General features: G+C 37.8%; 1 pseudogene; it reads left to right on the forward strand.

The window, feature by feature from the left end:
- The first annotated feature begins 23151 nt into the window (after positions 1 to 23151).
- Positions 23152 to 49851, forward strand: LOC128113818 (60S ribosomal protein L21-like; annotated as a pseudogene).
- Positions 49852 to 72089: the final 22238 nt, after the last annotated feature.

Consider the following 72089-nt stretch of genomic DNA (forward strand, 5'->3'; position numbering starts at 1 on the left):
TCCACTTTGGAGACCAGGCTGGCCTTGAACTCACAGAGATAGGCTTGCCTTTGCCTCCTGAGTGCTGGGATTAAAGACGTGTGCCACCACACCCACTCAGCTGCTTTATGGAAGTTTAGTCTTTTTTTCTATGTGTCCCTTTCTAAGCACGTGTTCCTAAGGTGTGGAGTGATATCTTACTATATTTTTAAGCATTAGCCTAAGAATTGATGGGGTTGGTTAACTTCTAATGTTTTTACTGCCATCTTTTCTGTAGTCAGGATTTGTAAAATACTTTGCCCAACTCCCATCTGGCTGCCTTACTATGATTAGTTTCTAAGAATTCTTTACATCATTTGGGGACACAATCAAATGCATGGTCTGAAAACATTAACTTTTAGTTATATTTTGCCTCATCTTATTTAACGTGTATTTCAAAAGCCATAGCTTTCAATTCTGATGCATCCTAATTACAGTGTATATAAATTGGTTCCCCTCCTGTCTAAAAAATATTTTCTCCCTATAAAGTACGACATTTCACTTCTTTTCTAGGCAATTGTGTAGTCTGAAATGTTAGAATTGGGCTTGTAGCCCATTTCAATCACCACATAAAAAAAGTTTTTCTGATAATTCAATAATATATCATAGGGTGGAACAATATCACATATAGCTGTATTTACTGCTCAAAACTTCTAGAGGAGCCTACAGAAAAACACTTTAGGATATCAGGATAGGCAAGAATTTTCTGCTTAGAACTTCAGTAGCATAACAAATTGCTCCAAAAATTGACAAATGAGATTATACAAAATTAAAGCTTCTGCACATCCAAAAAAAACAAAAAAAAAACAAAAAAAACTATGAGCCAAATGAACAGATGGTCCATAGGATGGGAGGAAAATTGGTGCAGCCATTATGGAAATCAGTGTGGAGCTTCTCAGAAACTTAAAGTAAAACCACTCTCTGTCCCAACTATATCCCTCCTTACTCCAGGACAAAAAAATCAAAAAACTACAACCACAGAGATACTTGTACATCCATGTTTACTGTTGCTTTTTTTTATAATAGAAGAGGATGATGTAACCTCAATGTCTACCAAGATTTAAACAACAGAGTCTTATTCAAGCCTCAAAGAAAAATAAAATTTATAAGAAAATTGATGGAAGTAGAAAATACTATATTTAGTATGATACATAGTTATGTATGAATGTGAATCTTAGTTTATTACTTTTATACATGTTTATTTATATTGAATAATATGTAGAAGGATGCCAGGATACAGGAAAAAGCTTGTAAAATCCATGTGGGAAAAGAGGCTTTAATGGAGAGGATAGAGAGGCTAACGATCACATGTGATATGGATATGGGATAGAAGGGTACAAGCAGACTGGAGGTAGGAAGAGGGAAGAGGAGCAGATAGAGAAAAGAGACTCAACCAAAATCAAGTGTGTATGGAAATCCCAAAAGAAAACTCATTTTTCACACAATACTTAATAAAAATATGCAAATAAAATACCTGACCTAGGGCACTGTTAAAAGCAATAAGCTTTTACTGAAGATGAAATAATTGTATTTTCAACAAGTAAAAATATATTTGATCTTTTCCTCTTGTAGTTTAAGTTTACATGGGCCAATGTAATACACTTTTGCTCTTTATTTTCTCATTGAGATTCATCCATTGTCTATTAGTCTATCTCTATAATCAACCAAATTTAGCATGTGGTGTGTGAGTATGTGAGTGTGTGTGTGTGTGTGTGTGTGTGTGTGTGTGTGTGTGTGTGTGTGTGTGTGTGTTTTCACATGTTCCTGCAGACCCTGGAAGAGGATATCAAATCCCATGGAGCAAAAGTTACAGGCAGTTGTGAGTCTTCCAGTCTAGGTGCTGGGAACTGAAATCTGGAAGAACAGCAAACAGTTTCCACTGCTGAGCCATGTCTTTAGCTCCAGTAGATGCACTTTCCATCCATATTGTCTTCACTATTAAAAATATTTAACCAATCCACTTCATTCATTCATATTTAATTTCTTTTTTTTTTTTTTGGTTTTTCGAGACAGGGTTTCCCTGTGTAGCTTTGCGCCTTTCCTGGAACTCACTTGGTAGCCCAGGCTGGCCTCGAACTCACAGAGATCCACCTGGCTCTGCCTCCCAAGTGCTGGGATTAAAGGCGTGCGCCACCACCGCCCGGCCATATTTAATTTCTTTAACCTCCAAACCTAATCAGTTATCACTCTCTTATAGGATTCAGCTGCAATTAGAGAGACATTTTGAGTCTAAATCCAGGCTATTAGAATAAAGTCTCCAACCTTAGATGCTTTGTAAACAATGGAATATTTCTCATAGTTGTGAAGGCTGTAATTTTGAAAGAAGGTGCCCACAGAATCAAAATTTTATCAGGAATTGTTTGCTGATGGATTCCTTCTTGTGTATTAATTTGATAGAAGATGAAAGATGTCTGTAGTCTGTGTTATGTGGGCCCTGATTTCGTGACCTAATTACCCCTCAAAGACCCCAACTCTCAACATCATCTTCAGGGATTAGGATTCAAATCTGCATTTCAGGAGGGATAAATAATACACAGTAGTTGAGTTAATAGGACCCTCAACCTCAGAAGTATTTGCCAAGTGCCCATATTTAGGTCAACTCCACTCTTGTTGCTGTAGGAAAGCTCATTCATAGAGAAACAGACTGCGTGAAAATTAGAGGAATCCTCCGGTAGTGTGCAATTTTCCCAATCATATTTGAATTTCACCTATTATAATTTTTCCTTTGTCTTCACCATTTTGCATGTTGCTCCCTAGGTAGAGCAATCATCTGCGACTTAGGAATCTGTGGCTCTTTCTCTGTGCCCTTCACTTTTCTTGGGCTTTTCCTGGTTTTCTGTCCGGTAGAGAAGGCAGGCCCTTAAGCTGTACATTCCTGCCAGACTTTAGTACTGTTTGGTCACATTTAGTTTATTATCACAAGATATAATTGTGACGTCCTCATCATGTGTCACATCCTTCTTTGTTCTAGCTAAAAAAATAAATATTCTATTATATAGCTTTGGCTTAAAAGATAGGGGTCATATTAGATGGTGTTTGGTGCTTTGAGTTACAAAATGTAACAGGAAAGTTTTGATTATTTTTCTTCTGTTTTACAAGATGTTGCAAACAGATGGACTCTATCCAGGCTGTTAGTAAATGTTAGTGTAAATATTAAAGAGTCTACAAATTAGTTGATTTTAATAATAATAATACCTATACATTTCTCTTGTGATGGTAGAAACAAGGAGGACTTGGCATGATTTAATGATTCTGTGATGATAATCACACCAGTAAGTAGCCTGGCAATCAAGAGTAGATGTTAGCAATTAACTCAGTGACCAGAAGGATCCCTGTGGGCATGAGGATCCTGTATTTACAGTAACAGTTGTAGCTTCCAAGCTCCACTGAGGATTTGAATTTCTGAGTGCTAGAATATCTAGCTATGTGGCCCATTTCCACCACCACCCCCATACTTTTGTCTGTCCTATTCCTCTTCCATGCCTAAATACACCACATTCTTTACCTTCTAAGACTCAATATCCTTTATTCAATCTTGGATTTGGGATCATAAAATTCTTCATGAAAATATGATGTTTCCTCTTGCAACAATTGAATTTATTTTGATCTGTAAATCCAAACTTTTCAGGCTTTAAAGGATAACTGAATTACCTTATCAGATAAAAATCATAGTTCCCATAAATAAAATCACTATTCTCAGATGGAACCTGTAAATATAACACAGAAGTGGGACTCAGAACAATCAAATTGTGTCTGTTTCAGAACCACCCAAGATTTGGTGAGGATGAAAAGACTTTTGAAGACCTAAACATACGGACCACCTAAGAAACACTGAGGTTTAGAGAAACAGCAACTTCTGGAGTGTCCTCATTGTGTACCGAGAGCTGTTATTTGAGCAAGATTTTCTTTACCACCAACATGTTTGATACCCATCACTTTGACATATTCAAGGTTGGAGGTTGCCTCTTGGGTGAAGACACAGTGTAGATTGAAGCACTTACCTGGACAAAGGATCCTCTTCTAAATCCTGCCTTTTATCTAAACTGGTAGACAATCACCATTGTTATTGTAATGAAAATATCTCTGGTTATGTGCATATATGTTGCTCTTCTTGACTAGCTAAGATGAAATTCTCACTGATAGCCATTAGGAAAGGGGAGCAAGGAAGGTCATAAGTTTATAAGAGGGAGATCAGGTATAGGTCTCTAAGTGAGAGATTATTTTCAGTGTGAATAGATTTTGAGCAAAAGGATACATAAGTGAGTATTGTATTTTAAGTTTTCCTAGTCTCGTCTGTAACATCCTGCTGTGACATATTGACTATTCAATAAAAGTCCATTATTAAAAAATGCTTGCTGAGAGTGGTGTTTGCTCAAAGTTAAGATTAAAAAATGATGTGTATCACTTGGGTCAACATAGGTTATGAAGCAAGGTACAGTTGCTAGAGGAGAAATAATGGGCTGGAAAAATCAGGAAACACACAGATCTCTGATAGTACCTGTAGATAATTAGGAGAAACTTAATTCTTAACTAACTCTTGTTCTTGGCCCTGAGTCATTCACTTTTACATTTAAATTCAAATGGCTTTGAGACATGAAAACAATCATCCAGCCTGAGACAGCAAAAACAAGTCTAAGAGAAATTATGATGGTGAGTCTCTTTCCTAAATTACCACAGAAACATTATTTATTACCATTAGCCGGACAACAGAGTAGGAGACCCCAGGCTTCATCACCCTCTATGAAAACAATAGCTATGAATGAACTCAGGAGTCCAATTAATAATCTTCATCAACAACAAAATTAAAAAGAGAAAAACTGAAGAATGAAGTGTGTGTTTTGTCCTGGCTCTATCATCCCACCAGCGGTGGGTAATATCCAGAGAGACATCTTACCTTATAGTTATCCTTTCACTGGAGAAGGAGCTGGTAACCCAGCAGTGTGTACAGCCTTTCAGAGCATGAGTGCAATAGCATCTTTACTTTTATCACGATAATATTTAAGGCGATGTCAGAATAATTGAGAAGTATGGAGTTGGAGAGATAGCAGTAGAAGAGGTATGGGGACCATCAGCATCTGTCATGTGTGGGTATCACCATGATCTTCAGTGAATGGATTTTCAGGGGGCCCCAGATACTTCCACTGTGGAGGATCATAACAGTCATGTAACATTCCTCATAGCATTTGCCTCCATTGAGCCTTAATATCAATATTATGGTTTGGGTCAGGGACTTTCCCTAAGGACCACTTGCTAAGGGCTATTTTGCCAACCTGTTATGCAGTGGTGTGGCCTTTAGAATGTGTCCACACACTACATACCAGACACCATTACCAGATCTAGTACTACCCTAATGGTGTCTGTGACCCAGGCCTGGCACCAAGCGTGAACTCATTGGCCACAGTTTCCCACCATGGGGAAATAGAAAGAAAAGGGAAAAACTTCGTCCACTCTGGTCCTGAGGAATTTCAGCAGTATCACAGACAAGCCCACATCTTTTGTTTGTGAGGTCTCCCACAGTCTGAGCTGATTCTAACCATATATATATACATATACATATATATACATATATATATACATATAACCATATATACATATATATGTATATATATGCTGTTGTATCCTTTCAGGAGTCAGGCTGAACAAAGACCACCTAGATGATAACTGTTATCTCCCCATTGAAACAAGTCCATAAGGCCTTGAAGAAGTGAGTTCAGGCCTAGTATGCAAACATTAATATAAGGCTATAAGGAACATGAAGAATTAAGGAGATTTGGTACTACCCAATAGAAACAATAATTCTACAGAATTTTATCCCTATATCCTCATCACAACTTCATATTCCCTTGTTGTGGTGGTATTTTATTTGTGCTGAAATGTGGTGATATTTTATTTGTACTTTAATAAATAAAGCTTGCCTGGGGATTAGAGGAAAAGGCCAGCCATTATAAGTAAACACAGAAGTCAGGCAAGGTAACACACGTCTTTAATCCTATCACTTGGCCGGTAGGGCTCTGTCTGGATCTCTGTGAGTTCAAGGCCACACTGGAAACAGAGCCAGGTGTGGTGGAATATGCCTTAAATTCCAACACTAGCTAACCCTGGAGGTCTGGAGATCTGTACAGACAGACAGGAAGTGACAGAGCTGGGCAGGAAGAGGAAGTGATGTAGCTGGACAGAGAGAGCAGATTGGATGGCAGAACAGCAAGGCATATAGGTGTGGCTAGACAGGAATTCGCTCACATTTGGAAGCTACAGTGTTGGTGAGGTAAGGTTAGCTGTGGCTTTCACTATTTCCCTGATCTCTCACGTTTTCACCCCTATATCTGGCTCTGTGGTTTGTTTGTTTTTTTTATAAGCCCATTCAGAAATTCATCTATACCTTCTTTTTTCTGTATAACCCAATGAGTGGAGTTAGTGTTGCCCATATGTGTGTGTGTCAGGGCCATTCCCTGGAGCATGGGCAACCTGGGAAAGGCCACTACCTATTTTCATTCTTAGCTTAACACTTTGCTATTTATCATTTTCCAAAATAAAGGGGCTTTAGAAAGAGTTCTGTTCCTCAAATAACTGTTGAAAGAAAAAAAATTCCCTAGTTTAGGACTAGTTTTTTCCCTCTCCACATCTATAAAATCTTGATGTTTCAAATTTCATAGCCAGTTTCAAATTTGGCTGGGCAAATCAAGATTATTTTATTGATATTTATATGCTGTCAGCTTTGATTTAATTTCTCATAGACTTGCTAAGTCATGTACCACTAATCCTTGTACCTTTTAATTTTTTCCTTTGTTTGCATTTTTGTGAAAACATAATTATGACATTTCTCTCCTCTCTTCTTTCCAAACCCTCCTATGTAACTCTCCATGTTCTCTTCAAAATTCATAGCCTTTTTTTGTAATTGTAACTACATGCACATATATATATATATATATATATATATATATAAAATGTATATTTAATTGCATACGTATATATTCTTAAGGATAACTTGCTCAGTCTGTATAATGGTACTCATATGTATGTTTTCAGGGCTAGCCATTTGCTATTAGATAACCAGCTTTCACATATTCTTCCTTGGGGAAGATGATTTCTTCTAATCTCAGCGTTCCTTAGTCCCCTGTAGTTCTTTGCGTAGTGTTGAGGCTTCATGGACTCTTCCCTGTCCACTTTGCCATGTTTTTTGGTGTCAGACTCGCGGACTTCTCTCTAGTTATCTTTGTAGTTTTAGGGTTTTCAAATGATATTTTCAGTGTTACTCAAAATAAATATGTATACTGTTATGAAATATTTACCTGGACATGATTAGGGACATAAAAATATTTTTAATATTTATGAAACACAATGACATACTTTCTATTTAAAAAAGCATATATTTTGTCAATAGGCTGTTTGGGACAAGTTTTGGATATCAATATTCATAATAGCTAGAAAGTTTGTTTTACTTTAATAAATTCCATTGATTTAAAATTGTCTCAGAGATTTATTAGAGCTCCAGCCTTCCTGGATGAAGTGTATTCATGAGAGGCATTAACTTCTATACTTGGGAGCAAGCATAAATCTTTTCCTAAAGAGGTGATTAAAATTCAGTACATGAACTGCAAATATTGTGGGATATTTGTACGCTTCCATTATTGGGGATTTGAGCAATTAAAGATGTCAAACATATAAGTGCTTCTATACAGCTAAAACATACAGTCTAATGCTAAATAAGCTTTAGACATAAGAAAAGACCAGGCAAATATGACTCTGCCCATGCCCAGGTGCAGAATCTTAGGGTGCAATAATGATCTCACGGATTTGCAATTAACTTTTCCTTTACAAATTGTCTCATGAAACACACCTCTTAAAGCGAAGTCTCATGGTGCAGCCATGTTTGTCCAGATTCTTGGGAGGATGAGCAGGATGGCCCTGAGTTCAAGTCTTGTCTGAGTTTAGAGTGGGTTAAAGGTCAACCAGGTTAACTTACTGAGAAGATGTCTCTGAAAAAAAGAAAAGAAAGTGTGGGAGTGAGCTGGGGGAAGGGGAGGGCGATGTTTGTGGTTGTACTTCAGTAGAAAAACACTTGCTAGTACACATGAAGTCCTTGGGTTTGATTTCCAGTATCATTGACAACAAATAACAAATAGCAAAACCAAAATCTGTAATCCCTTAAAAAATAAATAAAACCACACATACATATTTAGGCCTAGATATGAGATTTAGATCAAGTTTTTGGAGAACTCTTTCGCTGAACATAAATTGTAGTCCCACAGACAAATATTAGGTGGAGCTTGGGGAGTCCTATGGAGGAGAGGAAGGAAGGAAGGACCAGAGGACACAGAGACACCATTAGAACAGAATCAATTGACCAGGACTCATGGGAGCTCACAGAGATCAGGATTCTGTAAGGGGCTGACCTAGGTCCTCTGCACATATGTTATGGCTGAGTAGCCTAGTGTTCTCAGGGAATTCCTATCAGTGGGAACAGGGGCTGTCTCTGACTCTTTTGCCAGTTTGAGGCACCCTTTTCCTCTTACTGGATTGCCTCGTTCAGCCTTGATGTGATGGCATATGCCTAGTCTTATTTTAGGATGTTATGCCATGTATGGTGGACATCCCTGGAAGGCCTCCTCTTTTCTGAAGGAGATGGAAGGTGGGTCTGGCAGGGGGGGAAGGGACCTGGGGAGGGGAGACTGGGGGAGAGGAGGGAGGAGAAATTATGGTCAGGATGGAATATATCAGAGAATAAAAATAAATAAATAAACCCCATAAATTGTACAGTTGAAACCTATTTGCTTCAACCTTACATACAGCTTTAAAGTTTAACTTCTCATATATTATTGATAACAGATTTCAGTTCTTAGTACAGAAGAAAGATTATTTTTCTTCTCTTAGTAAAGAAGTAAGGTGTTTGACTTGGGACCAAACCTTTATGTTAAGGTAAAATGAGGACTTTTCCTCACTTAAAATATTCCTTTGAATCTGGTAATAAAGAGAAGCATGATTAAATGAGTCTTGATCTCTACCATTTCCCATGCTTCTTCACTCAGCATTCCATTAAGATGTAATGACATCTGAAACAGCCTTTTTAAAAACCACCCATCATTATTTAATTACATATCAACTGCAAGCAAGCCTTATGCTAGCAAAGGCATAAAATGAATGAGCTAGTCCACCAGAGACATTTTACAGCTTTCCTTCTGAAGGGTACTGGCAGTGTGTTAAAATGCAAAACATCTCTCCCAACTGCAATTTAATTAAGACTGCTGCTGCCTTCGCTGTTCCTTCTCCTCTGTCGTACTTACCACAGACAGGGCAGTTCTGCAGCTTTGATGCATCTTTAAAGGAAAATGAGACAGAAAGTCCACTGCTTTGTGCTCAGAAGGACAGATCAGTTCTCTGTAATGGTTTTATATATATATTTTATATAAATATATATATAATTAAAGTTATCTTCTATTTCAGAAAGCCATTTCTTTCAACACACGATACTTGATATTTGTAAGATGCAAAGAAAAAATATTTTTAAATATACAGAACAAAAAAATGAGTCCTTTGGAAATGTGTCCAATCATTGGGTGAGTACAATTTGAAGAGCAAAATTTAGCATTCACTGAACTAATTGAAACAGAGAAGCTTCCTTCAAAACTAGACGAAACAACTCAACAAGTACAACATAGACATGCTAAATTTTCTTTTGGGTGGAAATCACAGGAACCCCGTCTAATGGGAACTAAGATTTTGGGGCACCAATGTGAGGCAGCATCACAGTCAGCGATACTGTTCATGTGGGAAGGAATAACGCTTCTTGTGTCTCGAACGGTTACATTCTGTAGATCTGCTGTTGCAGATTGTCCTGCTAAGATCTGATCATTCAGTGTGGAACTGTGGGGTAAATGGCAAACAGCACAGCTAAATGGCCTAAAGGAGTCCAGCAGGGTTTGTTTTTCCGTCAGCATGTAAGAACGACACTGCTGTAGCCCGTGACCTTAAACAGTGGCTGCTTGATCTGAGAATGCTATTTCAAGATCTTTCCCAAAGAAATTTAATGTCATGGTCTTTACACAAATATAAGATTGATCCGTGATAATTCTATTATTTAACTATTAAGAACAAAACTGAGAAGATACTAAATTAGCTCAACAGGAAATTAAAAAAAGCCTGTTTTTGGCTAGCTGTCTAATCACTGAAAGAGTGCAAATTGACATAACTCTGCTCGTCACCTTCATTTACAGTGTGTGGCATAAAATTGATTGACATTCAAGTTCCTATTTCAATGGAAAGGAGTTACTGCCTATTGCTCCCAGTTCTGCATAATATATAGAGTTATAAAATAGTTCCCAAAGAATCAAAGTAAGATAATCCAGAAGTGTGATTCAGGTCATGGTTAGCAAATATTTCATGTATAGAGCACAGCTAGATAGTGCATATTTTAAGGTTTTTTTTTTAGCTAATACTTTTGGTTTCATAAATAGCTATTGTAGAGCTAAACTAGTCAGAAATAGCAAAATTAGAGACTGAGGCTGTATTTGGATAGAATTATTAACAGAATTTAGGGTGAGCTAGATTTGGATAGAGGACATGGTTTGCTATACCCTTCACTGGACTGTGTGTTCACTGAAGCACACTATTTCCCCTCCTGTTTCAAAGGATTTAGAGTTCCTGATCGTCTATATTATTCAAAGCTGGAGCCCAGTTTGGAGGGAGAACTGCCTTAATTGCTACTAATATTTGCCCTTAATTTGTTATGAATTTGTCAATTTAGGAAAGGGAATTAATTACCACCCCAGCTAAGCACTTCAAATTCCAGGTGAATACTGGCTTATATTTCTTCCCTGTTCCTGTATCATCACCAAAGCTCTGCTGTATCAGAACTAGGAGCAAAGATGGACAAACAAAGCACAGAGTTGGCTGCCAGCCTTATCTGTCTTTATTCTTTAAGACCTGCAAGACAAATTTAGTATCTCCTGGTTCCCATGATTTGGGACTGGGTGTAGGTTTGCTGTCTCTTAGTCATGGTCTCACAAAGCCAAGATTGAGGAACTGACTGAGATGAATCCTTCTCTGGAACATGGAGTAGTCATCTAAGCTCAGCTATTTCTTGGCAGAGTTGGGTCTTCGTGCACTTATGACTGAGGCGCCATACCTTTCTTTCTTTCTTAGCGATGGCTTACTATCAGACAGAGATCACGGCAGGTCCTATGACTGGAGTCTCCTTCATAGAGCCTTCCCACATGTCTACATATAAACAGGATTCAGTCACTTTCAGCAGTTCATCTCAGTGGTTGGATGAGGCTCCTTCCACCCAGATAATATCTTTTATGTTGCTTTCTTCTGCCAGGTTTTATACTAGTGAATGTCTACTTGATAATTATTACTCTTAGGAATATTTTAAAATTAATTATTATTTCTTTAGTATTTTGAAGTATTGGTCTGAATCACTCAATCAGCATTAATGTTCATGTAAGGCATCTTCTGTAATTAAGGATAATATTTGGTATACCAAATTATGCTTTGTTGCCTTTAATGAAATACTGTAATAATGAAAGCAAAGTCATAAGATGATATTTATAGGAAAGGGAAAAACCCTAAATTAATTGAACAAAAGTGATTTCCTGTGACATGCTGTCTTCTTGATATGACACAGGTCATGCACTCATGAATTCACAGCAGCTGTGGTTACCCTCCAGGGAGGAAGAGTCATTCTTCCTTGATGGTGTGCCTACTGGGTGGCCCTATCCCCATGCACACACATGAGCAGCATCATAATTAGACTTAGTGCAATATCCCCCCTCCCAAAGACATGAACTCAGGAGGGGGGATGTGTTAGAAGAAATACAAGAGAAGTTGGAGGATGTGCAGTGGATATAATCATATTTCATTGTACATGTGTCTTAGGGTTTTATTGCTGTGAAGAGATACCTTGACCAAGGCAATTTTTATCAAGGAAAACATTTAATTAGGGCTGGCTTATAGTTCAGAGCTTTTGTCCATTGTCATCATGGTGGGAGGCATGTGTCATGCAGGCAGACATGGTGCTGGAGACATAGCTGAGAGTCCTACATCTGGATCCACAGGCAGCAGGAAAATGCAGTGAGCTCAAGTCAGTTAGCCAGTATCACTTAAAATGAAGTGAGGAAAAAAATACTTATGGAAGTAGCTAGATAGATACCTTTCATACAATTCACATATCCATGCAATAAGATATCTTGTGCCTTGCTGGAGGAGGATGTACGTCACCGGGGGTTGGTGTTGTTTCGAGAACCTCCCAGCATTCCCAGAGGGAACTCTGCTTCCTGTGTGTGGTTTAGGATGTGAGCACTCAGCTTGCTGCTTCAGCCACTGTGCCCTGCTATGCTTCCCGGCTGTGATGGTGAAGGACTCCTCTCATCCCTCGGGAGTTACAAACCCAAACAAACCACTTCTTCTCTAAGTTGTTTTGGTCATTATGTTTCATCAGTGCAGTAAAAAAGGAAACCAGTACAGAGGACTTGGGGTATAGCTCAATAGTGGCATACTCGCTTATCACGTGCAATGCCTTATGTTCAGTCCAGAAAAGCAAAGAGAACTCAAAGCTGATGATAAGCCATGCATTAGAGGAAGGGCATGGAAAGAGCATTCAGGTGGAGACTAAAGTGTCTTACTCAGAATTCTCATCTCAGTTATGTACAGACACATCTGAAACCCAATTTCAGCACACAGCTATCTTTCACGAAACTAAGCATAAAGCTGTTAAAACCTTTAAGATAAACTTATACTCAGGAAGGTGGGATATATTCCATTTTCTTTTAGATTCTTAGGTCAGTTCAGATTGCATTCATTCCTCAATTCCCATGGTTCTGTCATTGAAATTTAAAGAGACTTATGCTAAAACATTGCCAAACAACGGTGACTAAGCCCACGTGAAACTTGTGGCTGTTTTCCGGAACTATATCCATCTATTAAGTCTACTGGTATACCACTACTCCTGATAAGACACTAGTACAGTTAGTGTGAGATTAGCCTCCCAATTAATAAGCAAATGTTTCAGGGTATTGTGATTTTACCTTAAAGAATACAATTACAGCAATAGCTTAATGGGAAAACTGAGGTCACAGAATTGTGGCATAAGGTGTACTATGTACAGAAATCAAGGAAAGCCATGCTACAGTCCTTTCCAGTCAGGGCATGTGTTTCAGCGAAGCTCAGATTATGGATGGAGAATGAGTGATAATCACACAGAATACTATGTTTCCCAATAACTGGTTGAATTCAACAGCTATAGCATAGTCTCAGTTTAGTTGCCATTTTATTGGATGTACCCACGGACATTGCCTAATAAATTATATGTCTTTTATGTTATCAAAATAGTTTAACACCATCATAAGAACTTTCATTTTTATTTTTCTCAAGCTTGAGTGGAGTTGTAGTTTCTTACTGGATCTGGCCTTTGTGGAGCTGAGATAATGTGGAACTCCTAATGTGTGGCTATTCACAAATTACCTCATTGACACTTTCATGTCAATCAAATTAAAATAGCAATTATTTTGCATATACTCATATGTACATATATTTGTATTTGTTCCAGTAAGGGCCTTGTAAAATAATACCAATTTTAAATGATAAGAGCAAGTAAATGTTTTATTAGTCATTTAAATGTAAATTTATAAGACAAAGACATTGGAAAGTAGATTTAATGAGTAAATGTTAACTTTATCTTCTATTTGCCATAAAATTGTGTTTCTAATTGCTTTCTTAGCACAGAGGTTATGATTCATTAGCATTCATCAAAGGCATTTTATCTGAGGCTCCTAGACTGACAAGATAATGAATTTCAGCTAATAAGGTGATTGATGGTTGATGGTGGGCTTTGAATATCTTACCCAAAGTTATACTACAGAGACTCAACTACAGATAATAATCAGCCACAGCTGTAATACTGAATAATTTGGTTTGCTCTATTGAGCACACTAAGGCATTGAACTGATTACAGGTAAATCACCTTTGTGTCTTTGCTTCCTTGGCTACCATGATGGTTAGTACAAATACTGAATTCTACCCTGAATTCAGATAATTCCCTTTTAGTCTACCACAGCATGGAAGCTTTTATTTTCATATTCTTTACTAAGCATGTTCCCTAAAGCGACATCAGATATTAAAAATAAAAATGAGAGACTGCTAAGGTTGCAACTAAACAAGCTTTTCCTTTTATAACTTATTTTAAATAGGATTTTGATGATCGTCTGTGATCTCATTGCTATTTATCAAAATTAACATTGTGTGTCTTTGACTTAGAATTTTTATTATGTAGTTTTCCTTAATAAGTGTTATGAAATATGCTACTTAAAATAGAGCTCACTGAACTAAATCACCTAGTAGCAAAATACTTAGAGTCTTAGGATCATGAATTAGATTTTTTTAAACTTTACTTTAAAATTTTCTTTACATATATTCCAACTGGTCCATGAAAGGAATTTGGAAGTCTCTCTTTAAATGATTGTGAACTAATAAGGGTTAGAAATTGCAATGATTTGTAAAATCAGACGAGGCGTTTCCTGACATAAAGGAAATGAGTATATGTGTGTTTTGCTAATTCATCCTTTTATTCTTCAGATGTTCATATATATTGTAACAAAATGTATTCTAAAGTATTAAAAGAAATTATAAAACTTAAACCAAAGTGTGGTATTTTCACTTGGGTTAATCAAACTGTCTTAATACATATAATAGATTATATTTTTAGAAAATACTTTTAGTTGTGACAGATATTCAAAAGATCATTGTCTCTCTTGCCATCTGCTGTAGAAGGTCTAAAATTAAAAGACTGTAAGGCCCAATTACTAGTTAGAATGTAGAAAGGTGGAGTTTACAGTTCAAACTCTACATAAGATGATAGGTGTACAGACAAACTGAGTAGTGTTTTTTAACAAGTTTATTCAAATGTTAATATTATGATAAAGCAACCTAATTCATTAGGTAACAAAAATACATGTATTAAAATACTCATATCACCTTTATTCTACTATAGCCCAAACTGGATGCATCTCATACAAGTATCCTCAGGGAAATGGATTAATGAATTACCTTCTGAGTATAAATGATACACTCAGCAATGAAAAGCCATGAGTTACTTATGTACATGGCAACATGTGTGAATATAAAAATATTACTTTGAGAAAAAGACACTCCCTAGAATTTACCGTACATTTCAATTTCTATGAAACCATACCCCCCCCCAACACACACACACAATTAAAAGAAATAAGAACCATTCCTGCCTTCAAGGAAGTAGGGAATAGACTGGAAAACCATTTGAAAAACTTGAGAGGGCAATGAGATTCTTCTCTTTCTAACTAGAGTAATATATATACATGTTAATGTCATTCATCAAAATTCAATTCACTTGATTCTTCAAATCTGTATGTATGGTTGTATTTAAATTGAGTTCTATAAAAATAAAGAAAAGGTGGTAATAAAAAAGGTTATTTTTGTCTATTATTACTTGAAGGTCTGGCTGCTACTAAATTTAAAACTACAGCCAGCGTTATGAAGAAATCCACTTCCATCAAAGTATAACCATACTGACAGTACAGTTTCATGTCTAAACTGGGGCACTTTGGAGAGAGAAAGGGGATTCTATTAATAGGTTTTCTGGGTCAGAATGGCTAAATCAGGGCTTTCTAGAAAAATCAAAAGGAGTTTTTCCCCAACTGTCATGACTGTTTTCAAGACTTCTGACTTAAAGGGCTATAGAGCAGCTGTGAGTCCCTTGTAGGCGTTGACATCTACTCATGGATGCCTGCTTATTTCTTGGAGTCATTTCCTCAATCATTTGTTCACTAGCTTAGTGATGCTGTCAACTATTTGTTGGTGCAGAAAGAATGTTTGTATCTGGGGGAATTGCAAAATCAGCTGGCAATTGCAAGAACTATCTTCTCCCAGGGTGACTGGTAGGACCTTAGTGTCCACAAATGGTAAGGTAGGTAAGTCGGATGCTGATGAGCACAGTTCCACCACACCTTTGCATCCAATCTTGCAGGTTTATACTGCTATGTTCATGTAAGACTTTTCTAAACAACATACAGGATTACTCCACAAATTCAAGGACTTACCCATAGGATGTATTTTACCTTAATTAATGACTGATAAATGCTACTTCCTCATAAACTTGGAATACTATACAATTGGTGACAGGGTGAAAGGTGTATCTGACAAAAAAAATTAAGATATGTATTCATGTTTGTGTCAGAAGAGGGCTTTCTGGAGAAGGAAATCCTTGACCTACTTATTTAAGGTAGGCAGGCATTAGATAGGGGAATAAAAACAGATGTTATTTTAAACAAACCACATGACATGTGCTGAGGCTTCAAAGGCTACAAGCACTGAACAATCCATAATTAGAATAAGGAATGAATGAAAAGACACAGAACCGCGAAAGCCTGACTGAAGATGTTTTCTGCACCCCAGATTCCTCTTGTACATGTCATAAATTCATGGTAGGTTCTAAAATGACTCACTATGTAAACAATGAAATCAATATTCAAAGAAAAGTGCAAACAACATTACTCAGTGCTTTTAAAGAATGGTGAAGGATGGAGGGTGTTCCTTATTATACAGTTATAGTGCAATGTATGTAAATACTACACACTTAAATATTTTGTCATTATTGATAAATTCAAACATACTGCATAGAAATGAATAGGCATGAGTGTTTCCATATATTTGAATAGGTTATATTAGCACTCATGTATCCATTAGTCATTACTGAGGAGAAAGTTTTATAAAACCCAGCAGTTGCTCGTTACCGCTTGGAGACCTGTAGTGGGCTGAGTTCACATGGTGCATCTGTGGTGAGGGGGTCAATGTCACGGCCTATTTCACTTGTGCTCTTTTGAATATTTGAAATCATCAAGCTGTTAGTTGGTCTAGAAAGTTTTTTTCGGGGTTCCCCCCCTGTTTGGACTTCCATCACTTAATAATTTATCCTGAGTTACTAGGGAAAACTATGTGTCCCTTCAAGATGAAAAGCAGACTAGTGTGGGAAACAGCTCTCTAAGGTTCAGCAGCACTGTGTGCAATGGTGTGATTGTAGACGGGAAACCAGAAGACTTAGTGAAGAGGATAGCCTAACCAAAGCAGCTTGTTAGCTACTACTAAAATAACGTCACACAGCGTGTTTTCCCAAACTCAGCTCTTTCCAAGAGTAAGCACTGACACACTGTGGTTTGACTGATTGATCCTGGCTTGGCTTGATTGGGCAAATGTGGTTCAGTATGTTATCCCTTGAAACTGACTTCAATTCAGTGTTAAGTGTAGGTTAGTCGCATGTTTTGTTCTTAGGTTAAGGTTGAAGTACCTTGAATTGCTGGGACAAGCTAAAGGCAAAGAAGGTTAAGATTCTGGGAGGCCATACAATCATAAGTAGTCTATTCTTCCTCATTTCTTGGTGTGAGAGGAAATTTGTGCATACATAGGTGTGTGCTGATGCTCCTGCATCTGAAGGTCAGAGGTCAACATTGAGTTGCTCTTCATGTTATCTCTTGAGACAGTTCTTTCAAGAAAGTTTTGTGGCCAAATACAATATCAGTGGACAGGGAAATATATACTCTCTGTGGCATAGTTATTTTATGAATAATAATCTAAAATATCAAAGGGTATATTTGGAAAGTCAAAGAGAAATAAAGAGAGACATATGCTAGAAAGGGAAGGAAGCTATTCTTCAAGCTGAGAAATTAAGGCAGAATCAGAGTTTACAGCTTATTGCATTTTTTTAAAAGCTGGTGCCATCAGTGACTCCCAGATGTAGTATATATAGCATTGACATTCTCCTGCCAAAAGGTGAGTTCTAAAGCCTTTCCCTTTATTTTGGGTCAGTGGTGTAGACTGATTGACTGAACACAATGTTTCATTTCAGGATATGCTCTAAAGGCCATGCAGATTCTACTTGGTTCTCTGGGCAAATCACACAGGAATCCATAACAGTCATGGCGGAAAATCTATTTGAGGTTCCCGTTGCTATGCAGAATGCATGCATTATTAGCACATACAGAAGGGCAGCCTGTGGTGATATTTTGTGTACCCTAATAAAATTTGCCTGAAGATCAAAGAACAGAACAAGCTACTAGATTAAACATAGAGGCCAGGCAGTGGTGACACACACCTTTAATCTTAGCACTAGGGAGGCAGAGATGTGTGTGGATCTCTATGAGTTCAAAGCCTCCCTGGACTACATGAGATTGACTTAGTCTAGGAGAGAAACACAGCCAGGCAGTGGTGGCACACACCTTCATTTCCAGCATTTGAGATCTCATGCCTTTGCTTGGGAAGCACACATGCTTCCCAGGAAGTGATGGCTGGGCAGAGAAAGGTATATAAGGTGTGAGGAGATGGGAACTAGAAGCTTTTGGGGCTGGAGCCTTTTGGGTGAGGAATCAGAGGATTTCAGTCAGAGGATTCACGGAGTTGTTAAGGTGAGATGTGGCAGTGGCTTGTTCCTTTGTCTCTCTGATCTTTCAGCACTTACCACAATATCTGGCTCCGGGTATTTTATTATAAGACTGATTTAAGTTTTGAGCAACAGCAACCTGTAGAAGCTCTGATCCCACTTCATTCCCACCGCTGCAACTTCTTTTTCCTTATGACTGCAATACCATAAAGACTCCAATCCAAGACTGCCCAGGTAAACAGCTTCCTCAGAAACTGCAGAGAATTGTTTGAAATCACATGAGTGTGGGAACATTGACAAGGCAGCCACAGATCACCAGAAACAAGGTGTAAGGGATGGATACCAAGGAGAAGAAGTGGGGTCAAGTTTAAAAGCGGTTATTTTATTGAGGAAGAGCCAGTGAGATCTTCTGAGAAGTCAGTCAAATAGTAGCATGTAAGATCACACGCAGGGCAGGAACACATGAGGGTGTTGTTCTCTGAGTATTCTGGGCAACTTCCAGCACGTACCGTTATTGTGCTATAACAAAGGAATCTTGCTATTTACAGTAACATTTCTCTTTTAAAATATTAATGCTGTAGAAAATCTGATATGAAAATTCTGGGAAGTTTATTAATATTTCCCAGATCTTGGAGTCTTAATAAACACCCCCCCCCCACTGAGTCATTTGTGGGAAATATATTAAATTTTTTCTAGGTAAATCTGTTTTGTAAATGTGGGCTTGTGTAAATTGGTTCAGTAACCTTATCTATTAGTCACTTTGTTTATATTTTTAAATTTCCATTTGCAAGATGCAGAAACATTAGAATTACATTCAATAAATTTATGAGCAGGCAATAGCATCTTTTCTAAGAAAAATGGTTTCAAAGCAGTGAAGTTCAGTAATTAGAATATTTCATTACATAATTTCCTTAAGACCAACACTATTAGCATATTTACTGTGCAAAATGGAGGAACTTATACATATTTAAATTATTCTCATGCTGAGCAGAAATATCAGACTGTCATGTGCTTAGGAGCATGTGCATTTACGCTCCATTTCTTCCGTTAAGTGTAACTTACCTCCAGTTCACTGGAAAAAGGAGATTTGGTTCTAGTTGTATCTGCTCTTGTAATTTCTGGCAGTGGCTCTTTCCTTACGTCCCTCTTCCCTTTTCCCTTCTTCATGGTAAACTGTCACTTCTAGGCTTTGGCACAAATGGAGCTACATAAGAAAAACCTTCAATTGCTACTTCCTGCATTCATGGTCATGCCAGGGGTTTATATGGACTGCATCATGCATTTGGTCGCTGACCGGTACTTTCATTCTCTATAGTTCTAGTGCATAATGCTCTAGGAAGTATCAGACTTTAATCAAACAGGCTTAAAGAAAATTGTAAACTAGGACGGAAAAATGTAAACTATATATTTTTAATTTTGTGTGTCTCCAAAGCACTCTAAACTTAAACAGTTGCATTTTAAATGTGTTCTGGAATGTCCATCCTGGTCCTCTCAATGTGCCTGTGCTTGAGAAAGGCTTCATTGTATCATGTCTTTCACTGAATATCTACTGTTATCTGGGGAAATCTCATCACTACTGATGAAGCATCGATCCTACCTCAGGATCCAGCCCATTGCTTATGTTTCTATAGTCAAGAACATTTATTTGTACAAGAGTGAACATGGACTCTAGGAAGAAGGTCGCTTACAGAATTCAGCCATGTCAAACACATGTAGCTGGTTCACAGAAAGAACTCTCTTAGTCTTATTCCTTCCTTTCATCCAATAGTATGCATTTAATGCTATTCATTCTTCAGATTTAAAAGTATCTTCCTGTTTGACAAGCATTTCTCAAGGTCAAATGTTAATTGTTAGCAATTATATGTACAAGAAAGAAGAATTTTAAACAATATTTAAATGGGATATGACACAACACACTTTTGCAATTTCTATTAGTACACTATCTTAACTTTCCATATCTGGTAAGGCTACAATTAGAAATAGATATACAAGATGACCCATCTAACTTAATACACAGCCTCTAGAATAAATTAAATATCTAAGAAATACAAGTCTTCTTTGTTTGAGCAAAAGGAGAATGGAAGGCCATGATTAATTCCTAAAACTTCTGTTCAGTGCAAATTCAGAAATTATTTTGTGATTATTCATCCACTTAGAATATTTTAGATGATGGATTTTGCCATGTGTAGATTTGGATTTGAACAGTCTGCAGTATTAGGGGTTGATTGCAGAAAGAAAAAAGAAAAGCAGGAGGCCATGGTTCGCCGAGCTCTTCAAAGTCTTCCCAAGTGGCATTGGAAAGCCGAGCATGGATCAAGTACATAATTTTGGAAGAATAGTAAGTAAAAGATGACTTTCCCTTTTTTTTTTTGGACCAACAATCGTGTTCCAGAGGCATCTAGTATCAAGAGGAATTGGAACAAAGGGGAAGTAACTTTGTGCAAGATAGATTTAGAATATTTTGCACCTCTTCAGAGAAAAGGGTTTTACATTTTTCCACCTGGAGAATTTGGCCTGGCTTTCTAACCCATTTGTGTGTGGTTCAGTTTTGGAGGTGCTGCTGTTATGGTCTGCATTGAGTGAATACGTCATTTTCTGTTTTCTGGGAATGCAAATCTATCATGTGTTAATGGCTCAGGTAGAGCAGTCTTTTACTAATAAAAGACTTTGGAAAAAGAAGTAGGAGAGAGATACTGGCATGACTTTTAGAGTCGGCACATGAACAGTTCTCCTGGAGGGCACCACTGTCTCCTGCCAATCACTGTGATTCTCCCAGCTGTCCATCCTGGGAGAGCAACATATAGGTAAATTGTTGAGGAAAATTTTGAATATTTAGTACTGGAGGCATTTTTTCTTAGCATCGTAAAACCCCACAGAAGTGTTTTTGAAGTGATTGAGATGTAAGAACATGTTTGCATGACGGCAAAAGCCAAATCAAGCATTTCCTAACACGCTTCAAGTAAATTTGATGTATTAAATGGCTTTATATATTCAATTATATTCATTGGTTTTCATCTAGTTTTACTTCAGAATACTTGATATATGTGTCTGTATATGTATTCTGAAATAAGAGGATCCTTTCTTTTGAACAATTACCGTGGAAAATAAACCAATTGTTAGCTTTTACTTTAAAATTTTACTATTGATAACTAGATCATTACCCTCACTCACAAATACACACAGGTTTTGGTCACTAGTAAATTTTATTTTTAGTGTATTTTTTGAAATATAAGCTTTAATAATCATAAGATATACTGAATTTTATATATTTTATTTTTTATTAACTATTAAAGAGATATAAAATTGAAAGGTCTTTGTTTCTTTTCAGATTAGTAGAGACATGGTATACTAGGCTTCTCAGTTCTCCTATAGATTTTGATTAATTTGTAGAATAAACAAGTACAGACAACTGCATGTAATGGATGAACTTGGAGTAACTGTTCAGAGACAGAATTTTGATGAGAACTGGAGAAAATGAAAACCTAGCAGAGCTGTCATCTAAGAATACTTTTAAGAACAGTGTTAAAATATAAAAAAGATGCTCAATGGGGGATTTATTAAGGCAACTCCATGTATTTAAAAGGTAGGTTTATTTGGGGGTAACTTACAACAAGTAAAGGGATAGGTTACAGGATCCGGGAGAGGTGAAGTACAGTCCAGCGATGTTCTCTAAAGAACTCTGCTCAGTCTACCATCCAGCATCCAGGATCACCAGGAACCAAGAGAGCTGGCACATCTGGATCTCGGGTCTTGAGGACTCCCATCTCGGCCCCACTTCAGGCAGGTCATAGGTAGGCATGACAGTTACCAGAAGCCTCATTGGGGTAGTACTTTGTGGTCAAAGCTGGAACAGCTAACCACTACAGATGCTGATCATTTGTAAGTGGAACGTTCACTAGGATTACAGATGACGGTCCTTGAGTAGAGAAAAATATCACACTCTGTCTTATTCAGCCATTGATACATAGTAAAGTTTGATTTTTGTTCTTGATTTCTTCATTATTAAGTTATAAGCCAATGTGCCACTTTAAAAGTACAAGAGGGCTGCCCAGATGGCTCACTATAAGGGGACTGGCTGCCAAGTGTGACTGCCTGATTCCCATGGTAGATACAGAGTATTAACTCCCCAAAAGTGTCTTCTGAACTCCACACATGCTCCATGACATGTGTGCACCCATTCCTACTGCTCCCTATATACGTACAATAAATCAGTAAATGAATGCAAAAAGAAATTCAAAAGTGAGAGATTAAGCACTATAGTTTTGGATTTGGACTGCCTCAGAGATCTTGACAGTTAACCTTGACTCTCTACTAATAATGTCTTCACATTTTGATCATGTTTGAAATTTCAGATGCTTCATATTGTAATTACTAAACTATTGGCCACATTACACATAGAAATACTAGATAATATATCTCTTTAAAAACCCACAAATCTATTTGTAATAGCACAAATAGGAAAATGATCAGCAAGATGGAACTATGCTGCTCAAATATTTTAATTGCAAGATCATTTATTTATACATAAAAACAATACTCCCCAGTCTTTTATTTAATTTCATTTTGTCCTTCTCTTAAGATGAGTGCTGTCACTCTCAGTTTGTATGTGAATGTGACCCAAGGAATAAAGAAACATAACTTTGGCTGGTGACATAGAGGAACGGAGCCTGTGCTAACAACGGTGTTACTTCCTCATTCAGTATCTCAGCTTCTCACCCACAGAAACACAGGTAATGCCGGATGTAAGTCCATCCCTAGTGATGCTCTGTCTTGGTGTTCAGGTTGAAAACCCTTGGATAGCTGTTCATTTCACATCTTTCCCTCCCCTTGCAGCCCTCCACCTTTTTCCTTCTCCCCTCCCCCGACCCCGTCTCTTCTTTCCTCTCTCCTCACTTTCAATTTAATGTAGTGGGTTTTGAGGTGGGTTCATATTCTCATAGTGCGTTATGTTGAACACATTCTGCTATGGTCTGAATATTGAAATTCTAAAACTCATAGTGTTGATATGGGGAGGTGATGAGATGGAATATTCAAAAATGGGATAAATTTTCTTATAATTAAAGGAAACGCATTCTTCCTTGTACCACATAACAACACAGGACAGACATGTCAGGCTCTTACTGGACCCTAGTCACTGGAAACAATAGTCTTTCCCTATGTTTTATTTTTGAAGTTAGCTTGCTTTTTTGAGGCACTGCAATATTATGGAGCCCAGACTAGCACTGAACTCACAGTCCTACCTCAATGTCCCTGAGTACTGAAGTTAAAGGTCAGCACGATGAAGACTGGCTGCCTGTCTTCCTTTCAAATGTGTTTAGATTTGTCCTAATCCATGGGTAGGGAGGGGGGTTAGACTTCTAATTCTTTTAGATTCTTTGAAACTAATACTGCATCAATGGCTCACCCACCATGACTAAGGTTTGTCTCCAGATAGGATTATCCAGTGTGTGTGTGTGTGTGTGTGTGTGTGTGTGTGTGTGTGTGTGTGTGTGTGTATGTGTGTATGTGTGTGTGTGTGTGTGTGTGTGTGTGTGTGTGTGTGTGTGTATGTGTGTGTGTGTGTGTGTGTGTGTGTGTGTGTGTAGTACTAGAAACACTAGGTAATCTTTGTCCCCATTAGTCAATGTTCTACCTATTTCTCCAAAAGACAAACACCAGAACACTCTTCAGAATTGTTAATCAATTCATGGATTTTTCTTTAAGGTTTGGTGTATCTTGTGACTCAACATAAAATTGAACAAAATGATTAACTATTTCTGGGACTCAAGGCCTCAGAGTAAGTAAGTAAGTAAGTAAGCATAGTGTCATGAGGTCACAAGGAATGGATACGGATTTCCTCAGCTGTTTGTTGCTAAACTGTGTGCTCCAAGTTTGCTGTCCCAGGAGCTCCTGAGGATTCTCCTCTTTCTACCTCTCATCATGCCATCAGAATTCTGGATTGCAGAAGTTTACCAGCATGTTTGGATTTTGCTTCAGTTTCAGGGATCCAAACTTGGTTGGCAGTCTTACACGGCAAGCAGTTTTATCTACTTAGCCATCTCCCAGTCTGGCTATTACTTGCTTTATGCCATTATTTCTCCTTCAATTATTATTTAGTAGTTACAATGGTAGCAGAAAAAAAAATCCCCGTCTGCCATATAATTCTTCCTCAAATCATCTGTACAAATTGAGTAACTGACTTATTTGGGGGTCAGTGCACACTGTGAAGAAATTCCAGTCTTTGTGTGACAAGGGAACTGTCTTAGACAAGGTTTGCACAGTGAGAGATACTAAGTGATTTACTGATAAGGGGAGGAAACCACACTGAGGAAATCTGTATTCATTCCTTGTGACCTCATGCCATCATACTTATTTACTTACTCTGAGGCCTTGAGTCCCAGAAACATTTAATCATTTTATTCAATTTTATGTTGATTCACAAGACACACCAAACCTTAAAGAAAAATCCATGAATTGATTAACAATTACCTGCCTCCTGTTGTTGGGGAAGATATGGCTGTTTCTAAAATTTTGCCCAATAAATAAATAAATAAATAAACAAACAAACAGATAGGTAGATATCCACTTATCTGTAAATGCAAGGAAGGATCAGCCTTTCTTAAATTTTAAATTTTTTAAATATTTTGTTGTTATTTATAATGTTTGCTTTCATCACGGTCTCTGGACTTTTATCTCTTATTTTCTTTGCAACACTAATCTGATTATTTCAAGCAATATTTCTAATAGATGAGGGACATTTTCTGATAAAACAAAAATGATTGAAATGAACATTGTAAAACTTTTTAAAGTTAAAAAATAACAGGGTTGAAGATGTGAGATTCTGTAGCTTGAGTTTTTCTGCCTGGCCCACAGTCAGGGCAAATCTCTCTCACCTGCTAGTCCCACAACCGCTCAGATCCGACCAAGTAAACACAGAGACTTATATTGATTACAAACTGTATGGCCGTGGCAGGCTTCTTGCTAACTGTTCTTACAGCTTAAATTAATCCATTTCCATTAATCTATACCTTGGCACATGGCTCGTGGCTTACCAGCATCTTCACATGCTGCTTGTCATCGTGGCGGCTGGCAGTGTCTCTCTGACTCAGCCTTCCCCTTCCCAGGTTGATTCTCCTCCTTGTCCTGCCTACACTTCCTGCCTAGCCAATGGCCAATCAGTGTTTTATTTATTGACCAATCAGCAACACATTTGCCATACAGATCATCCCACAGCAAGATTCCCTCCTTCATGTTGGTAGATCAAGAGTTTCTCTTTCTCAATTTGTATCTAGGAAGCCATGTTGTTGAAACTTCAGGGATGAAACCATCCTGACATTTCTTGGAGACACAGTCTCATAGCAGACCTCCTGCTCCTCTGGCTCTTGCAATGTTCCAGGCTCCTCTTGCACAGTGTTCCCTGAGCCTTAGGTACAGTGGTTGTGTTGCCTTGTCTTAGGACTGAGCACCACGTGGTCACTTGTTCTCTGGGTTTCGATTGGTTGTGGTTTTCTGTAATGGTCTCTGTGGCAAAACTCTAGACAGAGGACTATAGGCAACTAAAGAATTCTGAGAGTGGGAGAAATATAATGTTCCCTGGGGAAGAGCCCCTCAACTGGTTATCCAATACCAAATGATGAGGCCTGATAACATACACATATATGTAACATTATGCAGACTAAGTAGTTTATAGTTTTGTATTTAGGGCAGAGAGAAAGTGTATAACAATTAAAGAAAAAGAGACCATGAATAAGAGAAAGAGCAAGGAGGTCTTTATATGGGAAGTGTTGGTGGGAGGGAAAAGGAAGGGGGGAAATGATGTAATTATATTTTAATTTAAAAATATTATTTAAAATAGTCATATATCTTTCAGGATTTGGAATTCCTCTGATGGCCAGATATGCAATATTTTGGGCGATTTTGCGCACGCCTTTAATCCCAGCACTCGGGAGGCAGAGCCAGGCGGATCTCTGTGAGTTCGAGGCCAGCCTGGGCTACCAAGTGAGTTCCAGGACAGGCACAAAGCTACACAGAGAAACCCTGTCTCGAAAAACCAAAAAAAAAAAAAATCTTTAGTCACTAAAATGGCTCCTCAGTAGTTCTTTTTAAAAGAACACACAGAGCTCTTTGAGAAGATCTTGCAGTGGTTAGTATCAGTGTTCCTCACTCGCTGAGCAGTGAGGCATCATTCGCTGTACTGTCCATAAGTTACATCTCTAGCCATCTGGACTTAGATCTTGTTGATGCCATATTCAGCAGCAGGCTGTAGTAGTTAGGAGAGCCAGGCACCATTGATGTTAGTTCTTGAGAAGCAGAGGCAGAAGAGCCATTACCTCAAGGCTCTACCTGGGCTATGTAGCAAGTTCCAGACCAACCTGGAGTATGTAATGAGAGTCCCTCTCCAACCACCATTTCCAGAATGAGAGAGTTATGAAACATGTAATGACCCAATTAATTTTGAATGGAAAATTTCCTAGCTCATTCTGTGCTTCTGTTGGTAAGACTTGTAGCTTTCTTGTCAACAGCCACTGGTTTCACTGCCAAGTATAAAGATAGAGATATAAATATTTTATATATTTTCATCCCTTGGCTCTATTGTGACGTTTAATATTTATTATTTAGTTTACTGTGGTTTTTATTAATATACTTGGATATTGGCTCCAGGGGTATCATGAGATGAGGAAATGAAATAAGCTAATAATTTTTTGAGAACTCTCTTACTTCTGCATGGCCTAATTAAAAAACAGTTTTGGAGACAGATAAGAAAATTAATGAGTGTAACAGGATGTAATATGTGTGATTTTGGAGCAATGCTCAGGACACCCTGGGAACTCATGAGGGCTGTTTAACTCCAGACAGGAAGAGTTCCAGGAAATAACACACGCTTCTGATTAACGCTGCTAAGGTGGAATATGCTTGTGAAGAAGAAGCAGGGAAAGCTGTGCGCAAGGTCAGGAGTAAGGCTCATGTGTGCGGCCGGACACCCGGTGCAGACCTTAGAGCCGCTGAGGGTTTCCACAGACAAACACATGACCCAATAACCTATAGGACAGATTCTGCAACTACAGAATTAGAATGGGCCAAACTGAGTGAAGAACATGCATAAAGTCTCTATTCTTTCAGTAATTTTCATACAAATTTAAAGTTATCTGAAGATAAAGATAATCGTTTTTAAAAAGCAAAAGACGTTTTTTGATGATGTTTTTTCCCCCTAAGTTCAACCACTTCAAAGAGAAATTCAGTGATATCAACCATACCTGTGGAACCAATTTTTCTCAGATCTTTGATAATGAGTTGCTGTGGGATGTTCTGTATGGCAAATGTGTTGCTCTGATTGGTTAATAAATTAAACACTGATTGGCCAGTAGCCAGGCAGGAAGTATAGGCGGGACTAACAGAGAGGAGAATTCTGGGAAGTGGAAGGTTGAGTCAGAGAGACACTGCCAGCCGCCATGACAAGCGAGATGTAAGGTACTGGTAAGCCATGGGCCATGTGGCAACTTATAGACTAATAGAAATGGGTTAATTTAAGATAGAAGAACTAGATAACAAGAAGCCTGAGCCATTAAGCCAAACAGTTTAAATAATATAAGCCTCTGTGTGTTTATTTTATAAATGGGCTGTCGGACTGCCGGGCTTGGTGGGACCTGGAGGAAAATCTCTAGCTACAGTGAGTAAATAATGAAAATGGATTTTATTCATTTTAATTTCAAAATTATTCCGTGGAGGAAAGCCTGAGAAGAAAAATAACTATACATTTCAGGATAAAATTTTAAACTCTTCTGCCATAAGCCTAACTCAGTAGAACCAACTGGCCATGGCTAAAGTATTTCAAAAGCTAGTAAAGAAAATACACCTTTTTACATTTAAACATGAGTCTCTAATGATGTTTTTGTGACAGAAAGATGAGTAATATTGTAAGGCTCCACTAAGGTATCCACGGTAAAGTAGAGAGGGCACAGTCTCCATTGTAAAACTGGCCACATTATCACACAAGTCCTTATAATTATCTTCTACTCTGCATTCTGTGTTTCTTCTGCCCTGAGCTCTTTTCTGAATCAAAATGGAGGGGGAGTGGATCTGAGGAAGAAGGGAGGTAGAGGAGAGCTGGGAGGAACAAGAGGGGAACCGCTGGTGGGGATGTATTGTATGAGAGAAGAATCTATTTTCAATTAAAAAAATTTCCCTTGGCTGTGGCTTTCTTTTAGAAAAACATTTTAAGTTTACTTTATTAATTAAAGACTTCATACAGCATATTTTGACCATGTTCCTTCCGCTCCATCAATGCCTTCTAGATCCCTAGTCACCCAGCTTTATGTTCTTTTTTCCTGTCTTTCTCTTAAAAATAACAAAAAGCAATTAAAATCATAAATAACAAAAATGAGTATTTAAAAAAATAAGCAAAAGGTAAAAAATTAAAAAAGGCAAAATGAAACAAAGCATCCACAAAAACATTTTAAAGTGCATCAGTGAAGGGATGTGGAGGAACACCAGGGAGGTAGCAATGGCAGGTGAAGGGAAAAACTGGAAAGCAGAGCAGGGACAGCACCAAATGTGGATGAAACTTTACGCCAGTGAAAGGCTAAAGTTGTCAAGTGTACTTGCCAATTTCAAGGTCATTGCAAACATTAATCAGAGCAAGATTTTTTTGGATGTCAGCTTCAGGTTTCACCTGGAATCAGTTGTTTCAAAAAATCCAATAACCTATTAGTTTTTGAGTGATGGCTGTGTCGCTGATTGCTTAGTAAAGCCGAACGGACAGTTCACGAATTGATTTCATCCTTACTCAGTAGGACTTTCCTTAGAGAAACGTTGAAATCTTACTGCAATTTTCACCCCTATTTTTATTTTTGGATTTCACCTTTAATAATCCAATACTTTTCTCATTTTAAAGTGGCAGTTCTTCCACTTTCCTGTCTTCCATTGTCCCTCCCTTCTGAATTGCTCAGTGGTACCCCATGTTGCTAACAGCAGCAGCAGATACTGCTTTTTGTCTTCTCTCTTCTTCTAAGAATGAAATGAAATGACTAAGGACCGCTATCAGAGTGAGCTCTGTTCACTGTTGTGCTGGCTTTAACTCTCACAGTCTCAGTAGCTTCTGGTTAAGTTTTGAAGCAATTGTTAAACATGTTCATTATTAAAAATTAACTCACCGGCACATAGCAATGCTTGGTTTCTTGCTTTCCAATTGTACCTCCTTGATCTCCTTTATTGCTCTAGCTAAAACTTCAAGTACTATTTTGCATAGATACAGAGAGAGTGGATGGCCTTGAGGGGGAGGAAGGATTATGGGAGCCAGAGGGGCCCAGGATACTGCAAGAAAACTCACAGAATCAACTAACCTGGGCTCATAGGGTTTCACAGAAACTGAATCGCCAACCAGAAAATTTGCATGGGACTGACCTAGGCCATCTGCACTTATGTTATGATTGTATAGCTTGGTCTTTTTGTAGGATTCCTAACAGAGGGAGCAGAGGCTGTCTCTGACTCTGCTACCTGTATTGGGGACGCTTTCTTCCTGCTGGGTTGCCTCATCCAACCTTAATAGGAGAGGAGGTGCCTAGTCTTACTGCAACTTGATATGCCATGGCTGGCTGATATACATGGGAGGCCTGTCCTTTTCTGAATAGAAAGGAGGAGGAGGAGTAGATAGGGTGGGGGAGGGGAGGTTGTGGGGGAAAAAGGGGGAAACTGTTATCAGGCTGGAAACAATTAGTTAATTAATAAAAATATTCACAACTTCATACACTCACATCACTTATAAAATAAGATGCCCAATATGGAGTACTTATGGGATGGAAGTGTTGCCTACTGTGAAAAAGAGGCACTCAGTGCTTACAGTCGATCTTTCTGGTATTATTTATGTTCTTACATCCATTATATTCAGATAGTGGGATAGTGACAGGACCACATGGTCCGACTCTTCTGTAGGTCATTTTTTGTCTTTTCCTTTAGTGATGTTGGCACGTAATCTTGAAATCAGTGGTGACAGAAGGCTTTGCATTCACATAATAATATTGTCAAGTACTGCAACTCAGAGGTAATGTTTTTGATTGCATTGTAAAAAGTGATGGAGAACATGAAAAAATTGTGTGTCTGTAGCTGCTGCTTGTAGAAGGCATGGTGTGGAGAAAGTATTCTGGTGACCGAAGACTATTACCCAGTCAACAGAGAAACTGTATAAGTTCTTGAGGAGTGAGTGGAATCATAGCTATCCACACCATTGCAATGCCAGCTTACTATGAGGAAGCTAACTTTAACATCAACCAGCATTCATTTTGGTATTACAAAACACTTGCTAATTGCAAAGCCAGGTATATTCATAACTATTTCCCCAAATGAATTTCCTATGAAAAATAATAGTAATGTATAGCTTAGTTAAGAGTCAAATGCTCCATTTTTTGTACCAGCCAAATTTATAATACTTTTAAGTTTGTATAACAATATCTCTGTATATACATGTGTGTATATATATATATGTTGTTTTTAAAAATCTAGTTATGAGAGATATCCCAATATTTTGTTCATATACTAGCTTTCTAATTAAATTTCATGGAAATTCTCTTCCTAAATTGTAGATTCTATTAGAAATTGCTACTATAACACACACACACACACACACACACACACACACACACACACACACACACACACAGAGTCTCATCTCATGTATGCCAACTAGCTATGCAGCAGACAATGACTTTGAAATCCTAATTCTCATACCTCCACTTTCCTGGTGTGGGATTGCAGGCACATATTCTTTCATCTGGCTGTTATATTGACCTTTCTAAAAACCTGCTGGTGGCCAAGTCAGAGGAGCAGCAGGTGGCAGTTGACTTCAGGGTGTCAGCTGTTTTTTTTTTTTTTTTTTTTACTTGCATTCATTGTAATCATTCACTTGACAAACAGAATGTAACCACATTGTAATTTTTATACTGCCTGAAAGATTTTGCTGGGATATATAAGCTGCAAGGGAAAGAATAAATATAGAGTTAAGATGAGTTAGAAGGAAAACATCAAGATTGAAAGAGTTAGAAAGAAAACATCAAGCATGAAAGAAGGAAATTACCAGGAAAATAAAGAATAGAGAATGCAAAAGAAGAAAAAAGAAACAGTCTGAAGGAAACCATCAAGAGAGTGTGTGAGTGTCTTTTTCTCTTACCCCCTCAGACAGAAAAGTCTTAGTATGCTCTGATTCCCTGGATTCTCTTTGAGCCCTGTGCTGGTGGAGGCTGGTACCTTAGGCAGCGATGAAAACCAATGTTTTTTGTTTCTACTCTGTTTCATTGTTGAGACTTCCATTTTATCATTATTTATGATATAATAGTTTCTCTTTCTTTACATACTATAAGCAGAAGTTTCTGTCCTACCAGCAACTCTCAAATACCCAGCAGCTGCTCCCCAAATATTTCACTTGGAGGCTTAATATTACTTATAAATGCTCAGCCACTAGCTTAGGCTGATTAACTAGCTCTTACACTTAAATTAACCCATAATTCTTACCTATGTTTAGCCATGTGGCTTGATATCTTTTCTCAGTGTGACGTTCTCATCTTGCTTCCTCTGCATCTGGCTGGTGACTCCTTATTCCACCCTTCCTCTTCCCAGAATTCTCCTAGTCTGGTTACTCTGCCTATGCTTCCTGCCTGACAATTGACCAATCAGCATTTTATTAAACCAATTAGAGTGACAAATCTTTACAGTGTACCAGAGCATTACCCCACAGCAATATACTTCTTTAAGGTATTCAATTCACAGTGATTTAGCTGAATTTATCTATTAAATTTACCTTGTTCTTGGTGTTTTCCTAGACACCTTCTGTAATAGTTGACCAATGTGTACACATTCAATATGCCATTTGTAGCACTGTACATTATGCCTCATATTTGAATTTCTTCTTATGTGCTTCTCTTATTGTCTTCTAGAGACCCTGGTCTCCCCAGTTCCTGAAAAATATTCAACATAGGCAGTTCCCTCCTTGTAGTTATAACCTACAGTATTACTGGTAGATATTTATCCCACCTGAGGAGAAGAGCCATCACTGAGCTTTTGTTGCTGAATAGGATAGGTCTATTTAGCGTTCTAATAGTTGGAATACAGTCACCAATGGAGGGGTGTCTACGGTGGTCTTGTCAGCCTTTCCTGCATCCCTCTTTGATTTGTTTTTGTTTCTTTCATGGAGTCATTTTTTTTTAGTGCTTTGACTAAGATGTCTAGCTTACAAAACAATGAGACAGCAACTTTCTGTAGTTTAGTGATAGCCGACTTGACTATTTTAAGTCAGCCATCAAACAAATCATCACATATAAAATTGTCATTATGATTATCTAATTGATGTTCCTATTTTAAGAATGATTTATTTTCTCACTTTGTCTATGTGTCTATGCTCATGTGGAGCTGTGTATACATGAGTAAAAGCACCAACAGGAGCAAACAGAACTCCTAGAGATGTGACAGGAGGATGTTATTGGTTAAAATATTAAGGCAACTCCACGTAGTTAAAAGGGAGGTTTATTTAGTGGGGTAACTTAGAAGTGAAGGGATTAGTTACAGGGTCTGGGAAAGGTGTAGCGCAGTCCGGCGGTGTTCTCTGGGAACTCTGCTTGGTCTACTTCCAGGGTCCAGGAACCAAGAGAGCCAGCCCATCCAGATCTCAGGTCTTCAGGGGTCCTCTCTCGGCTCCGCCTTGTAGGCGTGACAGTTACTGAAGCCTCAACGGGAGTGGTACTTCCAGATCAAAGCTGGAATGGCTACCCACTACAGGGTGCAAGCCACTGACTGTGAGTGTTAATAATGGAACTTAGGTCCTCTGCATAAGCAATCAGCAGTCTGAAGAGCCACCTCTTCAGCCCCTATGTAATTTTTAAAAAATTTACATGACATACAATAGTTTTTCTGACAGCAAAGGATATGTTTATTTTGTTCATAATTTTATTTCTTGTGCCAACTATAAAGTAGGACATATAATGGATACTCAGTAAAAATACTTAATTGAACAGTAATCTTATTCTTCTAGAGAGAGTTGCCACTAAAATGGTCAGGATGATTTTTCATAGAATTTTCCACTTGAGAATTCCAGGAAATGCAGGATTTCTGCCAGTCTGTCCTTGTCATGATGAAAAAGGGAATTCCCTTGCTTCAGTGGGATACACGTTTGATGAGAAGGGTCCCTCATTCTCGCATAGGCTAAATTTACTGATTTGGGGTTAAACAGATATGTGCAGAAGCTTGAGAGCGGTGTGGAGAAGATGATGACAGCACCATATGGAAATTGTGTGGTGTCTGGATAGCATGCTGCATTTTAATGTTTAATTTAAGAGTATCTGATTTTGACAGCAAGAATTGAGGATTAAAAAATAGATCTCAAGGATAAATATGGAATAGAAGACTGTGATATTAAAAAAGTCTGTGGCACAAGAACCCATTATAGATGATAGATGTGTGGGTTGTTTTGGTGTGTGTGTGTGTGTGTGTGTGTGTGTGTGTGTGTGTGTGTGTGTGTGTGCATATAGATATAATGGCTCTTTGGAAAAAATAATATTTCACTCCTCTTATTCACTTAGTCTCCCTTCTAAATGCAAATTGTTATTTTACATGTGAGAACTCATTTTTCTGTATTGTATAATGTTTATTTTGAGTTTTCTTTTATTATTGTATTTCTTCTAGACATTCTTGTTAACTGCTTTTTCTTTTCTTTTTTTTTTTTTTTTTTTTTTTTTTTTATTTTTTGAGACAGGGTTTCTCAGTGTAGTTTTAGTGCCTGTCCTGGATCTCACTCTGTAGACCAGGCTGCCCTTGAACTCACAGAGATCCACCTGCCTCTGCCTCTCGAGTGCTGAGATTAAAGGTGTGTGCCACCACCACCCGGCTTTGTTGACTGTTTTTAATTTCAAATAAACATGGTATTTACATCATTGCAATGGTATTTTAGACATAATTGTTTTATATGATTAGATTGACATAAGGAGTTAGACAAAACAATGAGATAATGCCAGAGGAACATGTCTTATATTAGTATCTCATGTCATTAACATTAAGTAGATAAAAAATTCCATTATAAAATACTTTTAATAAGTTTATATATATATAAAGTATATACTTTGTTATAAAGGAATATTTTATTAGTGAGTATACTAAATGTGTATGTTTTTCTATTTCTTGCCAACTAGTTATAGTTATTTACTGTGATGTTAGCATATCTATGTAAGTATGACATCATTTGATAAAACAAATTTAAGTAATATCTACAATACTTTATATATAAAACTTAGAAAATTTTATAATATAAAGTACATATACATACACACATATATCTCCAGTATTGCATGATTCCAAAAACTAAGAAACTCAAATAAATTTATTTTTATGCATTTAGAAATAAAATTAGAAAACGGTTCTATTAAGTACACCTACATAAACACACATACACACACATACACACACACACACAGACACACACATATACCACCAATATCTCACATATGTACTTTGGCAAATGCTAGTGACATCACTGAAATAAAGTACAATGCTTTGGAAGCTATTATTGCCCAATATAATTGAAATTTGAGCTTAAATCCAACCCTTGAGAGATTTTGGTTCAAGGAAGATAATGTCCAATTCTCTAAGGATAATTTCAATCAAAGTTAAGTAGTCATCGGTTTCTGTGAATTTCATAACATTTTCCTTAATGGTACTTTTGAAATGCAAATGAAAATAACAATGATGTCTCATCATCTCTATTTTATTTTACATGTATGAGTATTTTGCCTGCATGTATGATGATGCACCATGTGTGTGCAGTGCCCATTGAGACCAGAAGAAAACTTTGGATCCCCTAGAACTGGAGTTCCAGATAGTCTCAACTGTTTTATGGGGACTGGGATTGAATCTGGATCCTCTATAAAGAGCAGCAAGTGCTCTGACCACTTAGCAACCTCTACAACCCCTCATTTCCTCTAGTTTTATAGGACAGATTTAGTGTTTGGAGTTGTTTCCAAAAGGAAATTATTATTACTGTTTTTACTTTCTTTTTATTCATTCTCTGTGCCTTTTGCATCATGTATCTTGATCCCATTCATTTCCCCATCCCTTTGCATCCACCCTCTGTCCCTGAATCTCCCTGTGCCCCAAGAAAAACCCCAAAATTTAAAAGAAAAAAGTGGGGCAAAGGGAAAATAATAAAAATCTCATCATGGAAGCTGCAGTGTGATACAGTGAGTCACGCAGTAAACCTCTTTATCCACCTATCTTTACTTGTAAGTGTTCATTTCAAAGAGTGATTGGTCTGGTTTGAGGCCTCCGGCTTCTGGGGCACTGTTGATGCTAGACCCTCACTAGAACTCTTCTTGGATGTCCTGTTGTTGTCCTGTGTTGTGGAGATCCTGCAGCATTGGGTCTATGGGTGAGGTCCCTTCACATGCTCCGGCAGATCACAGATGGGGTGGATGCTGGGGCAGGCCAAGTCAGAACTCTGGGTCTGGGCCTGGGCAGCCGCAGGGTTGGTCTGCCCACTAGTTCTCCCCTGTCCTCACCACCAGGGTGAGCTCTCCAGCGTTGCCCTCCCTAATTCACTTCTCCCAGCAATGAGCAAGGGATGGGACCAATTCTCCTGCTTTCATGCCCTCAGGGCTGGCTCTCCCACACCTGCACCATCAGGAACAAACTCTATTGTGTTGCCCAGGTAAGGTACAGGGCCTAGTCTCCTGGGTGTTACAGCTTGTGGGGATCAGGGCCAGCTCTCCCACCTGCCTCAGGCATTGATTGGGGTGGGTGAACGGGGAGGGCATATCTTCCCAGTCCTTGTGGCCATATGGCAGATGAGGGGTGGGGCTAGGACTCCTGTGCTCCCTCCTTTGGGGCTGGCTCACCCACACCTCCACCAACAGGGTTGGCTCTATTGTGGTGCCCAGGTGAGGTGCAGGACCTGTTCTCCCAAGTGTTGCGGCTGGTGGGGGGCAAGGACAGCTCTCCCACTCTTGTGACCTCAGGGCCAGTTCTCACACCTGCCTCAGGCCAGAAAGGAAATTATTAGCAAACAAAATCCCCACAGTCTAAGATATTACCAGGTATTTTCACCTCTTCTATTTTATATGACCCAGAGAAATAAAGTAAGCCATTATCTTTGGAAATGTCACACTGAATTTTCAAAAACAGTAGGAGTTAGAAAGATGAATCTTTACCTTGTGAATTATTAAACACATTAAGCCTTGGTTTAAGACACAAAGTACTCAGGAAAAACAAAAAGATTAAAAAAATCTTCCTGTACATTTCCAAAGAGTTCATTGCGTACGTCATCCCAGGCTAGAGACTAAACAGCAGAGGCGAGGGTTGCTGTCATCAGTCATCCAGGGAGAAGAGAATCCAACAGGACAGAATGGGCTGCACTATCAGCTCTCTCCCCAAAGACCCTTAAGCAGAAAACTCAGAGCTGGCCATGAGCTTCATGGAAAAGCCTGAACTAGGGATGAATAAAATCCCTGTTGCATTTATACAAATCTATTAATTGTATAATATTTTAGAAGACACCATCTTAATCGCTGTGACCAATCTTAAGAATGTAGCTGTACATGAAGGGTCGTAAACAATGTACACGACAAATTCCCTCAGATACTACAGTATTTGAGACTAATGCAACATACATCATTAGGGACGTTGTGCTTTCACTGAGAGGGAAATAGAGAAAAATGCGACATTATCCGAAAACAGAGAACTCGATACACACAGCAGATTCAGCGCAGCATTGCCTTTCCTGTTCCGATGTCTGTGTGATACCCGGAACCTTAGCTCATCTCTGTACATGGACGTGAGCACTGGGGGACTGAGCTGGAACTGAGTTGCTGTCATTCATCCGTTCTTGTCAAACTGCAATCACTGGAGTTACTCAGGTGCTTCTGAAGGTTTATGCTCACTACATTCACACCAGTGTTCTTCTGTGAGGCACCAGGAGAACAAATTTAACCCAGACCACACGTGGATTGTTAATTTCAGTGACACTCAGGAAAAAGTACAGCTGTTACTGCTTTAAAAACGCAGCGGATATTCACAAGGGATCCGTAGGACCAACCTATTAACTGTAGGTTGTAATAACAACTACGCAAGCTTAATTCAAACAAGAATTCAAAACAGGTAAGAAAATCTAAAGACGATCTTCAAACCTAACATCCTGCACTTAGATACCAGTGAAAACTCGTTAACAGTTTCCAAAATGGACCACAAAATAAATACAGCACAATTCCCAAATTATAAATAAATGAATAGTATTTATGGATTCAGAATACAGTACAGGTAGAAAAGAAGAAAAAAAAATCTTCATAATTTCCCAGAAAGATTGTAGACAGGTTTTTGGGAATCTCCCAGGAGAAAACTAAATCTGCAAGGAACAGTCTTAAGACACAGATAACAGAATGGCAAACACTGTATTCACAAACTGTAGAATGATGGAAAGTATGTGCACAGGAGAAGAACAGAGCAAAGGGGCAAATTATACATATTCAAATACGAATTTATCCAGCGGTTTCAGAAATCACACAGTTGGGACACAGTTGGGGAACACACACCATCACGCAATAGAAAATGTCCTTTTACTTCAAATACACATGAAATATTTAAAAACATATAGCACAAACAATGTTATCAAAAAGGCACAGAACGAGAGAGGGAGCCAATATTTAAAGAACCACAACAGAAAATTTTTAAAAGCAAGTATGAAAATCTAAGTCAAATGGATGGGTTAGCAGAAATACAAAAATTAATAGTACTAGTCTAAGAAAAAGCACACATTACTAGTAGATGAGTAACATGAAAATGTTTAGCACATACCCAAATATCAATCTAATTAAGGTTTTTATTTAGCCATCACTGCAAACAGTCTTTTCAGGATATATGTTTTTCTGATTTTTGCATAAAATATATCCTTTTCTCATGTCACTTGTGATCGGTATATATCATATTTACCTTTTGCAATATCTTAAAATGTGACTTCCTTGTTACCTTATGTTCTTGAAGCCTATACCAAGGACATTTAAGCTGTGTACTAAATGCCTGGGCTTTCAGTTCTGAATATATTGCCCAAGAAGATTAAAATACCTTTAAGGTATACACCTTCTATTTTTTTATACTTAGTATTAATCCATTTTGTCTTCCTGCTGATCTCCTGTTTGTACAGGCTGTAGACTAGCACCCACAGACATCTGTTTTTTGACCATTACTGAGCCTCCTATATTCTGTTGTATCTCATCACCTCACTGATGAAAACTCATTTATTTGAATTTTTTTGCATGGATGGGAGGAGTTATTGGCAGTTGATGGCTGCTGAGGAGGGAGAGAGTCACCTTTCTTTGAGAACATGACCTCTGGTAGGCTGTTAGTGTTTATAAGCAGCACTAATTAAACTCAGAGGTTATAAATATATAAAAAGTAAGTAAAAAGAAGTGATGAAATTGGGTGGTGATGGCATCAGAGGCATTAGAGAGTATTTGAAGGAAATAGTTATGGAAAGATATGATGAACAACCATAATAAAAATATATATAACTTACAAAGAGTTAAAGGGGATTATTAAAAAAAAAAAAACATTTGCTAGGGCTGAGTATCAACTAAGTGATGAAATGCTTGAGTAGGGTGCACAAGACACTCAGTTCAATCTACAGCACAAAACACTAGCCTGATACCATGTCCTAAATGGCCTCAGGTACAATAAACTGATTGTAAGTGAAGTTTTACATATTACAGGTGGTATCAGAAAGCAAGATTTCCAGTGCTTATTTTTCTTTTACAATGTTTATTATTTGTTGTAAAGGACCAGCATGCTCAGTAATTCAAGAGAAACACAGATAAACACACAACGATGGGATTCAGAGACTAAGAATGAATGGACACATTTCAAAAGAAATTAAATCTCATTAAGAAATTTATGACAAGGTAATTGAAATATTATGATGAAAATTTCCATCTCAGGTAGTCTAACAAAATAACCACATTCACACACATTTAGAAGTACTGAAATTGGATATGCTATTTGAAAACTTAGTTTTCCAATTAGTTTTTCAAAATTAAAACACCTTTGACCTGGGAGTCGTACTTGTAGGAATTTACCTAACAAACTCACTCAAACACCTACCCAGAGGAATTTTAGTGCATCTTTATAATTAACATTTAAGTGATCTTAATTTTCATAAAGAGGTTCTAATTAGGTAAATTTGGGGCAATTTAAACTATGAGGTACTACCTCAGCAATCAGAAAAGAATTTGTAACCCATGGACACAAAAGGTGAAATATGATGAGAGAGGTTGGAAGTGATGGAAGCCCTCTTTTCATTAGGCTGAATTTTTATGATTAAATTAAACTATAAGATTTTAAAGTCCAATAAAAATAATATTAAATCAGTTTACAAATTTTAGATAAGTTATAATTGTGGGGTAAATACTAGAATAGGATGGAATGGAATGCAGAGACAAGTTTAGTTTGATTTGCTAGTATTATGATATTTTACTTCATGCTTGGAGTTGAAGTGAGCTTTTATTTTTTACCTACTTAAAGCAGTGTTTTCCTTCTACTTTTAAGAAACAACAATAAAAATATCAGTATTAATTAATCTTAAAAGCCAAATGTCCTTTCAAGTTTTAGTTCTTTATATAAAAATAAGTAAGCAATTCATCTCATTAGTGTGTGAATGTGTTTCGTCTTGAACAAATTTAAACATATATGTATTCTAAATACTTTAAAAAATGTTTTAAATAATTTATTATCAGTAAATGTTTGAGTTGTATACCTATGTATATATCTATATCATCTAGAGTCATATAAAAAGTCCTCAGGCAAAAGGGGTTCTTGGTAAAATTTTTAAGACACCCTATTCTCAGCAACACCTCCAGTCTTTATTTTCATAATGTATGTGTGGACCCAGAAATTTTGAATTAACTTTCTTTATCCTGTCTATATTGTTGGGCTATCCTTGAACTTTATAAATAAGAAGATTTCAGGTCACCCTCGCTAAGAAGGCATCTTTGTGTTCCTGTTAGCACAGCTAAGGACTTTGCTTATCAACAGTCATTTCCTTAGGCACTCAGTTATGACTTTAAAACAATTTCTTAAAAGGCTATAACATGTGAATATCCCAACAGCAAATTGACATAAAATTGGAGAAAATATACTAAACTTGGGAAGGGCAAGAATAGAACAATGATGACATTAGTGTTAGAGAAACTAACTCAATAACTTCAGAGGCAGGCGGATCTCTGTGAGTTCGAGGCCAGCCTGGTCTACAAAGTGAGTTCCAGAAAAGGCGCAAAGCTACACAGAGAAACCCTGTCTTGAAAAACAAAAACAACAACAACAACAACAAAAAATCCAAAAAAAAACCCAAAACAAAACAAAAAAGCATACATGAAACATAACTTTCTTTTAAAAATTGTATTGCAGTAATTTCAGTCACTTAATGTGTGTATGTGGGGTGTGTGTGTGCCATGGTGCACACGTGATGGTCACAGGGTAACTTGCAGAAGTCTCTTGGTTCTCTCCATTTTGTTTGGGTCACCAGGGTCAAGTTTAGACCTTCAGGGTTGCCAGCAATTACTTTCACCTTTTTTCCAGCTCTGAAACATGATTATCTAGTAACAGATGAACAGGAGAAACTGGAAATCTGCCTATTGTAATTTCACATGCATCAAGTTAACTTTTTTTTCATTTATACCTTCAAATGTTTAATAAGTCAGTTTTATTCCAACAATTTGTTGATATGCTAGAATTTACTAGTTGCCTAAAATGGATCTTCAGGTTTTATTTTTCTTTTAAGAATATAAATCTTATTTTTTAAATATATGTGAAACAAGAAACAAAACAACACTTTTCTCATGTGTCTTAAAAAACATTCAGTTTACCTGATAAGACAAAACACATTGGAGGGATTTTCAATAAACCGTCTTTTTATCTGAAGTTCTAAAGGATTATACATAAAAAGTTTACAGACCAAAATTTTTCAGGGTCACTCATAACATGATCAAAATTAACCCTGTTAAGAACTGGTCACATGTTCACGATGGCCACATGACTGCACCAGCATTTGGATTTACCATGAAGCTTTTTCCACATCACAAAAAATACTTGTCACAACTTACTAGTATCATATTAAGTATTAACAGTGACAAATAGATATTTTGATAACAGATCACCAAATAAATTTATCTGTTAGAATAAACTAAAATTTAACATATTTAACATTTTTTTTTTTGCATTGCTTGGAACTCCTCATGAAATCTAGGCTGTCCTCAAACTCATATCATCTTGATGTCTCAGCCTCCCAGGCACATGCTATTCCCAGCTAATATATTTTAATTTAATTCATACCATACTTTGTCTTTATAGAATATTTGTGTGATTTGGTCTATTTTATTTTTTTGGGGGGGGGTTGTTTAGTATGATTTCAGAATGAATAACTGATCTAGCAAATCTAGTTTGTCATTTTCAAGGGACAATATATGATTGAAAAGACATGGAAAAATATGAAAGAAATGGAAGGTAAATATTGAAATAGTTAATCAAGTTTATAAATGGGAGCAAATGTTCTGAAAGCAAACACCAGTATTTCATTAGTTTGAAAGCCTTAATTCTTATACAGTATTTAATGAAATGAGTTTTGTAAAAAACAACCTTTTTTGGCATGGATACTATCAGATAAACTTCTAAATTGGTGTTTCTAAATAATGAACTTTCATTTCGCTTGGTCTGCTTGGGATTTTACTCATCTAGTCTTACTATAATCGCTTCTCTTGATCTTCTATTTAAACTAAAGTTTTTGTTTCCAAGGAATATGAAATTTAATTGTTGTTATCAGTTTTAATAACTACCATTAGCTTTGTTCCTGTTAGTGAGATTTGCATTTTTACAGAAATTAACTTTCATGTTAGTAGTGAATTATTAGTACTCATCTAGTTGATTTCTTTGGAATGATTTCTTTTTTTTTCTTTAGGAATTATTTACAAAGAACAGGTGATAGATAACCTTGATATACTTCATGTTTTATTCTGGTTCCTCTGTATGTGAAAAGAGTGATAGGCAGTCTGTGGACCTACTATTATATAAAAATAGCTAGTCTTTCCCATAATTACAGACCTGAGTTGTACAAAGTTCTTATTCAACAACTACAAAATTTTAATAGCTTTAGACACAAATTGAGGCATAAATATGAATTAAAACACATGGATAGCCGGGCGGTGGTGGCACACGCCTTTAATCCCAGCACGCGGGAGGCAAAAGGCAGGCGGATCTCTGTGAGTTTGAGGCCAGCCTGGTCTACAGAGCGAGATCCAGGAAAGGAGCAAAGCTACACAGAGAAACCCTGTCTCGAAAAAACAAACAACAAATGAACAAACCACCCCCCAAAACAAAAAAAAAAAAAAACCCACGTGGATAAAGATTAAATATTGGGTCCTCCGCACACCATGCATTAATTACATTTCTACTGTATAGTTGCACAAATGAATGAGGACTGTAACACAGGACTGATATCACAAGGCCTCCACACTTAGTTTTTCAGAAAATAACTAGAACTTTAGCACAGACTTTATATCAAGTCAGACTTTGAAATTCTGAAATGGAGAGGCCAGAAGGATATGCTGGGTACTATGTTGTAGGCAAGGCTGAAACCTGGCACAAAGAGACTATTCTTTCTTTCTGGCTTATAGTAAAACATCCAAGACCAGCTTGGGTCTTCACCTACACTCCCTGGCTTGTTTTGCTGCCCATTCTCTTACTAAAATTCTTTGGCATACATCCCACTAGAATCCTCACGAATTACCCCTTGAAAGATTTCTATTTGGTATAGTGGTAGACAGCTTTAACTAGAAATACACTTAAGTCATGCTTGGTGTTGAGAGGTAATCAACGCAGCACAATTTTACATTTTCCTCAAATGCCAAACCAGGAAAGGAAATATTTTGACTATAAATTTAAGATGAGACTGAGTGAGTGGTGGTTGGGATGGTTCCTTGTTATTGATGATCATCATCACTACAAGAGAACAAAGACAGGAACACAGACGGCAAGGAGGCTGTAAACTATTTGACTGTCCTTGTGACTTCTGAAACTGAGGAAATCGGGTTCAAAAGAGCCAGTCCACAAGGGGACTATTTCAGAGTTTAGTGGGAGTCAATAGCATTTGAACTATTTGATTGGGCAATCTCTCACATATTTTGTTTTGAAAGTTCTTTATAGTAGTAGCTGTGACAGACTACCATAGACTTACTGTCTTAAACAACACAAATTAGTTTGTAGTGTTGAAAGCTAGAAATTCCCTGCAGGCTTCAATGGGCTAAAATCAAGGTGTTAGAAAGACTGGCTTACTTTTGAAAATCTCTAGCAGACATGTCTAACCTTTTGAAACTGGGAAACAGCATTGACATCTACAAAGTTGATTGTGGCATTCCACACAATTGAGTTATAAATCACATTTTAAAGTAAGTTTATGATTTTGCGTTTGGTGATGTCCATCACTGTCCCAGTGTATGCCCCTCCTGCTTCTAGAGATAATTTTATTCTTCACTGTTAGATTTCAGCTTCTAGATTTCATGGATCAGGTAGATGCCGCTCATTTCTTGATATCTCTGTTTTCAAAATTATGATAACAGACTGAGTTTTAGCAAATCTTTTCTGGCCCTGATCACAGATGGAGAAAGTCCTCTACTTGTAAGAATGCTGAGATTAGATTGTGTTCTGTCTCATGATCCACTGTAACCTTGAATCTAAAGGTCTGAGCTGCAATCATACTTGTAGAAATCTTTTCCCCTATAAAGTATCATATTTATGGGTTATGGGGACCAAGATGTATACTTGGCCATAATTCTACCTACCACATTGCTATTAGCTATGTGCAGTCTCCAGAATAGTCACTTTAAGTCATTGGTAATTCTACAATGTTTTACCTTACTAAATAATAGTTTATATCTATGAACTACATGTTTTGGAATTTTTCAGACTAATAATGTAAATATAAAGATAATCTCTAATTAGCAACTTTTTTTGCATGAAGCACAACAATCTTTTATAATGCTGGAGTTACAACATTGTAGAAGTCTCAGTGAGAATTTTAAAAGGGTTGGAAAATAGTCTAGGAGACAAATCAAACAGACAATATGTCAACATTGTCACATGAAATATTTTCATTTCTACTGAAATAAAGTAGCATAGAGGAATTTCAATACAATGTTTGTATATCATAAAATGTCATTAATAAAAGGCATACTATCAATTGCAATGTTCTCTTTGTCGATAAGATCCTTCATACTCTTTCTCCTCTAGGCTTTATATAAGTTAAACATCACTTATTTGAAAATTTATTTATTTATTCATTCTAATATGTGCTGACTCAGAAACTATCACTCCTAATACTGTGCAATAAGTAGAAAATTCTATACCTGACCTCATGGGATGAGTATCAGTCAAAACATGGATGTACACTGTGGAACCGCATCACTGTCAGATGGTAAGTGTAAGGGAGGTTTGATACATTCAAGACTTTCATGTTTAGACTTGGGCTCCATCTACAAGGTAGTTCATTATTTATGTGTAAGTATTCCAAAATCTAAACAGAAGCCTACGCAAAACACTTCTGACCTCCACTTTTTCAGTTCAGAGATAGACACTCCTGTGTATATTCCGGATGATGTGTACAGTCAAAGTTCCTTTTCTCGCATTGGTACACATGGAATTTCAGTACCAGGGTCAGATTAACCCCCATCAGGGGAGTTTCTGTTGCAGTAGATGGCTATTAACACAGAGATCCACAAGTGGTCAAGATGCAGAGAAAATTGACTGTGGAATGCTTAGCCCTCAATGGGACATCTGTATCAAACCCCTCCTCTGCAGGTTCAGGGAGAATTGCAGAAGAGAAGGCTGAAAAACTGTAAGAGCCAGAGGAGGTGGATGACTTGAAGGCAACTGCTTTCTGGACACAGCATTTGAGCTTCTTACCAGACATGGAACCTTTTTCAATGGCGTGCATACTATGCCAAGAGATATTTTCCTAGGAAAATCTCCTTCCATAGAATATGCTGTCATGCTTGCTCATACACCTTTTGCAGTGGGGGGATTTTCCTCCCTTTTATCAGAGCAGGGACTATAAACATTTGACCAAAGATTCCTTTTCTCCTACCTATTAAGCAGCCCAGTTGTTCCTCAGCAGGAGTTTCCACTGAGCCTCCCGGCTCAGCCTACACAGCACCTCAGCAAGGAGACAATGAGCCCAAGCCCACCTGACAGCTTCTTTCTTACTTCTCAACAGACAGCAGGAGCCCTATTTGGATTGATTTCCCTCTTCCTCCAGGTCGATAGAAGACTAATGGGCAACTGGCCCCAGTGAGTAAGTAATGCACATCCATCTCTTATTGTGAACAGTGGGTTAGAGCCTGGAACTATGGATGAAGAAAGATGAATTAGGAATCAGCCTAATCTCAAGGGGATTGCTAGCATATAGGCAGACCTCCCTTTTTGGAGAAAGACATTCTGTTTATGATCCTGCACTTTTCTGGTTAGGAATAAATTTGCCTTTATCATTCTGTAATTTGTCACAGAGTATGAGGGCCACTCTATCTTTAAAACTCTGAAATTTAGACAAATGTCTACACTATCCTACAAAACCATTGCAAATATCGTTGAGACATTACTAATGCTTTTTGCCCAGGGGATGGGCAAAATGGGCAATTATTTCCTAATATTGTTTCTCATTGATGTCTCCTCTGCATAAACCTTACTATTGGGTTTCATTTTGCATCTTTCTGTATTATGAAAACAAAATTGTATATTTTCCTAACTATCTTTTAAGGAATCAATTCCTGTGTCCTCTTGTATTTAGGAACAAATATTCATTTTGGTGTCTGTGGTAATGGGAAATTATAACTGAAGGAGGATTAGAATTTTTTTTTTTTGGTTTTTTTCGAGACAGGGTTTCTCTGTGTAGCTTTGCGCCTCTCCTGGAACTCACTTGGTAGCCCAGGCTGGCCTCGAACTCACAGAGATCCGCCTGCCTCTGCCTCCCAAGTGCTGGGATTAAAGGCGTGCGCCACCACCGCTCGGCGAGGATTAGAATTTTTCTCAGTGATAGAAATATAACTCACTGCTATTTCTCATTAGAACAGTGCTAGTGTGACATTAGTCTTAGAGAAATAGAGGTAACTTTCTCATACCTAGGAAAGTGCAAACATAATAATCTGAATGAATCTCAGATATCTATTTTCCCCCAAACAAGAAAATTTTAAGACTGTATTATTATCAAAATCACAAATACTTTGTAACAAAACTATAATATGTTGAAAAATATCACTGGGTACAAAGTCATACTTACTTATGTCTGCAGTACCTGAAATCAGCCCTGCATTAAATCTGGCTACTCTGGAATTCACTGTTTTGATTAATAATTCTTCCTCTGGGTCTTGGTGTGTGGTGGCATCTGAGCTCACATCTCCCAGGAAGGCATAAATGAAGGAAAGAGGCTGAGCAACCTTCATGTGTATAGTTTACAGAGCTCAGCCAGTAGCCTGTAGAGTCAGGCAAAATGCTACTGGTTGGTGCTTCCTCCATTTTAAAAACCTGCCCCCACTGGTGCTTCTGCTTAGAGAACTTGGCTTAATGTCTTTCCAAATGTCTAACTTCATTTACTTTTGGGGTCTATTCAGAAACTCAGAATTAGTCCTTTATAGAGCCATGGAGAATAATTTTGTAATGACAATAGATTTGGGATACTCGGTTGCTCAAAAACTATAAGATCATTTGTAGAACTGTTGGATGATGAGTTGATCAGTTTGATGGAGATCTTGATCCACCCCACCCCAATGAAGAATACCTGGAGCTTTATAAACTGTTTGATATAAGCAAGATTAATTTTAAAGATGATTTCTTCTTGGCCCCAAATTCTAATCTCATAAAAATATGGACTCATATCTTGATTTTTGTGGAAGCTGGTTTCTGTTTTCTTAACCGTTCTCTGAGAAAGGAATGCTCACTTAGTGCAAAGTAAACCTATGTTGAGGTTGAATGAGTTCATAAATAAAAATGTGCCTTGAACATATACAGTAACATAAATATTCATTGTAATTAAGGAGGCAGTACAGGACCCGACAGCGTCCAGATATTCAATTCAACTTAAATCTAATTAGAAGGTTTAACATTTGAAATATGTAGCTGCACTAGTCAGCATTCCTAAAAGACGGTGGTCAGGTGCAGTGAACAGATAATACTATGCACTTAAGTGATTAAGAATAGTTGGATCGACCATGGCTAAGCCCCGGGTGGATCTCTGGGAGTCCAATTAGCGAGAAAGAGGAGGGTTTATATGAGCGAGAATTGTTGAGATCAAGGTTGGATAAAGCACAGGGACAAATAGCCAAACGAATGGAAACACATGAACTATGAACCAATGGCTGAGGGGCCCCCAACTGGATCAGGCCCTCTGAATGGGTGAGACAGTTGATTGGCTTGATCTGTTTGGGAGGCATCCAGGCAGTGGGACCGGGTCCTGTGCTCATTGCATGAGTTGGCTGTTTGAAACCTGGGGCCTATGCAGGGTCGCTTAGCTTGGCCTGGGAGGAGGGGACTGGACCTACCTGGACTGAGTCTACCAGGTTGATCTCAGTCCGCAGGGGAGGCTTTGCCCTGAAGGAGGTGGGAATGGGGGGAGGGCTGGGGAGAAGGTGATGGGGTGGGAGGGGGGAGAACAAGGGAATCCGTGGCTGATATGTAGAACTGAATTGTATTGCAAAATAAAAATAAAAATAAAAATAAAAGGATAGTCGGATCAAGAACCTGGAATACCATGTTTCAGAATTAGTTAAGTCATCTATTAAACCACAGCCATGCTGGTGCAAGGATTTAATTTTGGTTAACCATAAGAAAATCTGTGTCGTTTAATATCATCAACATGTGACTGACTTGAAATAGTACTTTCTTGGTGACATGAAAATTGTGGTGTTATAATGAGGAACACATTCTTATTAAAGAAGCCATGTGAAGGTGGTGTTCTGGAAGGATCTAAAACATCTTCTGGGTTTGTCCTTGCTGGTTACAACAATCTTGCTCTCAATGGTTAAGGAGGATTCATCTGCTCTAAGCTGCACGTGAATCTGATAGATAAAAATTTCTTGCATCCAGCACAATAGAATTAATGTTTGTTTTCTTAGATAACAGATATGGATACATAACTGATATGATATGCATACCCATATTTGAATGCAAATGTGAACTTGCTTCAAAATGAATTCTTGGAAGAAGCCCAAATACAAAAGAAAAGTCACAGTTTTCTAGATCAATGTCTGAACTGATTACTGAGAAACTTACTGAATACCAGATATCCATTTTAACTTCCCAATTCCATTTTAAGACGAAGGGAATTCAGCTGATAGGGACTTAGGAGTTTTTTTTTTTTTTTTTTTTTTTTTTCAGTGTTTGTTCTTTGGGCTGCTCCTGTGCGGTCCAGTATGTAGACAACACACACAGGCTGCAAAGCCTTTGGAAAGTAAGGGCCTCCTGCTATGTACTCTTGGGCCAGGTTGATTGGTTAATCTCACGTATTCAAGCCATTCTCCTGAACTAGAGCAGAATAGATTAAGAGTGTGGGCATTCAGCTGCAGCAACTCATTTTCCTAGAACCAATCCTTGCATGTAACTAGAATTACCAATCTGACCACTGCTCTCTTAGTTTCTTCTGGGGACCTTTGTTGTCTTCTTCTGGCTCTGTGTTTGGGGTAGCCTTAGTCTATAAGAGGAGTTTCTAAGATTTGACTGTGTTATTATATATTAGTCTTGATTTGGGAACAGTAAGAAATCTTTACCTCTGCACATGCACAGAAATCAAATTTTCTACTGATATATTTAAATCTTGGTGTTAGAGGAAAGATACTCTTCTTAAGTATTCTTATATACTGATTCCATTAAGAAGATTTGGGGAACCTTCCTTTAGGCCATGGCAGCCATCTTCCAGTAGGTCACCAAAACGACAAACACAAAGGGAAAGAAGAGGGGCGCTTGCTCTATGTTCATTAGGCCTTTTAGGAAACATGGAGTTGTTCCTTTGGCCACATACATGAGACTCTACAAGAAGGGTGATATTGTAGACATCAAGGGGATGGACATTGTTCAAAAAAGAATGCCCAATAAGTGTTAGCCCAGCTAAACCGGAAGTCTACAACATTACCCAGCATTCCATGGGTATCATTGTAAACAAGCAAGTCAAGGGCAAGACTCTTGCCAAGAGAATTAATGGAAGGACTTAGCACATCAAGCACTCTAAGAGCTGAGACAGCCTTCTGAAGTGGGTGAAGGAAAATGACCAGGGGAAAAAGGAAGGTCAAAGGAAGAACACCTGGGTTTAGCTGAAGCGCCAGCCCGCTCCGCCCAGAGAAGCACACTTTGTGAGGACCAATTGGAAGGAACCTGAGGTGCTGGAGTCCATTCCATATGAATTCATGGAGTAATGCACCCCCCACAAAAAAAGAAAATTTGGGGAGACTTTGGGAGTGAGAGGGCTATAAAATGAGGAGAGCAATTTCTTAATCTGTAAGAAAAGCCCCAATGGCTTTAATGATTAGTTACATAATTTCTCTAAAATTAGCAAATGAAATTCTTGTGCCTGAAAATGACAAGAGCCCTGGAAATCTCATTTAAAAATGGAAAAAAAAAAAACTTGTCAGTGTTTTTTTTTTTTTTTTCCTGCTCTAAATTCATTTTTAGTAAGAGTGGAAGCAATTTGAAATGAAATACAACAGTTAAAACAAGTGAAAGGGAAATGGATGGCAGCAGCAAACAGAAAGAAGAGCTACAGTTCAGTGTGTTCCACCGCAACCCTGTCTCTTAGGACCAAATGGAGCAAATTAAATTCTTCTTGCTTTCGAAAGTCTATGGCCATGAATTTATACACTGATCCTGAATTTGTTTTCTTGCATCATCCATTAAAAACACATGTTTGGCCTCAGGTTATTTCCCTAAACTTCCTGGAGAAGTTTCACTTTTCCTTAAGAAAACTATGACTTTCATTCTATTTATGAAGATTGAAGATAAAGTAGCATGTGCTGGTGTGTCACATGCGGGAGATGCTTACTGTAGGACAGCAACTATGATTATTATATCTGATACCACAACAATAGCGCTGCTTTCTTTTCAGGTGTTAATTACTTATAAGACATTTATGATACTGATTTCTGTATAGACTTCATGTGTCTAAGGTTGATATTTGATATAAACACAATGATAGCTGCAATGGAAATAAGGCCATTGGGCAACAAGTCTCATGTTAAGCCAGTAGGTGAGCACACACTTGGTGACAGACACTGGAGTCATTTAGGTTCAAGAACTATCATTGTTGTGGTTGATTTGGCTTGCTGTGTCAAAGCACTCTGTTTGTAGTAATTTATGAACAACGGTGCCTGTTATACACAGGTAGTTCTTTTGGTGTCCTTTTATAGCAGTAGCAGCCAAGGGGTTCCCTCGGGCTTTTGCATAGGGACTGATCTCATCCATGAGGGCACAGTTCTTATAACCTGGCAGCTTTCCAAAGTCCCTACCCCCTTTACGGCACCACACTTTGCAGTGATGATTTCAACACATGGAATTTGAAGGGACACGGACAAGTAGACGATAGCAGTGGTTAAATGAAGGTACTTAGCCTTATGTAACTGTCAGTTGGTAGACACTGTATACTAGAAAGAGTGGCCATGATCAGGAAGGAGTTTGATACCTAGTATTCATTTTCACATTGATCCTAGGCTTCTCTTGCCTGGCATCCTATCCCAGTTTTGGTTTATATTTTTATGTACCTCACTTTAAATAGTTACTGTTGATTAATGTCCTACAATTGAGTAAGCTTTGATCCAATGGAATTTCCTATTGGACACCCCTGTTGGGTATTTTAACTACAATAAAACATCAACATTTATTTTGAACTTTATTTATAATGAGCATTACTACAATCTCATAAATACATAAATGCATACGTAAATGAAACTTATTTCCAATTTTCAAAGAAGTTGATCTGTTTGGAAGGACATCAAGAAAATGAACAATGATATGACTCTATGTTCAATTTACAGTTTACATGAATTTTATGTAACTTCACAGGCCAGCAGCAGCTGGAGTAGAGATATGAGAAACTTGTTTAAAGGAAAGTAATGCTTTGCTCAGTGCTATCAAACAAAATTGACACATGGGCCTTACAAGGAGGATTGTAGCCACCACATCCCAGTGCAGGGTGGAGGGTAAGGAATATATCAGTTCTTGTTTATTTCATTGTGAGCACCAAAGACTGATCTTATGGTTTTACATCTTTAGACACACAGTGAAAGTCATTAGTCAGTAGATTACACATTTATAGTGAAGTTAGCATGTGTTAACACACTATTAGGTTGCACTTATATGTTAGAGACCACGAACCTGGATCACTTCTGTCCAAACCAAGACAGGGTGGTGGTGAGCAACACCCTGCCAATCAGATGAGTCTGAGGAGTGTCAGAAATCTAAGTGGGCATGTTGTGGTCAGTGGGAAAGGAGCAATTATGCTGTGATGAAGATAGAGGAACACCCACCACAAGCTGATGTATATATGATGAAGACCATATCCACCAAGAGCTAAGTGTGTGAGTTTTTATAACTAGTATTAGGGCTGGTAATATAATCAGATCTCTGAGGTTGGTAAGATCTTTGAAGTAATTAGTGTTTGACAATGGATGATAAGCTCTGGGTGAAGCACCAATATTTGCTTCTATTGTGTAAATGCGTGAATTCTTTCATCAATCTTTAAGGAAAGGCTTGAGCGAACATCTTTAAGATTATATTCTCACTCTGTCAGTAATGGCTAAGGATTTACTGTGTTCATAATAATAAAAGACTATTTCACAAAGGAAACAAAGCAAAAACCTTTGTGTTTCATTAGGGTGAAACTTGCCCCAGCATGACAGGAGTATGCAGAGATGCTTCTTCTAAATCCTCCCATCTGACCCATGGTCACCCGCAGAGATGACAGACAGTTGGAAATGGAAAGCCTCTAGGCCTTTTCAGGAATGATTGTTGTTGGTTCCAAGTAAATACTAATCTCTCAGGACACAGAGTATTTGGAGTTCAGTCTAGCTTTGGTTTCGATCCCAATTATAGAAACTGCAGTGGCACTGAACACATCTACAGTCATCTTCTCAGACACATAACTTGAAGCTAGATGCCCTGTTAAGACTTTAATCAGTCTATCATGAATTCTCTTCACTCTTTAAACAGTAGTTTCTGTCTAGAAACGTGTACCTCACGGCTCTCTGTCACTTGCTTGAATGAACCCATTTGCCTACCTTCCCTGATTCTGAACCCATAAAAAAGGACGTCTGTCAGAGAAAGGCAGATACATTCATCCAAACTGATGCTAAGACAGGGCAGACTTCACTTCTGTACTTTATAGATACTTTATGCTCACACAAAGCACAGAAACAATTTCAAAGCTAAGCTCCAAGAGCTTTAGCGTATTCTTTCATATTATTGGAAGAAAGGCTTTCTTCCTTTTTGAATAAATAAAGGAAATTTTGTAAATGGGCTAGGGGGGTGTAGAGAGCTTGTTTAGAATGGACAAGTCTTGGCATTTCCAAAGGAAAAGTTACTAAAAGGGAATTCTGTCAATTTTCCACCGAATTATGTAAATTCGAGCGTGTCTACACCCAGAAGTTCTTTTTCCCTTTCCTGATACACTGTGATTTGTCCCACCATGTTTCAGAGGCTAATTTTTTCACTCATGAAATTCTGGTTTTCAGGAAACTTCTATTTTCAATGGTCCATTTCTTTCTTGTGCCATCCCCATGCCATCTTTCCTCTTCTCAAACAGTTCTTTGATCTCTTCTAGCATAGGAATCTTTTTCCTGACTCAATGCTATCCTCAGGCTGTACTGTTCCCTCTTCTTTTTCACAAATATTAGAAGATTTTTTTTAAGAGGCAGAGATGTGAGTATTTGAAAGAAGATGTACATGAGACATAGCTTCAACCCCCATTCTATAGACCCGTGAGTGGCTTAACTGAGAGCATTTCATGTGAAGTGTTCTAAGAAGAGGCACAGCCTTCTGTTTAGCCAAAGCATGGGCTTAGCATAGCAAAGAAGCTAGAAGTTTAATGGGTCTTCATAATCCTTCCTGCAAGGGACTTTTCATAAGCACAAGTTGTGGGAGAAGTTGAGCACAAAGAAAGTCAGAGAAACAGAGCACAGATGAGACAAATTAGATGTAAGTTCAGAGGTCAGTGATTTGTGAGGATAAGGCTGGTAAAGTGGTGTTTCTTAGAAGTTTCCAGATATAAAATCTCTCACAGTCTACTGCACCCAGAAAAAGCTACAGATTTCCAGCTTCCTCTGGTGATTTTTATGGTGAAGCAAATGTAAAAGGGGCCAGCCTCAGCATGTGTGTGTGTGTGTGTGTGTGTGTGTGTGTGTGTGTGTGTGTGTGCGCGCGCGCGCGTGCACGCACGCTACTATTTGGACCCTGCCTGGTAAGTTGAGACAATAGATAGGGCTTTGTGGTCATTTAAGTAGGAAATGTGGTGTTGGGCTCACGTGCTTGAACACGTGGTCTCCAGGTGGAGGCACTCTTTGGGAAGGGTATGGAACCTTTAGGAAGTGAAGCTTTGATGGATGAAGTATGCCACCGGGGGAGTGGGCTTTGGTGGTTCACAGCCTAGCTTGACTTCCAACTTGTGCTCTCTCTCCTCTCTCTCCTTTCTGTGAATGGATGAGAATGAGAATATAAGGAGCTTCCTGCTCCTGCTGCCATATTTCTTGTCACGGTTGCCATGCCTTTGTCACTAAGATGGACTTTATCTGTCTGAAATCATAGAGCAAAAAAAACCTTTCTTCCGTACGTTGCTTTTATCAGAGTGATTTTTTTTTATTTTGCAATACAATTCAGTTCTACATATCAGCCACGGATTCCCTTGTTCTCCCCCCTCCCGCCCCCTCACCTTCCCCCCAGCCCACCCCCCATTCCCACCTCCTCCAGGGCAAAGTCTCCCCCACGGACTGAGATCAACCTGGTAGACTCAGTCCAGGCAGGTCCAGTCCCCTATCAGAGTGATTTTATAGGACATAAAGGTAACTAATGCAGACTTCTTGCAGCCTCCAGGAGCTCCCTGGCTTCTATGCACAGAGTTGCCTCTGGTTTGCTTGGTTGATGATTTGGCTGACAGATATGCCATTATATTTACATGCTTAAGCAGTTATCTATGATTGCTGTGGCAGAAAGTTACACAATGAGGCAAGTGAGTCCAAGTTCTAACTGCTGCAATGATCATGTGTAAAGACTTCATAACCGGGGGCACTGTTCTTTGGGTTATAAAGTGCGTACATACTGTGCTATAAGGCTCAAATGTTGTGGTGTGAAGGCAAGATGAAGGATATGTATCAAGTATCTTAACAGGTCTTATTAATAAAACCAACCTGGGGCCAGTTATTGGGGTGAAGCCTGGAAGATCAGAGAAGCAAAACAAGCCACAGCTTCCTCACCTTGCCCATTCCTCAGCTGATCCTGTTTCCTCAGACTGGAAGCTTCTGTGTCCTCATCCGAATGGGTCTCAGCTGAACTGCTGCTCAAAAGCCTGAAAGTTTAACCAGGCTAATTCCTGGTTTTCATGCCTTATATACCTTTCTGCTTTCTGCCATCACTTCCTGGGATTAAAGGCATGAGTCACCATGCTTGGCTGTTTCCAGTGTGGCCTTGAACTCACAGAGATCCAGGCGAATCTCTGCCTCTGGAATGCTAAGATTAAAGGTGTGTTTGCCACTATTTTCTGGCCTCTGTATCTAGTGGTTGTTCTGTTCTCTGACCCCAGGTAAGTTTATTAGGGTGCACAATATTTTGGAGAACACAATAGTACCACAAGGATAGTGTCAATTATTTAAGATGTAGTTTTAAGACATGTTTGATTTTTCTTAGAAGTGAGTGATTGGCAGGTTTTCTGCTTTGGAAACTAGGCAACTTATGGATACTATCGATTGAGGCAGAAAATAGAGAATAAGTACCAAGTTTTCCACAATTGTAAGCTCAGCGTTGGTACCTTGAGTTGAGTATACATCAGTTTTAGATGATAGTTCACATAACATGTGTCTGGAACTCCTTAGGGAAGCTTGGGTACAGGACTCAGACTCCTTAGGGTGTTTGTGCTGTGATCTTCATACATTTTGTAAAACATTTTCTGCATGTTTCAGTGAAGTTTTCTGAATGAGATACAATTTAAACCATTGTACATTGAATTAAACATATCTCTCCCCATAATGTGCTGGATTTTATCCAAACAGTTAAAGGTCTTACTGTGTTAAAATGACACGTAAAACAAGGAGTCTTGAGATGAAACGGAAGCTTGAGAATGCTGGGAGTGTAGCTCCATGGTGAATTAAATCACTGGCACGCACAAAGCCCTGTATTTGGTCTTTAGTACTCACTCCCTTGTTCAGAAAAAGAAATGGACCAAGTGTAGACTTCTGGAGGCAATGATGATGCTCAAATGGTGGGAGTTACAAGGACAAAAATAAAGAAACCCGAGGACTAGTGACTATCGAGGGATAAATAGTGTCACAGCAGTGAATCAGTCGCCTGTATTCACAGAGCAGATTAATCAATGGCAGAGGCTATAGAATCAGAAAGGCACATTCAATTGAAGTGTGAGCGTAGGATAAGCACTCTGTTTTTATTCTGGAACAGGATTTGTTCAGAAGTGAGAAACCGGAGATTAATTGAAATGAAAAGTAGTAGAAAAGGGTAGCTAAAGGGAACACCAGGTCCAAACTAAAAGCGAGTTTGAGCAGAGAGGGAGGACAGCTCCTACGAAAGAGGGACAAAGCTGGAGCCGGGAGTGTGAGCTGTGGTCTTGACTCAGAGACGGGGGAGCATGCGGCCATTTCAGAAACCAGAAGGAAGCCTGCAATGCAGTGTACACACAGAGATGGGGGGGGGGCGGGTGCTACGGTGATGCTGAAGGTTACAGACATAGATGTTGACACGATAAAGAGTAAAGGCCAGCATCTGGGAACTCATAGGTGATGGGTTAGAACTGCGAGTTAGGAGAGAATTGGCTATGGACACAACGTTTGAAAAACTGTAGATTAAAAGATTGGAATTTGTACTAATGATAATAAAGGTTCATTTTATTTTACTGAGGACTTGCTATCCGAAATTCAGGAATGGAGTCAGCATTGCACTAAGTATGCGTGATTATGCTACAAAGAGACACCAGAAGTTTTTTGTTCAAAACCTAAAGGTGATCCTCAATGACGTGCAGGGGAGGTAGATGAAATGATGACACACGTATCTGGTTCAGAGGGTAAAGAGATAAATTAACAATTCTCTACCCGTCATCTTGAAACCTAAAATGTGTTCTTAAGCCAGGCATTTTCTACAGCCTGGAGAAATATCTAAATAGTCACCACTAATACTTGTTAATTGACTCAGAGAATTGCTCCAGGTGGCTACAACCCTCGCCATCTGCTTTGGATCCTCTTTCCAGTCTGGTGGCCTGGATTTCTTCACCATTGGCATCACGTCTTGGAAACTTTCCCTCTGCCTGGACCCAACAGATTGATTACCTATTTGGACAGTCTGCTCTCCTTTGGACAATCACTGCGACATGTGCAGCTTCTTGAATTACCCCCCCCCCCATGGCACCTGTGGCCACTGTAGGTGGTGTCTCACCTTCCTTTGAAGCTCCCTGGATACTTGCTGTGCCTGTCTGAGGGGGTTTTGAGAGGGTTCACTGCCATGTTCTTAGACAGAGCTAATTCTGTGTTTAAATTTCTGCTGAACACTCAGACAAGGGTGATGCATTAATTATATTGCACAATACTCATAGTCACTTGAGACAAAATATGAATACTAAGGGGATATAATGATAATGACCATGAAGCTTGCTAATAAACACCATGACGTCATGATAGGAAAATTTGGTTCACATTAGGACATACATTGCTGGAGTTTAATCCCTCATTCTTTTTTTTTTTAAGAGTTGGATTAGCAGACTGAGATCCTATTTTTTTCTGAATTGTTATTGTATCTTCTGTAATTTCAAAGTATTGCTGATAAGGACAACAACAACTTGGGAATCTGGTGGGATTGTAGTAAATGTGAAAATAAGAAATATCTGGGCATTTGCCTTTATACTATTTTAGGCAGGCTAGCCGAAGACCTAGTTTTGCCTAGTTTTCAGTGAAAAACAATTGTATTATATTATTGATTATCCATTCAATACAGAGACCTCTGGGTGTTTTGTCTTGGCTCTCTGGGTGATTTATACTGCTGTGGAATGAACGTGCTTCCACTCGCTGTGACTTATAGATGCCTTTTAGCATTATCTACCTTATCCATAATGAAGATAGCACTGCTATTGAATCCAGAATAATTTCAATTTCTTTTCTTGCTGTTTTAGTGCATCATGGATTTGTTATTTAACTGTTATGTTATGGGGACTTAAGTTTCTGCAGCTGTAGTTTGACCTGTTGTCACATTCGTCAAAATGATGTGATCTTTACATGAAGATATAGACAGAGGCTGTAAAGGTGACTCGTGTTTTACAATAATATACCACACACACACACACACACACACACACACACACACACACACACACACGCACACACACACACGCACACAAACTCTATGAAGCAGTTCCTTAGATTTTTTTTTAGTGGATATCAATGGAAGAAACTTGGAGTCGTCATATACATAAAAACCTTCCTCTTTCAAAGCAGGTCCTCACTCAGTTCAGTGTGTGAAATGATGAATCCTGTTACAGCGGGTCATAAGACTAAATGGTAGAACATACTCCAGTATTATAAAAGGACAATTATTTCTATTACAAGTTATTCATCTATAGCCTTTTATTTTCCAATCAAAAGTGGTCATTGCTTCATAATAGAAAAATAATTTTTGATTGTGTAACCATTGCTCTTGCAGTTTATTTATTTCTACACACACACACACACACACACACTCACAAATTTGTGTAAGTGCACATGTGTATGCTCATATGGAGGTCAGAGGTCAAATTCACATTTTACTTCTTCTATTGCTAACTACCTTATTTTTCATTGATATTTATCATCATCATCATTGAAAAAAATCTCTGAACACAGATCTGACTAAACTAGCCTGATAGACTGAGAATCTTCTGCTCTCCCTTTCCCAAGCATTAGAGTTACAGACACATGCAGCTCTGTTGGGCTGTTTAAATGAGTGCTGTGGATTCAATCCAGGTCCTCTTTCTTGTCCATCAAATCCTCTATCCACTGGCTCATCTTCCCAGCTGCAGCTATTTTGAAGCAGGTAAAAATGTACACACATTTAGTTTCATTTTATCAGAATCATTGGATGAATGATAGCCAAAGAAAGATTCACTCAATTGCTTCAAAATCATTTTCTCCTCCATTGAATTATTTGCATATTTATTTCTGGGAATATCACTTATTATGAAGTGAATAACTCAATTCCCCTTCACAAATTGATTGAAGAACTTCATTCATTATCACATTCACCCAAGTAGCATATAAATTCATTCAAAAAACTCTCATATTGTTCTAAAATTTTAGGAATAATGCAGTATGTGAATAATATGAAAATACAACACACAGCCTGTGATTCCATAATACAAGTTATTTATTTTTGTTTTTATATGCATTGGTGTTCAGTCTGTGTACATATCTGTGTGAGAGTGTCAGACTCTCTGGAATTGGAGTTACAGACAGTTGTGAGCTGCCATGTGGGTGCTGGGAATTGTTCCTGGATCCTCTGTAAAAGCAACTTGTTCTTTTAACTGCTGAGCCATCTCTCTAGCCCCATGTAATTCATTTTTAAGCATCACTATGTTATATTTCAGCAGATATTTCACTGATAGAACTTACTAGTCAGCTTAAGCTGTTATATGATAAGAAATTGCTCTCAATGACCCCAAACTAGTTACAGTGCTTTGCAGAACAATAATTATGTTGTAACATTTATCAAATAAAATACAAGCTAACTTTAATTCCAGGAGGAATAGGTTTACAAAGATGAGTACCCATTATGAAATGCCTGCTTTGCTTTGCATCTGAAATTTACCCCAAAGACAGGTTCCTATCTTGACAATTCAATGGTTGTGGGACCTCGTCTTCCTTAACTTGTTCTCATCAATTGTTGTGGTTACAGTGATGTAAAAGTGTCTAACATTGGGGCTGAATCAGTATCACTTGTCTGACAAGAAATCTTGGCTCAAACTCACACCACCTAAAGAATAGGTATTATAATCAGATGAAAGGTTATATGCCTTTCTAACTTTAATGCCAATACTTATTGAAATTATTTTATGGAAAAGATTTACTTAAATTTCTAGATACTGCATGCAGCTTCCTTTCCTTGAGCCATAAATAGGGATATCTAGATTATTTCATTTTTAAATGATATATTGACACATGGAAGTCTTTAGTATATTGTCTTTAACTTCTCTCAATTAGAAATACTATGAGACATAGCCCATATAAGCTAAAACATTACAGACAAATCATAGAAGACTTTTAATATAAAAATCTGGAGACAGGTAGGATTCAGAATGCAGATAAAACACGTTTAATACCAACAGCTCTAGAGAAAAGCTCTGTGGTTGTTGAAGAAGAATATGGAATGTCAAAGGAGAAAAGTACTCTAAAAGGCTGGCAATTCTTCAAAATGGCACTGATAATAATGCAGCATCAGAGTCTTCCAATTAAAATAAGAAAGGATAATAGAAGTATTACAAATGTAGATTATAGATACTATCTATAACTAACCCACCAGGATCCCTATGGAAATCCAAGGAGGGCAGGAAAGATCACAGAGTAGAATTGGCTGCTGGATGAATAACTATGAGTTTTTGATAATGTAATGTGAATTGTGACCAGGGAAATAAACCTATGATTTAGACACAAAAAGAAAGAAAGAAGAATTTCCTGACTTGCAAATTTTCAAGAGAATGAGCACCCAAACATGATCTCTATTGGAGAGATGAGTCACTGGGGATAGAAAGTGACTGTGAGAAAGACTCTCCATTCCTTCCTCATCTCAATAAAGAAATAATAAAATCTCAGCAACCATGAAGTGAGAGTCTCTAGGAGAGACACACCAATTACAAGTGACCACAGTGGGAATTTCATTCACTAGAATATGAATTCGGTTTTGGCAAAAGAATGCAGATGTAGGACAAAGAGACATTACTTCATGTTGTACTCACTACAGCAATAATGTTTCCACAACATTGCTGACAGTCATTTTATGGCTCAGATTAATTTAAAGCAGTACACTGGATGCATATTTGACACAAACAACCTGAAAAATACTAACAAACTTGGAAGACTCATGCTTTATAATTTTATATCTCACTGCATATGACAATAATCAAGATAACATTGTACTGAAAAATTAGATACATAAATCAATGTAATCAAATTCTAGCAAAAGCAGAATCTTTATTTTTGGTCAACTAAATTTTGGAAAATATTAAAAGAAAGTTGAATGAAGTCAAGGTAGAATATTTCTAGGATGTTTGGCTGACTATATGCAAAGTAATGAGATTGGAATTCTTCCTCATATGACTTTTATATAGTGACTCAAATTGGATAATGAACTTACATACAAAAGCTAAGCCCATTAGATCTCCTAGAAACAAACATGGGAACAGATCTTCCTGCTTGTATTTGGTAGTGAGATTTTGCATATTACATCAAAAGTGCAAAGAACAAATTTAAATATTGATGACTACATTTCATCAAAATGAAAGTTCTGGAATGAGTATCATACATATAGATTTTGAGAGATAAGATATTAAATGGAAGAAAAATATTTTTCAAATCATTTGTCAGTAAGAATCCTATATATATAATATACAAAGAGTTCTTACAGCTAAATGACGAAAATATTTTTATTAAAACATAGTAAAGGATTTTTTTTTTTTGCTATCCCCAAATTTTTTTTTTTTATTAATTTATTTTGCAATACAATTCAGTTCTACATATCAGCCACGGATTCCCTTGTTCTCCCCCCTCCCGCCCCCCTCACCTTCCCCCCAACCCCCCCCCCCCCATTCCCATCTCCTCCAGGGCAAAGCCTTCCCCACAGACTGAGGTCAACCTGGTAGACTCAGTCCAGGTAGGTCTAGTCCCCTCCTCCCAGGCCGAGCCAAACAATCCTGCATAGGCCCCAGGTTTCAAACAGCCAACTCATGCAATGAGCACAAGATCTGGTCCCACTGCCTGGATGCCTCCCAAACAGATCAAGCCAATCAACTGTCTCATCCATTCAGAGGGCCTGATCCAGTGGGGACCCCTCAGCCATTGGTTCATAGTTCATGTGTTTCCATTCATTTGGCTGTTTGTCCCTGTGCTTTATCCAACCTTGGTCTCAACAATTCTCGCTCATATAAACCCTCCTCATTCTCGCTAATTGGACTCCCAGAGATCCACCCGGGGCCTAGTCATGGATCTCTGCATCCAGATCCCTCAGTAGTTGGATGAGGTTTCTAGCACAACAATTAGGGTGTTTGGCCATCCCATCACCAGAGTAGGTCAGTTCGGGCTGTCTCTCGACCACTGCCAGCAGTCTGTTGTGTGGGTATCTTTGTGGATTTCTGTGGGCCTCTCTAGCACTTTGCTTCTTCCTATTCTCATGTGGTCTTTATTTACCATGGTCTCCTATAAACATAGTAAAGGATTTTAATGTCACTTTCCCCATAGAAAATATACAAGTAACCAATGAACACATGAAAGGTATGAAATCTTATTAGGTGGTAATGGAATGTGGATTTTATCTATATTTCAAATGTCTACATCACAAGGTACACTATAAATACATACAATTTTTATGTTAGGACAACCAAAATAATGTTGAGATATCACATATTACATAAGTGATTAAATTTATCTTATTAATAAAATCCTGTCTGCTCTTTGGATATGCTTCCATTTACTTGTATGAAGCTCATTGTCATCAGAAAATACATAGAGAAGTTAAATAAAAGAGCTTGTATATAAAGAAACATTTCACTCTTTCAGGGAGACTTCCCCAATGTTTGTCCTTTCCAATTTTTTGTAAGTCCATGCACATTCTCACCATGTTTCAAGTGAACAGATATCTCTTCTTGAAGCTAACAAAGGGCTGTCTTCTCTTTGGTTGTAAGACCAGGAGAAAGAGGTCGGATCCGGAGATAGTAAAGACCAGGAAACCGTCAGCATCCTCATCACTGGACACCCCCAGCAGTCAGGCAGAATGATCTAGAGTTTCAGGATCTAAAGGTTTCCAAATGGAAGTCTAGCCTACCAGAAGGTCTTGTGAGGGGAGTCATCTCTATACAGAATCTGAATTTTGTGTACATGCATGTGTTCTTAATTAGTTTCTTTGTGCAAAATTTTGGAAGAAATGTCTATTTTATTGGAATCAATTTTTGATAGAAAGGGCAACTTGGGGCTGAAATGTTTTGGACAGTACCTTGAAGGTTTTTTTCTTAAGTAAAAACATCCTCTAATTTTTAAATGAAATTCTGCACCTTCAAACAAATGGGACAGAGAAAGTAAAACTTAGTCTGGACAAAACAAAACAAAGCAAAATCCTGTTGTTTATTAGGGCTTCCATTCCAGTGGCAGAGTCACACATTTTTAGACAATGCAAACCTAAATTGAGAATATATTTACTTTAGAATTTAATTAAAATATGTTTTCTGATAAATCTAGAAATTTCTCATAAATCTAGAATAAAGCTGATATTAGACTATGTTATTCAAATTTCTAAAAGGTCTTATAATAAAATAACCCTGAGCCAGATATTAGGGTAAAAGCTTAAAGATCAGAGAAGCAGAGCAAATCACAGCTACCACCTCTTACCTCACCAACTCCTCAGCCTGAAAGAGCTCAACTGATTGGCCTCTAGCTGAATCAGCTTTCTCAGTCAAAAAGCTTTAGTTGCTGTCTCCTCAAGCCTTATTTATCTTTCTCCGCCCACCATATCACTTCCTTTTTAGTTCTGGGATTAAAGGCATGTGATTCCCAAGTACTGGGATTAAAGTTGTGTGCCACCACTGCCTGTCTCTGTTTCTCTCCTAGACTGAGTCAATCTCATGTAGTCCAGGGTGGCTTTGAACTCACAGAGATCCAGACAGGTCTCTGCCTCCATAGTGCTAGGATTAAAGGTATGTGCCACCACTGTCTGGCCTCTGTAATCAATCTAGTGGCTTTTTCTGTCCTCTGATCTTCAGGCAAATTTTATTAGGGTACACAGTATATAACCACAAGAATAAATCACATATTTTTCGTAAAGCAAAGAAACGACAGATACTGGGCAGATAGTTCATCAGTGATGAGCATTTACTGCTCTTCAGAGGACCCCAGTTCATTTCCCAGCACCTACATTAGCAGGTCACAGTAGCCTGTAAAACTTATCCTCCAGTGGATTCAATATTCTCTTCTGGCTTCCTTGGGCACCTGCATTTATGTACACATGTGCTCACAAAGACACACACACACACACACACACACACACACACACACAAATCTTGACAAAGTAGAAGAAATAGTAGAACTAATGAACAATATAATAATGTAAGTTTAGATTTTGAGATGAGATCCCTAGCCTATGTTGGCAATGAACTACTGATGCTGCAAAAGATGATCTTGGACTTCTGATCATCCTGCTTGTACCCCTCAAATGCTAGAACTACAGGTGTGTACTGACACATCGAATTTATATGGTACTATGGTTCAAACCGAAAGCCTATTGCATGCTAGTCAAGCACACTCCCAAATGAGCTATAGTCCCAGACCCTTTTTTAAAAATCTATTTTTAAAAGTATTTTGGGAGAGGGAGTTGATAAGGAAGATATGAGGGTTGAATACAAAGTATAGTAATACATATGAATAGAATGTCACAATGAATCCCATTTCTCTGTATGCTAACCTAAAAATGATTGTGAAATATTAGTTAAGTCTCCAAATCCTGCCAACTTATAATGCAGTAATGACTGATGTCTTGTGTTCTAAGACTGTTTGAAACTGTTATAATTGTACATCACCCAGTTTAGTGTTAACTGAAGAAATTCATAGATCAGTTATCTAGGACATTCCAGGGTGACATAAAAATCAAACTATATACATTGCATTTGATGAACCTTGGCTAAAATGTCTAGGCATAGGTTTTTACAAAGCCTCCTTCAGAACTGTGGTTAACTGGAGACAAGAGGTGAAACAATTACTATCTGGGGCCTTCAGCAAATGGATGAACAGCATGGATCCAATTGGGAAGCCACCCCCGCCTAGTCAGAGAGCAGCAGTTATTAGCCAGTCTTTGAAGAGAATATGTTATTTCCACCTCTCCTGATGAGCAGAAAATTTGATAGGAAAAAATGAGTTGACCAAAATAGAGCCAAAGATGATGTTATTTGCAGGGTACTCAGGTGTAAATGGAATTCCTGTCAGCTTCCGTTGTGTCTGAACACAACAGAGTCAAGCTAAGAGAAGAGGATAAAAGTCTCTTTACTGCAATAATGAAATACAGCCCTTGCTCACTTGGATATGGACTCTAAGCTCAAAGGAAGAAAGAAACCTCTAGGAGTTCGAATGTAAAGCATCTCTTATAATGAAGGGATTAAAAAATATAAATTACAAGTTTTGTCTTTTGCCTCAGGACCGTGGTTTTCATTTTGGGGCAATTTTACTTTTATGGATGTAGATACTTAGAAGTGTTTGTAGGTACTTTTTGACATCACAACAGATAGGGATGGTTCTATTGTCATGTAGTGTACAGAGGCCTGGAAATATTAAATCTTACAACATACTGAACACAACCCTTTGCTTTACATGTTGCCTTCACAGCTCACTTCCTCACATTACCAGCCCTCTCTGGCTTTCGTTTTCATTCTCAAGAATAAGTATAGCAGGGCTTAAGGACAGCTCCGTTAGTACAGGGCATGACTTGCAAGCATGAAGACCTGAGTTGGATGTTAAAAAGAAAAAAAATTAAAGTACACTCATGAGGCATAGCTGATAAATGTAGACTGGGTTCTAAGGACTGTCGGCAAGCCAGCCCAACTCCTAGCCTAACGTGCTCCCCAGGAGTTGAGTTCCAAGCTAGTGAGAGAGATCCTGACTTGAAAATTAAAGAAATAATAAAATAAAAAAGAATGGCACTCAGTTTGTGCTCTGATACACACAGACACAGACACAGTCAGAGACACATACACACACACACACACACACACACGCACGCACGCACGCACGCACACACACTCTCACATGTACACACATTCACATCCTCGATTCTCTCTCTGTTCTCTCTCTCTGTCTTATATGTTTTGTCTGAATGTACTCTTTTGTCAAGGATTTCTATTTTTTTTTTAAATTTTCCTTTCTATTTTTTTTTCTAAAACTTTTAGTTAGAACAGGACTGGGTACAGTGAGGCATGGCTTTAATTCCAGCTCTCAGAAGGCAGAGCCAGAGGTAAGCATATCTCTGGGTTCAAGGCCATCCTGGTCTACATAATGAGTTTCAGGCCAGCCAAGGCTATGAAACAAGTATGGTTGCTTGCATGAGAATGGCCCTTATAGGTTCATATGGAATATTCAGTCCATGGATGCTTATGTGTGCTTATAACAGCACAAGGGTACCAAAAAATGAAGTATCAGGTAAAATAAAATAAAACTTAAACTGTTATAGTAATAAGTCTAGGCACTGTGAAGTTAAGTCAATTTTCCATAAGCATACAACTGATAAGTCACTAGCCAGGTGGTGGTGGTGCACGCCTTTGATTCCAGCACTTGGGAGGCAAAGGCAGTGAGTTACAGGAAAGGTGCAAAGCTGCATAGAGAAACCCTGTCTCAAACAAACAAACAAACAAAAAACAAACAAAAATGGATTCCCATAACAAGCAAAATATTACAGTTGTATTGTGTCCTCTGTAATTAATATAGAGAAATGTTTTGACATTCCCTGGAACTCAAGAAGCACAATCGAATAGATTTTTTTAAAGCTAGTTCTAAAGCTTCTCTGCTTGTTAGCACTTGCCTTTAATAATGAAATTCAGTTCTTATTTTCCTTCTTTTCTCCCTCCACCGGCCTCATTAAATCCCTATTCCCTGTCTTCACACTGCGTGCTCGCCTGCGTTTTCACGTGTACAAATTCTACACAGCTATTTGAAGATAGGAGTGGTAAGGAAGTTAATGCGATTGTTTAAGGAACTATAAAAGTAGGATGAAGTTACAGTAGAGTGATACAAACTGCTTCCTGACATTGGAAATCGAGGACAGTTGGCTTCAACCATCACTGTTTGCATTCTTCAGAATTCAGCGGCTCACACAACATGTGGGTCACGACCCCCTGGGGGTCACATATCAGATATTTGTATTATGATTCATAACCGTAGTAAAATTGCAGTTATGAAGTAGCAATGAAAATAATTCTATGGTTGGGGGTCACCACAACATGAGGAACTGTATTAAAGGGTCGCAGCATTAGGAAGGCTGAGAACCACTGCCTCAGATTATTTTACACTGCTATGTTTTCTAAGTAAAACGTTAAAATTGAATTCTGGTATTACTTACCTGTCATGAATGACTAAGAATGACCATAATAGCATTTAATTATACAATCTTATGTGATTATTGAGGACACAATACTTTATGGACATGTTTCATGTTGAGTGAACTTTTAGCATTCGTGTGAGTTTCTTCAAGCATCTACAGCAAGCAGACATTGTATAATTATTGAGTTTTACAGAATAAATGCCGAATGACTGTGAGTCATTCATCCTTCTCTATGGTTAGGTAGGAACATTTTAGGTAATTTGATTTTTAATCATGTTTGAAACATTTAAACTTTATTTTCTTAAAGCCCCTTTAAAGGCTCCTGAGATGACTAAGAAAGGGCTTTTGTTGTTAAACCTGATGGACTGAGTTCCCTCCAGGTGTCTCTATGATGTAAGAAGAGAACTCCTCATGCACACTATGTCACACACTCATAGATACAAACACACACGTGCATCGACACACTGAATAAATACATATAATATTAAAATCATTTAATATTTAATAAATAATTAAAAATAACAATCATTCAAGGTTTCCTCACTATTTTGTTTGGTGAATGTTCTAGGTACATGGCAACCACTGTGTAATGTCACAAAAGACACCCCTGGCCATGGGATTAGCTGTTGAACAATTCCATTCCTGATTTTTTTTGTTGGTAAATGAATATGCTAATGGCATTTGCAGAAGATAAGCACTAGAAAATATTATGAGAGTGCCAAATGGGAAGTAAGTGGCGACTTCTCAAAGATACTGTTGTAAGGATATTAAAATGTGTAAATGCTGTAAATATTTATAGAATTTTCTATTGTCCAAAATAAACGTGCTATTATACTAGTTCCACTTCTAGAGTTTATTATTTTCCACGTAAATGCAAACTTTCTTAGGAGGGGGCACGTGTTAATTCTTTTCCACACAGTCCTTGGCATGGGAAATACAACTTGGTGTTATGTACTGAGTAAATAAATATTTCATAGGCCAACAAAACGCCTACAAAGAACTTCATAAATAGATATTAGATTTAAATTGTTATGGATTTCTTTATTTACAAATCATTATAAATATTTATACCTTAAAGATTATTTTATTAATGACAAAATATCATGCCAACTTAAGATAAAAATCATATCAACAAACTAATTAAACTTTAAAATTACCTTTAGAAGGAACAACTGGGGATTCTGAAAGTTACTGGAGATGATTTTTCTCTTTACTATTGGCTTGGCTGGCAATGTCTGACATTAGAGGATGTAAATGTTGTTTCTAGTTTCGGATTAGTAGCAGTGAAAACTTACCAGACTTGAAAGACACTGAATTCATATTTCTGAAGTCACAAGACTCCATAGTTGTGGACTTGACTTTCTTAAACACTGTAAATGTAAAACTATGTTACTTCTAGGTCAAATCTCATCAGCATTATTTCATTAGAAATTAAGTTATCAAGAAACAAATAAATCCTGTGTATTCCAAAGTATTTTCTGATGAGGTGAGCAGATTGCTTCAAAGTGTTTTAGAGTACTTTGCTGTCTAAATAGGCACTTTTATAATGAAATTAAAATTCAGACACTAAGGCTGAATGTTAAAGTATTTGATTGCTGATTAATTGATTTGATACTTCTCCCCAGCATCTAATAACGGTGCATTTGTAGCTACAACATTTACTACACTGTCTCCCTGTATCTAAAAATAGAACTAGGTTTATTAGCTATACATTTCTACCTAATTATCTGTATACTGAAAAGTAGCATTGTCTTAGAACTCTATGCTCTGGACCCTGCAAATTCAAACTATTTGGTGTGGTTTATACAAATATTACCTAGTATTACAAAAACAATTATTTCTGAGTTAAACTGCAATTTTGAAAACATTTCATGTTTTCTTCTCCTGTAATCATTTAACAATTGTATGTTGCTAGTGAAGTGTTGATTAACTGGGAACCTGTAGAACGTGGTCTGGAATCACTTAAGTTCATGCATTCTTAAGTTATTTACTCTAGACTGTGAATACTAATTCGGCAACAAAGGCAAAAATTACTTAACATTGAACCTTAGTGTAAACTGACAAACATCATAGTAATGGCCACTTTGTCCTGTTAGCGTTTTCATATGTATCGAACTCAACACTGGCTATTGCTAATATTCTCCAGACTTCACTCTTCACAAAACATTTTGCTAAGTCCTGCAACATTTATTATTCTGAAACACATTTCATTTATTCATTTTTTATTTAACAAAATAAACCAAGTTTCTGCTCAGTGCAAGGCACTCTGTTATGTGGTATTTTGAGAATGCTACCTTGAAGAAAACATTTCTCAGAGTAATTCTTCAGTAGTTTTTCATTTTTCTTACTCAATATTATAATTATACAATATATGAATTGTATAATTTACAGTATACAATACATATTATACATATAATAAAAATACATATACAATAATATACAACTCTTACACAATTATAATATCACATACAGTGTGAATTCTAAATTTTAAACTCTTACTGTGGGGTCCAATTTCAACCCTTCTTTTCACCATTTTTTGGAAATTCCAGTTCAACAAGAAAACTTTTCTTACACGTGGTTTCTTGATCCTTGTCCCATCGGCACTCTGACAACCATTTTCTTTTTTCTGTTGTTTGAGGATTTTGTACATGTGTAAAATGTGTTTTGATCTAGCCCTCCCTTGACTCCCTCCACTCATGTTATTCTTCTTCGCCAACATGACTGCTTTCCATTCAACATCATATGCTCCCTTTTCTCTCAGCTCACAGAGTTCATTAAATGCTGCCAGTATATATACGGGTATAGAGCCATCTTGAAGAGCATGGATGACACCTCAGAGGCCATGTCCTTCAAGACAACTGCCTCTTCCTTCCCCAGCAAGCACCAGTTAATAGATACTCCACTGGGGGCGGGGGAGGGTAGAGCGTCATGATCACCTTCCTGTTCCATGTTGGGAATTTGTCCCACATGAGCTTATACAGATTTAGGGCATGCTGTCGCAGTATCAGGGACTTCATATGTGCAAAACTACCTGTTATATCCTAAAAATACTGTTTCATTGTCGTCATCCACTGCCTCGGGCTCTTAACAATTGTTCTGCCCCCCTTTTCACAGTGATCTCTGAGCCATGGGAAAAGGAGGTATGATATAGATGTCCCACAGGGTTGAGTTTTGTGAAGCTCTCTTTGAACACTGATTGTGGGTCAGTGTGTTAACTGACATCTCTTAAAAGAAACTTTTTGGTGAGGCTTGAAATCTACATTAATCTGTGGGTAAAAAGACATGTCATTTGAAGCCATCTTAATATTATGTTCATTTGGTAGAAAATAGATCATTTGGTTCTCCCTTTGGGCACATGACCCATTTAGCCACAGATTTTTAGGCCTCATAATGGTGTTAAGTATGGTCAATTCTTTCAGAATCCTTTCAGAAAGTGGTTGGTTACTACCATAACATTTATCTACTATTTCACCAGTGGGGATATCCTGCCAGACTTGTCCTTATTTTAGCTCCTAGGGTTTACAGAGGGGTAAAACTGATGATTATTTTTATCCTCCGGTAGAATGTATCACACCTTCTGGCACTACAAAAGCTAGACCATAGGAAAGAAAGCTTCTTGGTCAATAACAGCTTAATTTCTCCATGTTCTGTGATAAAAATGTCTAATGTCTTCAGCACTAGGGTCTTTCCATCAAGTTCTGGGGTGATATCAAGAAAACAACAATAGACTATAATGTTTGAGAGTCTATTGGACATTATTGGCCAAAAATCCAAAAAAAGTAACTCATTCTTTTTGATGTTGTCCTTTTTCAGGTCTATGCTTAGTTACTCAATCTTGATTCATGGAAAAATATCTTTCTGTCATGCCTCAAACATAAAGGATATAAATAAAAAGCTGCAAAATATCATGTAGCCTTTCAACAATGGAAAGTTTAAGGAAAAGTCTGTGGAACCTTCTCTTTTTCTGTTTTCATGGATTTATTTAATTTTACCAAGTTAGATGCTTCCATTTCCATGGAAAATTCAATAATATTTTATAAATTCTTCCAAAATTCACTCAGAGATTTAGCATATTGTCATGCAAAATACTGGCTGAATTTTGTATAGTGTATGTAGTGGAGATCTATAGAACAAATTCTGAAACTATATATGGAAATGGGAATTAACTAAGTAAGTGAATCTGAAACAGTCACAACACTGTTTAAGGACTCATATTGCCCAGTTCTAAGGCTTACTGAAAAATTTCCATTATCTTAATAATGTGTGCTACTGGAGAAACAGTGGGCATGGTAGTCTAATGTCAGAGAACAGAATAGAGACCAGAAATTGACTGACAAGTATGGCCAACCGATTTTTATTATTCAAAAATGTCGTATTGGTGTATGCCTATTGTTCATCTGTTGAGTTTGTGAAGGCAATTTTCTTCAAATATATTATGTACTTTAATCTTCTTATAAAAGAACCAGAAAACTTTCTTGAGCTCTTTAGCATATAATCACTATACACTTAAGTACTTAACATAGGAGCTCTCCTGCAGAAGAATAAATGTTTTAGATTTTATGGAAAAAGAATACTTCGTCTTGTGGGTGTAATTTCCTGGGAAACATTAACACATGTTCAAGTAGAAACTTGAATATAGCTATTGCCTCAACTTTTTTCATTTCAGGTAGAGGCATTTTCAGATCTAAGCCTTAATAGCCTCAAAACACTATAATCAGTTTAAGGATATGGTCATTATCCACGTTACATAAAGGAAGTTAAATAATTCAGATCTCCCAGAACAAATGAAAAGCTACATTAATCCAATAATGATACATGCTTACCAAATTTATAAAAGAAATTTACTTAGCTGTTACTTGTTTTCAAAAGTATAACAATATAAAAATAAGTGTTATTCTAGATGCCCCTAATCTATCTACCAAGTAACCAGTAGAAATTTAACATAAAGAGATACAACATTCTGTTCTTACTGGAAGACATATTTAAACATCAATATAAACATGTATTTTAAAATTATTTAAGATCCAAGTTTGTTAGTAGAGCTGAAAATGTTTGTTAACACAAATAATAACACTTATTGGAACATTAAGTAGTTTGCATCCTACTGAGGAAGTAAATCACAGTTGAGTTAAGTTTTGAAGAC

The sequence above is a fragment of the Peromyscus californicus genome, unplaced genomic scaffold (assembly GCF_007827085.1).
Source record: "Peromyscus californicus insignis strain IS unplaced genomic scaffold, ASM782708v3 Scaffold_18__1_contigs__length_77618521, whole genome shotgun sequence".
In the NCBI taxonomy this organism is placed as follows: Eukaryota; Metazoa; Chordata; class Mammalia; order Rodentia; family Cricetidae; genus Peromyscus; species Peromyscus californicus.